At 44.0% G+C, this 72,089-nt stretch overlaps 1 protein-coding gene across 1 annotated transcript; it reads left to right on the top strand.

Annotated features, from left to right (window-relative positions):
• Nucleotides 1-36,966: 36,966 nt before the first annotated feature.
• Nucleotides 36,967-58,852, top strand: LOC119186535 (uncharacterized). The gene is made up of 5 exons (XM_075865289.1): nucleotides 36,967-37,132; nucleotides 45,362-45,513; nucleotides 52,752-52,819; nucleotides 54,193-54,279; nucleotides 58,573-58,852. The coding sequence occupies exons 1-5, from the start codon at nucleotides 37,037-37,039 to the stop codon at nucleotides 58,695-58,697; spliced, it is 528 nt and encodes a 175-aa protein (XP_075721404.1). The 5' UTR covers nucleotides 36,967-37,036; the 3' UTR covers nucleotides 58,698-58,852.
• The last annotated feature ends 13,237 nt before the right edge of the window (nucleotides 58,853-72,089 follow it).

The raw sequence follows: 72,089 nt of genomic DNA, 5'->3' as shown, positions 1-72,089 counted from the left end.
AATTCAGCAAAAGTGGACGTTCAACAGCATAATTCCAATGAACTAACGTGGAGATCAACTGTAAAGATGTAGAGTGGTGTGCAGTCACATGTGGACAACGCTATGATGCGCGCGTCTTGTTGCTCACAAACGTAAGACCTGTTGTGTCACCATGTGCGTTCATTTCGGCAAAGAAATAACGTAATTGTTCATTAGTAAATTGGCTTTCGTTTGGCAGCGTAGTGTCTACCTTTTATCAATTAGATGCTTAAAGACACGGCAAAATTATTCGATTAGCCAATTGGAAGCTTAGCGCACATTTATTATATTGGTCAATTGTAGTGTAATAATATTCCTAAACTGTATGGAATAAAAGTAAGTGTAAGTTGCCCCGGTGGTAACTGAAGGTCCCATGACCGACCACTAGAGCTAGGAGAGAAAGCGCTTTCGCGTGCATATTGTTGGCCATTCGTATTTGTGCCTCCCTGGGAGTGTGGTTCAGCGCAATTCGCAGTGCAAGCGGTGCGTGTAGAACGATCTTTTTTTTTGCCGGAGAATGCGACATGACACGTGATGTTTCCGTAAGAAAAAAGCAGACCAATAAACTATAGCGTGAAAACTAGATGCATTAAGATGGCCGGGGTGTAAGGTCTGGCATCGCAGGCGAGGGGGATAAGTCTTCTTTGTCCTAAGAGTGTGCGCTTTCCAAGGAGCCAATGCTCGGGAAACGAGAATCCCGGCATAAGGACGCTCGTTCGAATAAAATAAACGCTGTTTGGTGACAGAACCTCATCTCCCCTCACAGTTTCATGGGATCATTCGAGGGGGGGGGGGGGGGGGGGCGTGGTCTGTTTTCGCTTTTAACGACCAGCGAGATGGCCTCCGGCCAGCGGTTCGCCAGCATGCGGCGTGAAGACGTAAGGTGTGTTCACACCCATGTATACGTCTTGAATAGAGTCTGCGACGTGCCTGCCGCGCAGGACAGCGTATACCATCTGGCAGTAATGGCATGAGCCCGCTAACAAACAAGCGGCACCCGGGTAACATTAGCGGGTCACCCAAACGACGCCACCATCGTGTGCGTTCGCACAGTTCGCGGAACGTCTTGTGTAGGCCGGTCCTTTCGGCTCTCTCTCTCTCTCTGATCGGGAGCTCAAGCGCTTGAATAAGAGAGCGAGAGAAAAGGACGCGAATAAGTGCGTTTATTCTTTACAATGAATGCACTGAATTGTTTTGGTTAGCCGTAAGCAGAACGGAGAGAGGGAAACGAGATGTTAGAATCTGGCTTCTGACTTCTCACGGGCGTTCTGGTCGTAGCAAACAGTGCTCTGCGCTATCGGCTCTGCCGAGGCAACATGCGGCGGTCCCAATGATGAAGAGTCTTGTAAATTTGTACTTAAGTTTCTGTACATAAAGACGAGTTGTTGCAACGTATCGAAAGGCGCTGGTCTCCATCCTTGACAAGCAGCAGCCACGACAAGACAAGACCGACACCATGCAATCAACCTTCCACATTCTCTGTAGCAACAGCAGCTACGCAGCTGAGAGAACGCTGCTCTAGAGAACAAAGGAAGTAGGTAGAAGGATGAGTTTTACTCGGGGCAAGAACAATGACACCTAAAAAATATTTTCGGACCAACTCACTGCCACCGTGACGTCAGTCGTTTTGACCGACCAAGCACGCGTACTGGAGACTGTGAATCCAATGTCACTATCGTCTCCCCTTAAAAGATAAAGTGTTCGCGGTCAGCATTACATGCTTAACAGCTTTATTTTGCCTTTTGCGTAAAAAATTGATCTAAATTTCAGATTGGAGTTTACAAGAACAGGCATAGTTTTGTATGACAAAAGTGACCCTAAGCCCATCTTTGCACAGCTGCCTTCACAAATTTCTGAGACAATACAGGTATTAGTTCATCGACCTAAAAACAGCAACATTTTGATCATCTAGCTCAGAACATTAACTGAACCACTGTGTATACGAAAGACAAGCCTGATAGTACTTATAGCACATTCTTGCTTCTGTTGAGTACTACCTATGATGCAGCATTTTCAATTCAGCAGTGCCCGCATGACGAAAACAAAAAATGTAGAAAACCTTAAATAAACTCTTGTCTTTGCCGACGTAATCAAGTGAAGAATAGGTTGTACCAGAACTTCATCCGTTCGCGGAACACAGATACGTTAATTGAATATAAAAATACACAAATGTCTAAAATTCAGAACTAGTGAAAGCTAAATACAGCTACTATGAAAAAATATTTGAAAGAATCCACAATAATAAGTAAAAACATTGGGAGGTCATAAATGGGCTTATGAACACACATAAGGGATGATATAGTACAAAAGGCTTAACAATTAATGGTGAAATACGCAGTGGTGAAAGGTTGGCAAATGTTATGAGTGAACACTTCATGAATGCGGGCTGCTACGTTTCAATCGATGTAGAGAGTGATGATGCTCCAACCACTGATAAGTCTATTGTGCCTCAATGTATTTTTCTCTAACCCAGAGATTCGGGTTTAGTAGAAAACCTAATTGGTAGGCTTCAGATATAGTTGTATGAATCGATATTGATATCACCACTGAATTCTGAGGTGTTGGCTTATATCACCAACCTCTCCTTCACTAGCAGCGCATTTTCTAAGCAGTTAAGGCGGGAAAAGTCACTTCAGACAATAAAGGTGGTGATATAACTATTTTAGCAAACTATCGCCCTTTATCCGTGCTTTCAACAACATGAAAAGTTTATTAAGGGGTACTTTTGATAAACTTTTGTTCTTTACTGGTAAGCATAAAATAATAGCAAAAAGTGAGGATGATTTGAAAAAAAAATGATTGAACTGAGCAAGTGCTACTGTATAATAAACATAAGATAATCGAAAACATGAATAACAATAATACACATTTGGGCTTTCTCGATCTTCCGAGACTTTGGCTCCATACGATTCGGAATTTTGTGTAATAAACTATTGAGGTATGGGGTGCGTGAATGAGCACTACAGTAGTTATAAAGTTATTTGGAACATCGCTGTACCAGTTTGTAGAAATCAATACTACAATATTTACAAAAATAAAATTAAACCAAGGAGTGCCCTAAGGGTCCATACTTGGGCCAGCATTGTTCCTTGCTTAAATCAATGATATTGTCGATACAGCCAAAATTCTTGAACTTATTGTGTGCGCTGACAATACGATGTTTTTTTCTAGACCAGACAGTTTACCATCACATGAAGTTCGTATAAACAACTACCTGAGTCACCTTCCGATTTGGTTAAGGCAAAATGAACTGCGCTTAACTGCGAGAAAAACAACCTTTATGAAATCCGGTCTATGAAAAAAACCTATCAGTAAAATAACTCTGAAGGTTGAAGGAAATTGCATCGCACATGTTAGGGAACACAAAATTTTTTGCGTGTGGTTTCAGGAGGCATTAAATTGGAACATACATGTGAACAATTTAACTACCACACTGACAGGAATAGTTCGTTGTTTCTTTAGAACAATGCACTTACTTCCGCTAAGTTTAGGAAAAGTATGTACTACCTGCTTTTTCATTTGAATGTGATTTATGAGATGCTAGCGTAGGCAAAAACAACGCAAAAGTTACCAAAAAATAATAACTATACAAAAAATGATGCGTTGCTTTAAAAAATACTGAGGAAGCATTCAGGAGTTGTGAACTGCTCCATTATTCATCAAACATCCCATGCTCAGGGTAGTTCAAATAAATTACAATAAATTGCTGCATTTATTTCATTAGGAGAAGTTATACGAGGAAACTTATACCGATACATCACATTGCTAGTAGCGATAACTAAAAAAGCGGGCACCCAGAACAAGAACCAATTCTGGAAAACAAAGTGTTGCATACCAAACACCTCACGTTGTAAATGCCCTAGCAGATAAATTCAATTTTAGAGCTAGCAAAGCAGTCTTAAAAGAACAAAGAACATGGTAATAATAACTGGTGCACATTATCGAAATTAATATGTGGAGTTTTATGCCTCTACCAATCTTGAAACCATTCATTAATTTGCGTTTCACTGTGGTATTTCGTTGTTTATTCTTGGTGCGTCCGTATGTACCTTTTTAATTAGTGTTTCAACTTTTTGTCAATTTTACTTGCTTGTGTATCTCTATGTGAGCGACCTCAAGCTTCACGAATGTGCTATGTATTTTTTATCTTTGTTTTTGCGCGAACTTTTGTATATCCACTTGTAAGCGAATTGTAGTCAATTTTTCTGTAACCAATATGTTGGCTTTTGTCTTTCTTACGCCCGTATTCACAAACGCTCCTTCACTCAAGGGCTCCCCTCGAATTGACGAAGTCAAAGTGGAGCGTGCTTCTCTACTCAAAAGGCCGCTGCGTTTCATGAACGCTCCTCCACACTTCCTTCGCCAAGGGAGGCCTTGGAAATGCTCCCTTCACTTGAGTGAACTGCATGCACCGAGAAAAGCGCCTAATAACGAGAGTATTCGCAATTGTGGTCAAGAACTGCCTATCTATGTACATTAAGAGAACGCCTTTTCTAGTTATTCTTCTTTTTAAATTGACATTACAGCAAAATACGTGCATTTAGAGTGGTAGTGTTGTTTCCCTTAGCCTTGTGCTGATAGAGTTAGTGAAACCCTCCTTCAAGTCTGGCAACAGTCTAACCCAGACAGCTGAACGAACAGCTGATGGCATTTCGTCTGCTGCTGAACGTGTCTACCTGCTTAGTTTATTTTGTCTTGTATGCGTCTATTAATTGCAGTTTATATTTACGTTAGTGTTTGCGTGTGTGTCGTTTGAGAGCCTAATTTCGCCGGGGTGACTAACGAACTACGTGAGTGATGACAGGAAGCGCAATAGATGGATTGTTGCTTTGTTTATTTTCGCTTTACTGTGAGCCTTCTGATCACTAATGTAGCCACCGAATGTATAACGCGGTGGAATGAGTATTTTTTACTATATATCACAGTATGTTGGCGTGCTTTTAGCATTCACCACCGCATTATGTATAAGGATTACTCGTACGTGAATTCGTTCTCGCTACGGAAGTACGTGCACTGTTCCTAATTTCAGGGGCCTGTGCAATGTTTATTTTTCTCATTTACTGCGAATTTCACCGTGGCGCTTTCGTAGTTTTTCCTCAGCGTAAATAGGAAATTTGAAAGACATTGCTCGCAACTGATATTCAAGGTTATACCAGGGTAGCGTGAAAAACTAGGCATGTTATACTCGTGGCTGAGCGTTCGAATTAGACTGCTACGCAAGTTAAGAAAAGCGATCGTGTGCCTTTTTTTCACTATTGGCGAAAAATACATTTTAAAGTTGTTTTCTTCCTTTAGTAACATATATAGTCGGTTAACAGGGACTGGTATGAGTGTGTGTGTGAACTTTACCATTTTAAACTTCCAAGGAATAAGTTATTGTTTTTGCATTGTTTTTCTATTTGCCCTGCATTTGTGGATGCGTCTAATTTGACAGATTTGCATAGAAGTAACATTTAAATTTGTGTAGCTTCCGTCTCCAAGTTCACACAGCAGCAACGTCTTAAATTTTTTCCCCGTCTCCTTCATCTGCATGCTCAGAAGCACAATCGTTAGTGCATGAATAACCTTCGCACTAGTGTTTTGGATTTCATTTGCAATAGAAATACTGGAAATACCTGTTGAAAAGGATCGTAGTGTCTGTGCTGCATTCCAAAGTTCCGGCACAATATAAATTATAGGGGACGTTTTATTTTTTGGAAATCATAAAATTGAAGCCGCGTCTGACTTTTGTCGCTGTTCTGTTTCAAAAACTATCCAGTGGGTTCTCTCAACCTTCGAGAAAGTGTCGTCAAGAGCAGCGTATATTATTCTGCTGATTTATTGAAGACCAGTGCAACAAAGCGGTAAAAATGCTCAAGAGTATTGCAGTCATCGCGGATACATCTGGTCAGAACCCTGTAAATAAAATATCCGCTATTGCTGCATCATTAGCAAGTCTACGAGTTAGAACCACGCCATCTCAGTTCCGTGGAAGAGGAGTGGTGCTGCTTTATATAAAATAAGTTTAATTTTCCTAGAACTGCTTTCCTGTAGAATTGGAGAAGTGGTTCTTGCATTCCTGTCTCATCATGAAAAGACAAACACGACGATAATTATGTATTGATAAATGAACAAAACAGAAGTTGTGAATGGAAAATGGACCTTTATTACATGTGGCTGATGAGGGGCAACGTGCCAAACATAAGAATGCAAATTAAAAGTGTTCATCAATCAAACATATGCAACCTACACACTGTAAAGATAAAGTACGAGCTCGGAGGACATCATAAATAAGATTACGGAAGTAGATACCATAGCGCGCCTAATGCAGTGTAGCTGTACGCATTCACTGCTGTTTTTGTGCTTTTGTATACAGTCGTGCAAACTCTGCAATGCATTGATAATACGGCAGATTCTAGAAGGCCTTTTCTCTGTGTTCTTCTTTCGGCAGCCGGTCCCCTGCACAAAGGAGGCAAGAAATAATATTAGAAAAACATAATAGCTTGGATGCAAAAGCCGCATTTTCCTTTAATTCTATCTGGCTGTGCACACATTCATTTGTATGTCTCACGTTCAAGATCAGACATGGTTGAAGTATTGAGCTTTGACTATTTTGACACATGTTTGGCTCAGGCACCTGGGCAGCTGACCATGCATATGGGTATGTAATTTCATTATCTAATTGCACGAATCAGTGCCCTAGCCAGCAATTCTTCTTCGGGGGGTAGGAATGGGGTTAAATTAAAAAAACAATCTCATTATGTACTTGCTGTATTTATACTTCATATGTTTGCGTTTTCATACGACACTCGACGCACTTTTGCGTACATACAGGTTTCACAGAGCATGGTCATCTGCTTGATCCCCTAAATGTGTACTTGGTTGTTCATTGGTATTGTGAGCTGCATAGACCCTGTATAAAGAAGCTATGTTTCACGCGTAGTAGCTACAGCAGCACACTCATTGCGCCCAATGTATTGTGTTGTGCTTTTCTTAAACTGTCTTTCATAGTAATCTCACTGAAGCAGGAAAAAAATAAAAAAAGCACAGGAGAACTTACCTTCTCATTGGTACAGATGGTCGTCTAACGGAGGTGTGCTTCGTCGTAAATTTCAGCTAGGGCTGCAAAGGTTCACCGGAGAGGAAGCCACTCTAAAGTACGGTGAACCCATCGCATTAAAAGTTAACTATGCCGCTTGCTTGTCAAGCTTTCGCACCACGCTTGAACTGATGCAGTGTGCGAGCTTCATCAAAACACTTGAAAGCACTGGAATCCGCAGTAAGTCTTGGAGCACTCGCACGAAGAGTATACGCACACCCGAAGGCAGGTAATCCACTGGCTCATGCACGGAACGCAACACATAACGGCACTGGTGAGTGCTCCTTTGACACCACGCTCGCTTGTCCCGGCGCCACAGTAGCCGTTGCTGAACCGTTCGAAGACAGCTGCGTAGTAAATGCGCACCGTCATTGTCGAAAGAACGCCAATGACGGTCGAAGATTGTACACAAAATGACCCGTGTTCACGCGCCCTTATCTTTCGCTGATATACCAGCGTGTACAACACGTAGTACAGACGCTTTCAACCTTGTACCCTTCATGTCTCGTTTGGATTGTTTCAAATTCTCTTTTTTTTGCGCGTGTGGTGGCAGTTTGGAACAAGCTTGATAGTGCATTGCGTAGAATGAACGCTGTAGAGTTCGGGAAAAATTTTATGTGTTAGTCACATACATTTGTGCGCACTATTGTTTGTTTCTGTGCTTTCGTTGATTTTTCTGTACCCGCTTCTGCAAAGTCCCAGGCATGGGACAGCAGTATTTGTAAATAAATAAATAAATAAATAAATAAATAAATAAATAAATAAATAAATAAATAAGCGCTGCTCTCCGTTCCGAGTCAGCTACCTTATCGCAATACGTTCGGCTATGCGACTAAAGCTTCTGCAGGCCCTGCACGACGAACCTTGGCAATTTCGCTTTTTCCACACGCTCACGAAGATCCGAGAGAAGAGCTGCAAGCCACGCCTTTCAGCCGACGCCACACGTTACGTGAGGACATTTCGCGACTGCCAACGTGGAAAAAAACGCCGGCTAGGCCCACCTTCATTCCCCAGCCCAGCAAGCCACCTCCTCAGCCGTCCTATCAAATCAGCATAGACTTACTGGCGCTGTTTCCGACGTCGAATTCCTGGAACAAAAGGGTTTTCATAGATAGTAACTACCTCACACGCTACACCAAGACAAGGGCCCTGCCCGAAGGCAGTGCCTCCGAGGTAGCAAAGCTTTCCGTCGGGAACATCACTCTGCATCGCAGAGCTTCAGAGGTCCTCCTTGCTAACAGACTACGGGTTTTATAGTGGACAAAACTCAGGCGATCCTGAGGTACAGACAAATGATTCACCGTCCGATCACCACATACTAATCAAAGAGCAATGGCCTCACCGAGCGTCTCAACAGTACCATCAGCGGCATGGTAGCGACGTCGAATACAAGAAGGGTGTTGCAATTACTCCGTACGTCACCTTCACGTAAAACGTTACCATGCAAGAAATGACACAAATGATGTCGTGCAAGTTGGTGTCTGGAAGGAGCTCAGCGCCGACGGTTGGCGATATATTTTCCAACTTCAGTGATGAAAATATATACGTGACGGTCTACCTTCAGCGCGCCGAAGAATCTCTACTATTCGCCCACCTCCGCATCAAGAAGCAACAGTCGACCGACAGGCACCGATGCAATCTTTAAGTTTCCTGCATTACCAGTGCGGGGATCATGTTTGGTTGTTGAAGCCAATAAGCCGACGTTACGTACCACAGTGAAGAACTTCTGCGATGGTATCACGGACCGTACAGGGTCGTTCAACGTCTCGGTACGCTCAACTGTGAAGTTGTCCCCGACAGCACCACGAACTCTCCACGGCTGCATATCCGACCTGAAGTCGTTCATGGCCTGCGCATATAGCCGTTTCATGCACGTACCTAAGGACTATATTCTTTGTTGTTGTTTCTCTATTATTGTTCTTCATTACTTGTACTCATTTATTATAGTACTTTCTTGCTTTCTTGTATGCATTTTTGCACGTGTTCTTTTTTAAGCAACGCGACAATTTGTTTTTTTTTTTCAGAAGGAGAAATGCTACGTGCATTCCTTGTTTTAACTGATCTTTCATTAGCTGTTTGCCCACGAAACTTGTCAAATGCTGAGAACAAACTACGCCTTTTTGTGTGGGAAGGATTTCAATTATTGTAGATCATCCTGTCAAGATAGCGCATGAGGCGCGAATACACGAGATTATTCCAGAGCTTGCGCGACGAGTGGAAATAAGGCTGGAATATTTGACGGAACACGCATAAATGCCGACGCGCTTCGCTGCTTGCCAGTTAATCGACGGCCGACAGTGTATTCGTCACTATTAGGGCCAGTGTGTATCATTGTATTTTACTTTCCTCTCACTGGCAACAAGTTCTGCTTAATAAACAGTGTTCTCTTGGACCTTCAGTCTACTCCCTTCGTCCCCGTGACAACCCTGTGACAATAGAGAGTTTTAGTACTGCGTACGCTGCGTACGTGGCGGCGTTGCGTACGGAAGGACGCCACGTTCCGCATAGCGCGCATGCGCAGACCGCAACGCGCACGTATCGCGTTACGTACGCAGCCGCTACGTACGCGCGCATTAGATGCGTGCGTGCGTACGTATGAGCTGATCGCGCCGCTCTCGAACAAGTTCGCGACAGCGCGAGACTTCGTTTTGCAAAATGGCGGCATCGAAGGCAAGCTCCGACCGGCTCTGTGGCTTAAAATATGGCCATAATCTGGCTATAACACTTTGATTGGCTCACATTGGCTGTCAACAACACGTGCTTCTATTTTGATCTACCAGATGGCGCAACACGCTTCACGCTCGTTACGTACGCGGGTACTACGGCGTACTAAAAGCCGATTAGTGGCAAACGACGCCACGTAACGCAGGGCCCTTGCGTGATGCGTACGTAGCACCATTCCGCAGTACTAAAACTCTCTAATATTGAGTGTCTCTCGTGGAACGCTTTGTAGTTAGCGGAAGTCTAGGACATTCATGAACATGATTTTATTCACCTTGAAAATAGGCCTTAAACCGCAGATCACTGGATCGATTCGCGTCAGTGGCGGCATTTTCAATGGCAGCGAAAATTCTTGAGGCCCATGTGTTTATATTTAGGTGCACGCAAAAGAAGTCCATGTGATCAAAATTTCCGAAACCCTCCACCGCCACGTCTCTCATAATTACACGGTTGTTTGAAGACGTTAAACACCAACAGTTGTTATATTATCCAAATAGCCCATGGCCCCTCCGGTCGTTGTTGCTATGAAAAACAGCGGTTTTGTACGGTATTGTATGGACTACCAGTGGCTGAACTGGATTGCTCGAAAAGAGGTTTATGTATTTCCGCGAATAGAGGATGTGATGGAGGGCCTACAAGGAGTCGAATTCTTTTCGCCTCTCGAATCGTACACTCACAGCCCCAGGAAAGTGCACGCAACTCTCTTTGAAGGAGTATAGACTTGACCCATATTTCACTCTCTTCTCAGAAGTGCTGGGAAATCTCTTCTGCACAGAGTAAACACACACTCTCGACCGAGTGATGGCACTCTGGCTGAATGAGAGTGAACAGGCTCCCGAACTTGAACTTTATTTCGCATCTATACATTGTACAGATAACAGGAACACAGACAAAAAGCCACATTACGGCTTGACGAGGTCTGTGCCCCCCCTTTTTTTTTCGCAACAAACAGTTCGCGGGCAAGATCAAAAATGCAATGCAAGAACAGATTCATGTACACACACGCACAGTAAGAAATAGAGATAATTTAAAGCACTTGCATCCGAAAACAATGAACAAATTTATATACAAAGTTTAAAACGCGTCGCTATACACCTTCAACACAAAAATACACAAAAATACATAGTAAACATACGAGCATAAGAAGTATGCACTAATGAATATACAAAAGTTCAAAAACGCTTCGCCTTGTACTTTTAACATAAAATGCATGTTCATTTAAAACACAATAGCGAATAAGATGTATGATCGGCACATCCAGATCCTTCGGGAGGGGAAATATGGCAGTTAATGAAGAGAGTTTAGCAAAGATGGTAAGGCATGACGTAGCATTTGTTTTCCATAATTTGTTCTACAATGTGGAACATGCCAGGTTTCTTTGTGACGTGTACTGAACGTGCTTGAATTTAGTGTGAGCCTTGACAATTGCTCTAGAAAACCCATGCTATTCTTTCTATTAAAAACCGTTTTTGCAAAATTGTATTGTACACTGCCTTTAATGGTATGATATTTAACTGGTCAAAAATAGGGTCCGTATGTGCATCGAATGGAGCATTTATAATCGTTCGAACGGCTTTCTTTTGCAAAAGGAATAAAATGTTGATGTTTGAGCTGGTTGTGTTGCCCCATACGAGATGACAATAATTGATATGTGATAGAAAAAGAGAATTATAAAGTAAGAGCTTCACTTTCAATGGCAGCAAGAGGCGTAATCTTACTAGTATACCTGTGACTCGAGCAAGCTTATTGGCAATAGTGTTGACATGTTCATTCCATAACATGTTTTCCTGAAAAATGACGCCTAAACTTTTGACTGAAGGTACTACTTCTATCCCGGAAGTTCCTATTTGGAGACATCCATGGACTACTTGTTTTTTATTTTTTGGTTGAAAAAGCACGCCTTTTGTTTTGGCAGCTATAATAGTTAGCGAGTTTGATAAACTCCATTTGTTTATTTGTTCTAGAGTATCATTGGCAGTGCTGATGAGTTCGGCAACGTTTCTAGAAGTGATAAATAAACTAGTGTCGTCCGCATAGATAAGAAATCGCGCCGTAGTCTTAATATTCGTTAAATCATTTATATAAATGTTGAACAATAGTGGTCCAAGTATGCTCCCTTGCGGGACCCCAGCACGTATCGGTAAATTTTTTGAATAGTGATTGCCTATAACAACAGTTTGATACCTATACTGCAGATAACTTCTAATTAATTTCAGAAATGTTCCTCTAAAGCCGTAAATATCAAGTTTTGTTAGTAAAGTGTTGTGATTGATGGTATCGAAGGCCTTTGAAAAATCAATGAATATGCCAAGGGTAACCAAATTTTCTTCAAAGCCTTGCAGAATTATTTCTTTTTGGGTCAATAATGCTAATTCAGTTGAGCAACCTTTTCTAAATCCAAATTGAAAATCTGTAAGAAGATTGTGCTTGTTACAGAATGAGGTTATTCTTACATTTATCAGCTTCTCGAGACATTTAGAAAAAATAGGCAGAATTGATATTGGTCTATAGTTCGAGAACTTGTTTTTGTCGCCAGATTTGAAAAGTGCTGTTACCTTCGCGATTTGCATGCGTCTTGGAAATGTGCCGTTCGCCAGCGAAAGATTGTACACGTGCTCCAAGACAGGACTGATTAGATCTAGTACATGCTTTGCTGGGCGAATCTGCAGGTCATCGATATCGCAGCTTTTACTATTCCGAATACTGCGAAACATGCTTTGTATCTCTTGAGTGTCTGTCGGGTTTAGGAATGCACTGTGAACGATTTTGGGTTTTAAATATTTTATGCATTGGGGATCATAGGAGCTATTTACAAGTGACACAAAATAGTTGTTAAAAGCGTCAGCTAAGGCCGTGCCTGAAATGAGCTCACTGTGTACTGTTAATTCCTCTAGATTATCTGCCTGTTGGTTTCCATGCAGTAAACTATTTAGCTTTCTCCATGTGACATCGGTTCGCATTATCGTTTCGGCAGGGAACAATTTCTCGAAGTACTGTGTCTTTGCTGCCCTTAGGAACCCATTAACTTTATTCCAGAGTTTTTTAAACGCGGCTAAAACTACTGCGTCTCTTGTCCTTAAGAACTGTTTAAAAAGAGCATCTTTTTGCTTTATCAATTTCAACGCACTGTCATAAATCCATGGCTTTCTTGCTTTTCTGGCTTTTTTTTTGTTTTACGCTTGAATGATTTTGCGTAAGCGTTCTTAAATGCGGATTAAAACAACTCGTACGCTTTGTCGCAGTCGCTTTCGTCGTACACGTCTTGCCAGCTTATGCGCGAGATTTCGTCACGGAATTTATCAAGAGTGAATGGGTTAATATCTTGAAATGTGTAGTGCTGATCTGCGGAAGGATGCAAGGGCAACATAGATGAATTCACAATGAGAAATATGGGCAAGTGGTCGCTGACCTGAGCCGTGATGACACCCGATTCAACGTTTTGTGCATCAATATTTGTGACGAAAATGTCGAGTAAACTTTCGCAGTTACCTTGGATACGAGTAGGTGTGGAAATTGTATTAGTGCATGCATTTGATTCAAGCACCCGTACTATGCGTCTGCGAAGCGAGCTGTCATGAAACATGTTAATATTAATATCACCACCCAGAACTAGTCTGTAATCGTTATCATTAACCCAGGACAGTAGGTTGTCAATGTATTCGAGAAAGTTTACCACGTTTCCTACAGGTGGGCGATATACTACGGAAAAAATGCTACGACCATGCTGAACAGTCAAAATTTCAAAGTCAGTAGTAGTGCGAGTAAAATCTTTCAACACTTCACATTGCAGGGTACTCTTAGTTAGCAGTAGAACGCCGCCTCCTTTTTTATCGCGTCGATTCAGATAATGCGCAACATAACGAGACACCTGCAGTACTTCGTCGTTGCGATACCATGTTTCACTCAACATTACAATGTCAAATGGAAAACCAAAAGAGGACAGCAGCGCGCTCAGATGATCATCCTTATTGCGCGCCGATTGCGTGTTCAAGTGCAAGAAGGACGTACATTTGTTTTTCTTTGAAGAAAGTATTCTGCTAACGTCGCTAGGTGTGTGTAGTGTATCGGCCATGATGAAGGGCCGTAGTGGGGAAAACGTCTAATTCACGAGTGAGATCACTCCATTTTTTCAAGGTCTTGAACGACAGATATGCGAAGTACACGTGAGTTGTCACTTTTCCGCGCAAAAACTTTGCCCTCCCGTGTCCACACGTACTTCCACTGCCTTTCTTTCTTTCGTGCTACAGCCTGTCCGAGAAGCTTCTTTAGCGTTGGGCACAAGTGTTCATTTATGAAAATGGAAGTGTCATCAGAGTGACCCAGATCAGTGGCAGATATGCGCTTTTTCCGTGCTTTTTCGATGAAACAATCTCGCTTCGTACGCGAACGAAACTGAACGACAACATTCGGACACCCACCATCCTGTCGTGATACACGGTGGCAAACATCAACATCGCTGTCACAGACGGATTCACCTACAAGGCTACCAAGCTTCCCTAAAACTGCAGAAAGGTTTTCATTTTTTACAAACGGTACACCTTTAATTTCAACGTTTTTGTTTCTTGAATACTGCTCTTGGGTAGTCACCCTCTCTTCCAAGCCAGCAACCTGGTGTCCAAGTTTCCGACATTTGGTTATTAAAGCAGTGTTTTCGTTTTTGAGAGAAGCGTTTTCTTTTTCAATTGCCGAACAGCGTGTCGCCATCGCATCAAATTGAGTGCTGAAAAAGTCGATAGACTGTTTCATATCTTTGAATTCTTTTCTGAGTTCTTTTTCGATAGCGCTTCGCATGTCACGCATTTCCTGTCGAATATCTTTAAGGAACTTCGTGAGTTCAGAGGGCATCTGAGTACTGGGCATCTACACTCCTAGTTTGGCAGCAGCAGCGGAAAAAAGTTCCAGAAGGGGTATGAAAAGTCCTGCACAAACCTGCGTGTAGGATGGTCAGGGTAAGTGATGATGCCGGTGCCACCGCCGCTGCTGCCAAAAATGCCGGTCAAGCAGAAGATGTGGCTCCTTTAAAGCCAGAAGATGTGCGAATCCGAGGTCACGGGGACTGACGTCACTCAGAAAGCCAGGCCGAGGGTAAGCGCTGTTTGGACGGTATGATGTGGCAACGCAGGAAGCATCCCGCGCAGACGCAGCCGTGAAGTCCCCAGGCAGCAGTCAAGTCTCCGCACGTGGAAACAATGAAAAGCCTGCGTGTAGGATGGTCAGGGTAAGTGATGATGCCGGTGCCACCGCCGCTGCTGCCTCGACAGAGTACAGTCAAGATTCTAAAATAGAGTTCATACACCCCCTGCGGTAGTTGCGCTACTCTCTCACAATGTTCTACAATCTGGTAGGGATAGAGTGCATCAACTCTCTCCAAGAGTCAAATCACTCATGCTGTGCTAGGACCAACGTCTCGTAAAAAATTATGTCACGTATTTTATAAATGCAGTGAACTGCATAGATAGCTTCAAGCTTACGACACATATGCAGGATGGACATCGGCATACACATTATAATAGTACGAAACACAGCAAAAGTAACACTGAACATACACCTCTCACGCTACGGACGACTATTCACACAGCAACCGGTATTTATACTCACGATGTCTAGCCCCCTTCTATTGAAGGTGGCGCTACATAACTATTACGCGTCTTGAAAAGCAAATATGCATCTATCATCTGTAACTATCTGGTGATCATTGGGTGCGCTGAAGGCACGTCGACCTTTTGTGATAAAACTACATGACATACAACGCCTATTTCATTGCTGAATTCCAATTATCAGCTGGTATTCTGTCCTATAGGCTCAATGCAGTGAAGCCACTCATGCCCAAGCCTGAGAGTTGAAACTAGGCGCCTACAAACACATTTGGGACAATCTATCAGCAGTGCTGGTCAAAAAAGTACCTACGAACGTTACGATCCGGCGTCTGATCTGACTTGCGATGCCACGGTATGTACGTGTATGGCAGAAAAGCAACGCTGGTCGGCAAAATCACAACTCATATGCACTTCTGGAAATCCTTGTGGTTTTCCTTACGTCGTCTTCACCTAAATACAACAATGAAAGGTTTGCGGATTGCTCAAGCGTCAACCTTCACGAGCCACCCGCGCCAAAATCGGTTCAAGTAAATGTGACCCGTACAAGTACAACTCCCCGCGAATGTAGGCTTAACTTACTGGCTGAGTTCGTCATACATGCAATCAGCACTTCTGGGTTTAATTTAAACGCGCTATGCCGAGGAGTAAAAATGACTGTACAGTAGACCCTTGCCGTTGGGTAACTTGAAGGAACCATTGTTTCTTGCGTACGGTGTGCGCAGCACAAAGAGTGATGAGCATCGACGCGACGCGCTTTCAGCCTGCGGCGAAGCGCAAGCGGGCCACCGCCGACAGCCGCCGGGCGCACTCGTTGGCACTTCGCTGACTCATACGTTGAAACACATGCTTGTCCTACGGTGCACGTTCATAAAGTAACACACTGAGACACTTCCGAGCATGTGCAATTAGGTTTTGAGCTATCGGCTATGTAGCTCTAGCTATCAGCTTAACGATGCAAATCAGCACACACTCACAAGGCCGCTGCACCATAGCATATCGTCGTTTGTGCACGAAAATACACCTAATTCAATCAACTAGACGCGTACTTATTGAGCATTACAGTCGATATAAAGCTTCGGAGCACATGAAGCAGCAGAAAAAACGAGTAACGGTTATTGCACTTGGCATTAAATCATCTGCCCCATTTTCTCGGTAATTTTTGTATACATACTTTTCTACGATTAGAATTCCGAAAGAAATCGACGTATTGGCATTAGTGGCATGTATGGCGTGGACGCCAGTAGTTTCTATATCATTAACACGCAAGGTTTAGTTAGAAACGAAAATCGCGTATGTGTGCAAGAACCCGCGAATTGGAGCGGCGCAGGTTTCCTTTTAACCAGTTTTTTTTTTTTTTTTCACGCAGTGAGCGCGGCACAACGTGATGTAGTGGTAGAGTACCTGCCGCAACATACGTTGCTGGTGAGTTAGTACCTCGCTGTTATTTTTTTTTTTGACAGTATGTGCTGAGATTTACCTTACTCACGTAGCAATACGTTTGTCTGGTAACTTTTGGCGACGCTTTAAATGTTGCCGCTGTTTCTTGCTCAGAAGTTTTAGTAGTGGCGCTTCGGGAACTAAACGTTCATAATCACACAAGCATGCTCTAATTATCACTGAAAGTTATCCTAATACTTGACGCATTAAACTCACATCTGGGACGTCTACGCTCAGAGGCGTATGGGTACGAGACAGTTTTCTTGGTTTCCGACGTCGGTGGTAACATGCAAGCGATAGGTAAGCAAGGAAGGAGTGCCAGATCCCATTCACGCCTCGTCGGCTCGAGAGTTGCATAGATTGGGTACTCCACTGGAGTAGTAGAGAGTTTGAGGTGTTGCGACGCGCACCTCCGACGACGTTACGAAGGGCACCTCGAAATCTCACCGCTGCAACCACTGTTTCGAAAGACGGCGACGCCAACACGGTCCCGAAGGCGCCACTGCTTCGAATTCAACCGGGAAGGTCTCCAGCCGTTTGGTAGCGTAGGTTTCTCAGCTCGCGACTGCTTCTGCGCAGAGCTGATAGACGAGCGGACGAGACGACGGTGAGTTAAACAAGGTTTATGTACAGCATATATACAGAGGCGTTACAAATTCGGCACTGGGGCCGACAAAGACTCGAAAAGCCGAGCTCTTTTCTCTAACACATAGCTCTTCTCTCAAATGGGTCTCTGTCAAAAGGGGTCTCTCTCGACGCGCCGCAGGGCTTCTTTTATATGCCCCGGGTCCAACCCAAACGTCCAACCCGAAGCGCCGCTGGTCGCGAGGTCAGAATCCTCCAATGAGGTCGCCGCTGGGCCTTGTCCTTCTTTCTCCTCAAATCTGGAGAGGCTGCGCTGCAGGTGGCTGCACACAAGGACGAGTGACGTCGTAAGGCATTGCGTCAGACCTACCAGACAGCAAGGCGCCAGTATTTTACTCGACGGGCACGCTTGCGGAGATGACTCACTGCACGTGCACGCCAGAAAGGCGCCGTTGAGTTGTTGATCGCGTCAGGCGGGCGACGCGGGCTGGCCTTGACACAGATTGCCTTTTTCAGAGGCACGGACGTCCGCTGTCGACTCGCAGGCATAACAGCAGCCTCTTTTACTCTGAATTGAACAAAAGAGTATGTTCCACGGCCAACTCTGCCCTACTTTCCCATGGAGTTAAAAAACTCTGCGGAGAGTAACACAGTCCCTCTGCTCTTGCAGTACCCCCTCCAATTTTTAGTGTACTCAGGGCACCACCATAAATGATGATAAACGGAAATCGGCATATTTCATCAGCTATGGTGCGGCCATTACAGGATTGCGCGGATGCTAGTGGTGCTGGCCTCAGCCCTATCCTTGCACAGCGTGAACCAGGGTTCCCTGGTTCACGCTGCTCCCGAAATACAAGGACTGCATTTTATCACCGTCTAAAATTCACCACATCGCAATCGCGAAACATCGCATCATAGCATAGAAAAGCTCCAGACCACTAGGGCAGAGCCCCTACAAAGTACGAGGCGAGAACGCGAGGCTGTAAAGATACAAATGGACGAAATGTTACGCGACGACCTAATCCAGCCGTCGAAGAGCCACTGGGCATCTCCCGTGATGTTGGCGAACAAGAAGGACGGAACCCGATGCTTTTGCGTCGACTATCTGTCGCCTAAACAAAGTGACGGAGAAGGATCTGTATCCCCTCCCACGGATAGACGGCATCCTAGAGCGACTCCAAAACGCTAAGTACTTTTTGTCGATGGACCTGGCTTTTGGCAAATCGAAGTCGACCAGAGAGACCAAGCGAAGACTGCATTTATAACACCAGATGGCCTCTTAGAGTTGAAATTTATGTCCTTCGGTCTTTGCTAGGCACCTGCGACTTTTCAACGCGTTATGGATACAGAGCTAGCAGAATTAAAGTGGCAGACTTGTCTCAGTTAGTTGGACGATGTCGTCGTTTTTTACTCGAGCTTCGACGAGCATCTTCGGTGCCTTGAAGTTGTACACTAAAAAATAGAGACGTCCGGACTCACCTGAAGCCAGCAAAAGTCAGATTTGCGTACGAGGAGTTCTTGTTCTCGGACGCGTAGCTAGCAAATCTGGAGTATATCCCGATCCGCGGAAAACAGCTGCCACCGCCGACTTCCCATCGCCCACTGACAAGAGGCCGTGTGCCGATTTCTCGGCCTGTGCGCGTATTAGAGGCGGTGTGTCAAAACCTTTGCCCGCTTTGCCGAACCTCTCAACAACTTTACCAGGACCAACATGGAGTTAAAGTGGGAAACACCGCAGAAGGAAGCATTTGAGGAACTAAAACGACGTCCTCATACGCCTTCATTACTAGCGCATTTCTACGAGTCCACTGAGATGGCAATACAAACCGACGCAAACAGTGTAGGACTCGGCGCCGTTCTCGTGAACTTAACTGACGGACTGGAAAGAGTCATCAGATATGCTAGCCGGGCGCTCTCAAAGGCAGGGCCAACTATTCTACAACAGACAAGGAACGTCTCGCCATCATATGGGACAATTGACGTTCCGTCCCTACCTTTACGGCCGGCGCTAAAAAGTTATGAGCGACCAGCACACCTTGTGTTCACTAGCTAACTTGAAAGAATTTTCGGGTCGCCTCGCACGGTTGAGCCTGAGACTTCAGAAATTCGGCGTTACCATCGTTTACATGTTTGGAAGAAGGTCTTCTGACGCCGACTACCTGTGTCATGCCCCCGTCGAACTATCTCCGCCGAACTACCCGAATGATGAGTGCTTCTTGGGAATTATAAGTGCCGTTGAATTCGCCGAACGACAACGAGCTGATTCGGAACTGAAGAGCCTTGTGGAATTCCTCAAGGGTAACAGCACCGTTGTTCAGAAGGTATTCAAAATAGGACTGGCGTCGTTCTTCCCGCAAAATAGAGTGCTCCTAAAGAAGAACTTCTTGCCCCTTCGAGCCAAACACCTTCTCGTGGTGTCCTCAGCAGCGAGATCAGAGGTCTTTCAGGCCCTCCATGACGACCCGACGGCTGCACACCTCGGTGTTTTCCGTACGCTCGTAAGAATACAAGAAAAGTAGTACTATAGGCACGACTTGCGGCCGATGTCCCTCGTTACGTCAGGACATGCCGAGACTCTCGACGACGAAAGACACCGCCGACAAGACCGCCGGCTTCCTTCAACCGCTCGAACCACCTCACTGACCGTTCCAGCAAATTGGTATGAACTTACTGCTACCATTTTGTACGTTGACTTGTGGGAATAATTAGATCGTTGTCGCCACCGACTACCTTACCCGCTACGCCAAAACAAGGGGTTCTGCCTAGAGCCAGTGCGGCCGAGGTAGCGAAGCGCTTCGTTGAAGACATCGTCCTGCGTCATGGAGCACGAGCGGTCCTCTTCACTGACATAGGTATGACTTTCACTGCTGCGGTAACTCAGGCTACTTGGCATGCAGCCAGACAAGCCACCCCCGGACTACAGCGTACCACCCATTGACCAACAGCGTCACCGTGCGGATAAAAAAGACAATCACCTACGTGTTGGCCATGCGAGTCTATGTCAAACAGAAGACGTGGTACGCCATCCTTCTGTACGTGAGGTTCGCATACAACAAGGTGGTACAGGAGACGACGCAGATGTCGTCATACATGTTAGTTTATGGAAAGAACCCGGCATCCACGCTCGATGCCATGCTACCAAACGTTGCTGAGAGAAAAAACTATGACGTGACTGTCTATTTTCGGTGCGCCGAAGAAGCTTGACAACTCGCCCGTTTTCGCATCAAGAACCAACGGATGACCAAGAGCAGCCGTTACAATTTTCGACGACACCTCGTGGAACACCAGCCCGGCGACCACGTTTGGGTATGGATGCCGATACGTCGACGTGGATCGTACAGGGTAGCTCAACGTCTCGGCACACTCGACCATGAGGTTGTCCCCGATGGCATCACGAACTTTCAATGGCTGCGTGCGCGACCTGAAGTAGTTCACGTCGTGTGCTTCAAGCCGTTTCATGCGCGTCAACGAACTTAAGGACTGTGTTCTTTCTTGTTGTTGCTCTGTTATAGTACTTCATTGTTTGTACCTCATTATTATTGCGTTTTTTTATTTGCTGTTGTTCTTTTTATTGTTATTCCCTCAGTGTTCAGCTTTAAGCATCAGGACGATACTTTTTAGAGGGGGGGGGGGGCAATCCCACGCGCTTTTATATTTACACAAGTTTCATTCGGCTTCCGGCCACAAAGCCTGTCTGGAACGCTTACCGCCAACTACGCCTAAATTTAGAAGGTTCGCGATTACAATACGTCGTCTTGTAAAGATTACGCCCACATCGCGGGCGTTTTCGATTATTGTGGAACCTACGCGGCCGCTAGTGATAACGCTAGAACGTTCGACGCCGCGTGTATCAATGCCGACGCGCTTCGCCGCTTGTCAGTCAATCTCCGGCCGATGCTCTGTTCGCCGCTATCAGTTCCCGTGTGTTGCTGTTATCTAACCTTCAATTTTCTAGCCACAACATCGGCTGAATAAACAGTTTCATCTGAAAATTGGATGTGTTCCTTTGGTCAACGTCACAGCCCCGTGACAATATATAATTTCAACTTCCTTATGCTCTCTCCTTTCTGCGTCAGAAAAGCGTTTGAGCAAATGGGACAGATCAAACCTCAAGGTACAAAGCTGCCGTTTATATTAACCGGGAGCTTAGTTTTGTACTTCTGCGAATTTTCTTGCTGGAGTTCATAACTTTTCCCTAATTTAAAACAGCCAAAAGCTGAAAAAGAGGCCTATAAATAGAAGCATCCGGTGATAAGCATCCATGTGATTTGAACAGGATTGTGACATCTTAATGCATGAGAAAAAAGATGTTAAGGTTTGAAGTATAGCGGGCTAATAGTGATGTCGTGGGCCCTTAGGGCAGCCTGGAATTGTGTGTGAATACTTCTGATATTCGTAAATGCACCCCATTTCTCCTTCGTGATGGGTTGAGAGGCATTAAGGCCTGAGCAAGGTAAGAGAATGTGATCGAAAGCACCATTCTCATGGCCACATTCCAGGCACGACCGAGAATCTTCGGGGGGTCTCCTTTCAAGCGATTGAGGAGTGGGATACTAATGGACTTGCAGTAGTGTGTGGGTGCTTGCTGAGAAGCTTCATTATTTGGGGAGGGGTGGAGGGAGGGGAACAAAATTGAGATCACGTACCTTCGAACTCAATACCCAAAAGAGCAAGAAGCATTTTTTGTACTGGCTGCACTCTAAATCTTGTTCACATTATGAATTAGGTGATAAATATGCACAAACTACAACAAACTCTAATATGAAACTTTTATAGATTACGAGAAGGCATTTGGTTCGGTAAGGAAATCAGCAGTCATGCAGACACTGTAAAACAAGGTAATGAACAATGCACAAACATACTGCCACGCAGCTTTCACAGCGGAAGCTTTACCACATGCAGCGTAAAAAAATATCCAATTTCTAACTCAAGGAATTCAAATGCTCATGAATAGGGCATGTAGCGCGTAGGCAATATTTTTTGTCATTAAGAGGAACAGACTAGACTCTAATAAGAAACTTACACAGGAAGAAGACACAGAAAGTAACTTGGGCAGAAGAGATTAATAGAGAGAGGTAGAGAAAGGTTTAGTTAAAGGCAGGGAGAGCTGAGACTAATCGTTCGGGTACAGTAAGCACATGGTCATAGTAAGCACAAGACCGGGTCGATTGGCGAAACATGTCCCTGAGAAGTGTTTGCTTTTCAACAGCTAGGTGTAGTCAGACTGAGATTGATGATGCGTACATCAGCAACAACAAAAAATTTTGCAAAGGTAGTGTATCAGTTTTTTTTATCGATGAAGTGATATTTGGCTAAGATTTAGGATTTAAGAATATCTTTTCCACGGAGCATCAGAAGCATAGGTCGGAGTGAACCACATTAAAAATTTTCCCGCGAAAGCTGACATCACCCCCGCTTCGACGGTGGAGGCCGAATGAAAACGACAGCACCGCCTTGAACGCTTGCCTTTGCGATCGTTTTTCTGCAGTGCAGACGGAAGCCCACAATTGCTGAAATGCGGCACCGCATGCTGCGCCTGCCTCAGCACGATAGTGTAGCTGGGCACCTAATCTGTATCCAGCAATTGCGCTGCCTCACTGACTGCTACACTTGTATAGGGTCACGGCCAGCCACAAAATCTGATACTGAATGCGATGCAAGAATAACTTTTCTTTTTTACAAAATTTCTGTCTTATTTAGTTGGCTCTAAAATATATGGCAGTGAGACCCCTCATCAGCCTGCCTCGGAATTAACGGAATAGATAGACAAAGAACTTGTTGAAACCCGGATAGCTCCTCGGTAGCTACACTCCTAATCAAATCCTTGCTAGAATACACACAAACAGGCAGAAAATCTGGAGAATACACGGCCGCTTCTCACTTCATGACGCTGCTCCGTAGCCGTGTCTCAGCGAAAGCGGCCATATTCAAGGTGGCCTTAAGGATATCCGTGACGACAATTCGCCGGGATTCTGAATCAAGCTTTTATATGCGTAGCAGCTCTTTCACTAGCGTGCATAACGCTGTTCCTCCGTCCACACCACTCCACTGATCGCAGGTGTTGAAGCGGTGTGAAGTTTTAACGCCCTCCTAGCAGTGCGTGATGACGCCTCTTTCCCTCGCTTGCCGCCCACTCGCCGCGAGTCAACTCTTTCTCCCTTCACCCTGTCTACCCCTTGCAGCGCTCGAGCCCACTCCTCCCGTGGGCCATAGAGTTATCGGATATACACTAGAGGGAACTCTGGCTCTAGTGTCGATGGGAGTTGCAACGCACGACGTTTCATCGAGCATGCGAATGATTGGTAGTACACGTATTTGTCTAATCTTCGTACTTCTGGCCTGCTTCTGGCTTCGTATGTGTTCGTGTGGCTTGGAGCTGTTTTACCAAAAAAACAAAAATCAGCAATTATTCAGAGGTTGCGTTTCACCACCTTATTCTTGTATGCTTACCATTTGGAATCAGGCCACGAAGTTTAAAAAGGGTTCATTCTTTCCATCGAAAGAAAATCGAAAAACAGCAATACACGAAGCTGTAAGTACGATTCGCCGCCCGCAAGTACGAAGACAAGGCAAATCCGTGCACTACCCATCATTCCTATGGTCGCGAAATTATCCCAGCACCAGACTCCCCTCTAGTTAATTTTAGGAAACTCTATGACGTGGGCATCATTTCACCCTCGCCACCTCTCCTCATGTGTCGGCAACAAGAAGCCGCGGTTGTGCACCCTGCACGCGCGAGAAGAATGTCACGGCGCCGACAATATGGACAGCGCCCCACTCGTTGCCGCGTGACCGTGCTGACGAGCCGAACCTTTTCCGGCTGTCGACGGTATTGCAACTGTTACCCGAACCGATCATGTTTGCGAATGGCGACGTCAACACTGACGAGGCGCAATCCAGGAAAACCGAACGCAAGCGTCGGCTGTGGAAGATTAGCGACACCAACGACGTGTGAGTCAAGAACAACGATCGCGTTCGAGAATACAGATGGCGCGTAGTTAAAAACCGACGAGACGCAAGCCAAGGAAGCCGAGCGCAAGCGTCTTCAACGAAGCCCGCCTCTAGTGTCTTTGTGTTTCATACAAACGTTTACTCGAGTAAACGCTACACCGAGGTTCACTTCAAACCGTTTTTCCCGCACACGCGTCGACCTCCGTTTGAACCGGGTCAACGCCGTGCGCACCGCTGCTGCTTCGCATCCCATCAGGGTTCCCTTCGGGGAGGTGATCCATACTTTTTGTTTTCTGGACTAGATGCCGCCTGTGGTTACGCGTGACGGCTTTGTAAGTGGCTTCTCTGTATGCAGCATTCAGGCGGTTGAGAAAAAAATATTTTAATATAACCACAGCATTTTTGGCAAGTTCTCGCCATACCAATTTGCACTAGCGTTAATAGAAGGGGAACGACACCACATTCATAATCGTCTGGGACATTAATATGTAAATTACACACAAGACAGAAATGGAACCCATGACCTCATGGACTGCAAGTAGATTCTGTAGCCATTACACCGCAGCGCTACCACATAATAGCGCGCTTTTTGCGGGGTTTCTACTATGTGGTTCGCAAATCGTCGGCGAAATGTTTCACTTCTCTTTCTTGTGTTATATGCATGTCTTTCAGCGGCTATTAGGTGAGCAAATAGTTTCTGTTGCTTCATGAAATCGAAACAAACACCGTTGGCGCCTTCGGCTCCAACTTCGGTACGTGGTCTGCCGTGCCGCAAGAAGACTTAACGTGTGCCTTTGCGTCGTTTTAGTGCTTCTCTGTAACCACGGGTGTAACACTCACCTATAACTCACGTACAGCAGCATGACGAGGATACTTTAAGGCGTCGAAATGCACGTGTGTTTCTCCAATGTTTGTGGGCTGTGAGCATTTTTTTTCTTGATGATTTGATTTGTTGGGTTTAACGTCCCAAAACCACCATATGACTATGAGAGACGCCGTAGTGGAGGGCTCCGGAAATTTCGACCACCTGGGGTTCTTTAACGTGCACCCAAATGTGAGCACATGGGCCAACAACCTGCATTCTTTTTCTTATTTGAGCCGCGAGGTACACGTGTGTCGTTGACAGCAGTCCGTTCTCAGCCGTTCAAAGAATATGTGCTATTGGTCGTTCACGTTAAATGAATATTTTATTGTGTCTACGCAAATAGTTTCAATTCGAGCACGCCAACAATTGAAGGTGCACTAAAACCTGTCTGTAAGCAACGTGCCACCGTGCTCCCGCCAGTTATAAAGTGAGTATGTTCTAATAAAATGTTCTGCTGATTTTTGAATACCCCTTTGCCACCACTCACTGCATGCGCAACGACTATGAATATTTAGGTCAACATAAAATATAGATTTACCTAATGATAGTAATGCACATCACAAGATGCATGCAGCCGATTCTATAAAGTGTTTGCCGAATTAAGTATATTTACTTGCACGGCTCTAGCTTGTTCAACGAACCAGTAAGTTCAACCATCGGATTTCAAGATACAAATGAGAGCATGAACGCAGTGTAACAAGGTTCTTTAGAGCCAAATATAGCATAAAACAACCTCAGTCGTCGCATATCAAATTGTGCTGTTATGTTTGTCTTTCAGGTATCAGGCCTGGTACGCTGAAAACGTTTCCAGGTTGAACATTTCTGTGTGAGGTTTGCAAAAATTTTGCAACTATGATGCATAAAAGTAAAGTAAGACTACAGTGTACTATAAGTAGACAGTTAGCTCACTCTCCGGCGGAGTGTATGTGGTTTGAGGGATCCGCAAAGGTCGCCGATTTCTGCTTCTTTTTTCGCCCGAGCGGTGGCGCTGGCATCATCCTAAATAGAGCTTGGGAGAAGCGTTGCGGCTGAAAGAACCCGCCATCTTTTTCGGAACATCAGTTGTCAAGCCACGTTTCATTTCGGTAGACGTTATAGCGCCAAGTTTTTGTTTTTTGTTTTTGCAGCGTTTAGCCGTTTGCAGTGTGCGTCAAATTAGTATGACTTTTGGTGCATAATTCACTCTGCAACATAACTAGTGTCATGCGCCTAACTAGTGTCATGCGCCTAAATGCTAAACAGGTTTTGTTTATACGTGAAGGACGAGTAAAAGCTATAGTTTCTTGTCGTCCTCAAAAATCAAAACAGGCGTGATGATTGCGAAAAGAAGCTGTGAAGCCCTTGGAAGACATCAGCGCAGTTCATGCACGAGCTTCACTTCAAGCTATGCCGTGCTCAGAGGCTATGTGTACATTATCGATGAAGAAGTGTGAATACCTCGTAGGGACCCATTCGCGATGCTGTGCCACGATTCTTTCCGATCTGCCAGCCTATCTTAGCTAAAGCTGACGCAAGAGAAGACCACTTTTAAGAAGGAGAAATCGGAAACTTCAGGGGGAATATCATTAGCCTACGGAGGGTTCCCCATCAGAGGAAAGGGAGAGCAAAGTTTAATCACAGTCTTCACCCCGTCTCTTTTAGCGAATGATGGTTAATATTGATAGTTAATAATAGCCTCCAAAACTACTTCTTCTTCTGCAAGAACCAGAGTGGCGCAAAACTAGTGAAGCTACTATATTTCATTCTAGCATAGCGAAGGCACAAATCGAGCAAGCATACCTGCGTGTTTAAGCTTTGCAAGAAAGCAGGCTTGCTCTGTTTTGTAATAGCAAGCTGGGAAGCAAAATTTAGACATAGTCTTGATACAAAATGTTATGTCTGTCTACACCACATGAAACCGCGTGTACTGGAGGGCATTGGATTGTCCATATTCGCAAGGTTCTATATCGGGGCAAATTCGAAGTGGTCTAAAAAAGATGAAGTGACTCCTCAATGAACTCAAGCGCACCTAAGTAATGATAAAAACACATTAACTCTCTCACACTAAGTAGAAATAAAGGCATTGGTTGCGTGAACTGCCATCGAGCTGATTTCCAAGAAATTCTGTCGCAAAGGAAAAACAAAAGCGAGAGCATACGCTCTCAATATAGTCAGAGGGAGGAAATACAAGCAACATTATTTTAGATATGAAAGAATGGCATGTCGTGACTCGCGTGTGATCAGCGGCGAGCCACTTCTGCAACTAAAGCTTCTGTTGAAGTAGACTGTTGTGCCACTTACCCTATGCAACGCCAGCTGCATCAGAGGAATGGCTTATTAATCTTACTGCCCTCTTCTAGTTCACTGTAGTACAACGCTGTAAAAAAATGCACCAGAAAGCTTCAAAATACTTTTATGCGCCAGCACCTTCTGCATTTTATTGTTGCCATACGAATGCCCCCACTCTAGCCGTTCACTACCCCGTCCTCTATCCCTTTCCTACTCTCACCCTTAACCTATCCCTCGCGTGCGCCTGGAAAACGTTCACTCTAAAGTCTTCTATAGGTGCGTCGTTGACTGCTTCCGCATTTTGATGGTGAAAAAAATCCAATGTTTCTTGACTGACTGAATACACAGAATGCAAACTTGTAGTTGACTGTTCCGTACAAGGGCAACAGGCCGCCATTCTTGAATGTTCTGGTTCGTTGTGGTGCGAACAATTTTATTATTATACTGAAATCCCATACACACAGGTCTTTATGATGTTTTTTTTCGCATTCGCTCATAGCCACAAGACATCTTCTGTGTCAACCTTGCTAATGCGTACCATATGGGTCTGCTCAGATGGCGATGCATCGACTAAGAGCTACGAAGGAGCCATCGGACACTAAGTTGCAGTAGCTATCCTGATTCTTTATCTCTAAAGCTGGTAATCGGATGCTGCACTCAAACTCATAAAGCATTGCGATATTTTTTGCACATCGGAGAAATCAGCGAAGCATTTTCACACGTATTTTTATTTATCTTTATTTTCTTATACGGTAAGCCGCATTTGGGTTATAACAGGGGTGAAAAAAACAAACGCACACTCAAATATTAGGCACAATCTATGCAAACAACAAAGTATAATAGTCGTGGCACTTTACAATAAAACGATACGCGCATTGCTTGCATCACGACCGGTAAAATCCGGCACCAGCTAGTGAACATAGAAGACAGGCTGCCTAGGGAGTCATACGCAGGTAAAGTGTATAATAGCGCTTTCGATCGGGTGAGCAGAAGCAAGGGCAACGAGCAGCCAGATCAGCAGACGGGGGCAGCGGGGATGTGTGCTCTCGTCGCACAAATCAAACCATCACCCTGCTCCCCGAGCATTGCTAATAGCGGGCACGCGAGATGTCAGGCGTCATGCGACTGGTTTTTTTATCACTTATACTATAGTTATATTTCCAGCCACAAAGTGTGCAGCCATTGGCACTCTTAGCATCATTGCTTTGACGCATGACCTTGACTCGCTATGACTGATGCCAGCGCTGCCAAGAGTTTGACACTGCGTGTTTTCTGCACGTCATAGTAGATGCAGCGGAGGCTGATTTAAACAGTAATTTTTTTCGCGTCTGCCTAATCAGAGACTTTAATTAACTCACTTGGCAGATCCATTTTCACCATGGTTTGCTCGTGGCTATGTTACACACAGCCCATCAAATTTGTTTTCATATGCTTGTCTCTGCAAGCAACCATTGTGTGTGTTGCGGCGGCTGCATTTCCGATGGAGGCGGAAATGTTGTAGGCCCGTGTGCTCAGATTTGGGTGCACGTTAAAGACCCCCAGGTGGTCTAAATTTCCGGAGCCCTCCACTACGGCGTCTCTCATAATCATATAGTGGTTTTGGGACGTTAAACCCCACATATCAATCAACCATTGTGTGTGACAGTTAACACACCATTCAAGTTCGAAATAGCAGATGCTGCTTGAGAGAAGTAATACTGTCGTTTAGCAGATTAACTACTTGCTCACCTTATTTCAGATTCATTTATTGTGCGACAATCACAAGCACTATGATTGTGCATTTGTTGTGGTTTTTTAATGGCTCATTGTTTTCGAGCAGCAGCTGTGATTTCAAACTAGAAAGATGCCAGATTTTTAACACACAATTATTCAATGCTTAGATAAGCCTTGGCAACGTATTTCATGGGCTTGCGTGAAAATAGCCACGAGAAAAATGTGGCAAAAACGGGCCTGCTATGGGTGTTTTTGACCAGCCAATTGGGCAGAAGTGAACAGGAAATTTACTGAAGAAATTGACTCACACTCCACCTATTATTAGCTGCAGTAAATAAACCATGTCCAATGCTTGGCGGTGTTAGCGTCAGTCAAATCAGGTCGAGGCCACGTGGTCGAGTAAAGCTTGTTTATGGCTGTGCATGCCTAATGGAGAAATTATGAAATGCATTCCTACCTGCGTTTGTCGTTAACTGCATACATAAATAATTTAGTATTGTTCAAACTTAGGTGGCATCTAGCTGTTGCATGTTCTCCCCTGTCTATAGCGGTCTGTCGAAGGAAAACGTTTACTGTGATTCATGGTTGTACTGACATTCCAGCCGTTGCTGTTTCAGGACGTGTGAGCTTTCTCTAAGTCATGGTTTCTTTGAACAATAGTCCTACTTTTGAAAATGAGTTCCTCAGTTGGTTGGGCTGTATGAAGAGCACATGGGAGCCAGGCCGCGGTAGTTTACTGGCTAAGGTACTCGACTGCTGACCCGTAGGTCACGGGATTGATACCCGGCTGCGTGGGCTGCATTTCTGAGGGAGCCGAAAAATGTTGTAGGCCCGTGTGCGCAGAGTTGGGTGCACGATAAAGAAGCCCAGATGGTCGAAATTTCCGGAGCCCTCCACTACGGCATCTCTCATAATCATGTGGTGGTTTTGCGACGTTAAACCCCACATATCAAGAGCACATAGATTCTGAGGAAATATATATTTTCCGCCACTGCTTTCTTAGTGGGCCCAATTAACTGCCGTAGTACAGCGATAAGTATTCCCTAATGAACAGATATGGGTCTGCGTTCTTAATTTTTCAGAGCTGTGCCAATAGCAACAGTTTCGGTGCGACAAGAATTCGAATACTGAAGTGTGAATACGAATAAAATATTTTTGAACATTTGTTGAAGCTTTTTGAATACTTCGATGAAGTTACAGAAGAAAGGCACCTGAATATCCCTAAGCACACTGTTATCGGACAGAAACGTCGCATTGTTCTTTGTAGCTAGGCTGGTGAAGCTCTACAAGAAGGTGTTTTATTATTTCATCACGAATGAGGCAATGCTTAGGCAATTTATTTATCATATGTGGTTCTACAAATCTGCAGTTGATAGCACATTGCATGTTCCTCCACCTCTATCCTGATTAACCTCTGTTAAGGCCATTTTCATTTGACGGCAAGGGCATGCTTCCTCCGAATTCAGAGTTGCTAGTTTGCCCTGCAGATGTATGTGTATAAAAGCACCTGAAGTTTTAGATAGTGAAAACGTTTTGGTACTTTTTTGAATATTTTGGTCTGAAACAACATCAGTTATAGCCTCCACTTCTGCTGTAAGTTTGAACTAGCCGCCACCCACCACGCAGAGCAACAGAGAATGTAAAAACTCCTATCAGCATTATTTGGCAGCCCTCCGAAACACGTAGTGGTCCCATATGTTCAGGAAACCTGCGAGATGTTGGCGTGGGTCTTCAAAACAGAAGGGGTTCGCATCGCGCACGTGCCTTCGTGAACACTGGGTCACCTTCTGCCCCACCCCCGGAAGCCCGGCCAACAATGGACAGGACCTCCGGTGTCGTTTATAAGATCCCGTGCGCCGAGTGTCATTCTTAGTATACCGGCGAGACAAAAAAAAAACAAAAAACCTGCCGGAGCGACTCAAATAACACGCCAACGACGTGTGGAAGGTCTACAAAGAGCACAGCGCAGCTGTCGAGCATGCTGAGATGCAGTAACACTGGATAAATTTCTACGCAATTACCAACCTTGAAAGTGAGACTAATTGGAAAAGAAAGTTACTGCTCGAGTCGTGGCATAGACAGTGAACGGCCCAAAGCTTCGACCGCTCTCTCGGAAGCCTTCCCCTAGTGTATACACACGGACTGCACCCCACTGCCTGGAAGTACAAATAAAAACTTTTGTTTTAAAAGGATTTATTGAAAGCTTATTTTTAGTACACCATGCACTAGCGCTAAAGTTCAACATTAAGGGCTGCTATTGTGTGGCTTAATGAGTTACTTGAAAGACGGAGAGTTGTTTCGTAAGCATATAAGATGCATTCAGTTGACGAAGTTAGACATTGAGGAACGTCATTATTGCAGAGTTGAAATGATAGTGGGCCCAGAAATAAGTCTTAAATAACACTGATAATAACTACTTTTTCAGTGAAATAGATGCCGGAGATGGATACTGATTGCTCTCGATCAGGTAACTGCGGAAAAGTTTGAGAGAGTTGCCTGCAATGTCATAAGATTATAGTTTAATGAAGTCAATGTCATGTATAAGCGCATGAAACGCTTTAGCAAACTCTAGGGAAACAGACCCAAAGAAGTTACCTTTGTCTATTTCTAGTTTGCATTTTCTGTGAAGTAAATGAGAGTAAGTTAGTCGAATATCCTTGTGTAAATTCAAACTGTTTCGGATGCAATACCTGAAATTTCTTGAGGTAGTTGGACAGTCGAACATGGTTTTACTTTTGAATTACTATGCTAAAAAGGCAAAAATGGATAGAGATCTGTAATTAGAAATTGAGCATCTGTCATTATTTTTTAAGTACTGCAGCAATCTTACTACTTTTTGGCTCATGAGGAAATGCACCAGAGTCACAAATTATGCTATTAATGCAGTGGAGCGAATCTGCAATAACATGAGCAATCATCTTCATATGGTTAGCGCAAATACTCTCAATACCTGCACTAGAAAATTTTATGCTAACAATTGGGCTTGTAACTTCATCAGGCTTAGTAGTAAAAAAAATGAGTGACTACAATGAAGTTTGTCATGTGAAGCAGGAAGGGGAAAGGAGAAGTAGTCAATAAGTGCATTGGGAATGTCTAGTGGATTTTACAACAACGAACCATCATGACTGATGGTGGCTATCGGTGGACTAATGGTTTTATTAGTAAAAAAATGATGAGTCCCCAATGCTTTTTTACATCTGACACAGTACAATTGATTTCAATTTGATAATAGTGCTTTGTCGCTTCTTTTATAATGAAATGCAATGTGATACAACATTGATTGTAGCGATTAAGCAGGCGCAGGTTAAATGGTTCTCATTCTGTTTTCTTATAGGTTGTACTTTTTACTTGGGCTTTTAGGTAATCCTTTCGTTAACTGCACAGTTTTAGGGGAGGCTTAATCTTGATGGCATTGCATACTTGTTGACGATGAAGATTTGCAGTTGTACTTGCAATGTCAACGTCCTATAGGTGGCGCACCGTGCAATCCGAGATGGCTGCGGAAAGATGATCAACCCATGAACTCGCATAAGATAGGAAGCACGAACTTATTCCTCGTGCCACTTTCACCTCACGAACTCTTTTTCTCAAATGAAAGTATATAAGACCAAAGCACTTTCCCGACCAATAGAAACGGCTCAATGTTCGCTACCTCATTTCTCGGCACAGTGCAAAGGGTGGTGGTACCAGCTGATCGACCGTGCGTTAACGGTGCTGTGCGTAATTCTGTGCGTGCTAGGAAAAACTGCGCGAACTATAATTCACATATGAACTGAACGGCACTCCGAGATCATTACTCGCAGTGGCCTACTACTGCAGCATATTCGCCGCAGTAGTAGGCCATTAGCAAGTAACGCGCCGTCGCAGCTGCACAAGAGCGAATCTTTAACATGGGAATCGTTTGCAAACATATTACGCCATCGTCATTACTTAAGCTGTAAGCATCATGCAGCTGCTTCTTCAACAAAACACAAGCATTTAACTTCCGATTTATTAGCGCTTCTGTCAGGGCAATGATCGTACTCTAAAAATGCGCGATTCCCTCCACTCAAATGTTGCAGGTTCCATCAGCGCCATCAAAACAAGGATATTGACATGCGTACGCTTTTAAAAACGTCAAAATCGCGAAAATTTGTCGAAGAACAACATCATTCGAACAGCACTGGTAAAGTTCAGGAGAAGTTAGCGTGGGTGGTATACTCGTAAGTACATATTTAATTGATCTAACCGTTTCGCTTTGATGATCGAGTTTTAGCGTGTTAGCGGCATGCGGCGCTTTTAATATCCACTGTAATTAGATATTCAATACACAGTATGCTTTTATTTAGAGCTTGCTGAAGGATATTACAGAATAAATACGATCAAACTGACTTACGATTGGGAAAAAAACGTTAACAAACGACAGTACATGAAGTGCGGCTCTCTGCTTGTGAGTTAGCAGCTGATCGTTCATCGTGGCTTTCACTCTCAGCGCGTTGACTACCACCTACGTTCAGTAAAAACTCCTCGACGTCAAGACGGTTTCTTTGAACATCACTGCTGAAAGTGATCTGTGGAATTCTCTGCGCCAAATGACTTCAATGGCACCAACAACGCGTCACTCGCCACGCAACACACCCACACGGCATCACTCCCCACGTTTATCTGAGGGTGCAGAGAACATTTCGCTCAGATACTCGGCAAGAAAGGAACCGCTTGCTGTGTTCTGCCATCTATCAACGAACGTAAAAACGGGCGGCGCCGCACAGGCCAAGGTTTCGAAGCGCAAATCTCGAGCCTGCGCTACTTTCCGTGCACAATGAACGTTATACGATTCATGCACTACAGAAGCACTAACGAATGCTATACGCACGTAAAACAAGGCGAACTTCAACTTGAATGGTCAGACGAGAACATTCAGCTATCCAAAGTGGCTGCAGAAAATATTTCGAAGCTGATGTGTACGCTGCGGGCTATATACGAAAGCGCTCGTTGCCACATATTTTTCCAAAAACTTCACATCTCGCAAGAACGAACCATATTTATCGTGTCACGGACGTTTCAATATATTCACTGATGCACGAAACATACAAAGTGATTTGTATTAATTTCTTGCTAAGCGTTAACACCGCGGCTAGCACCGCCGAACAAGAGAGCATTGGGAGCGTCTGCCTACAGATCATCCTTGAGAGGACGCTCCTGAATTCCGCTAGGTGGCTTGGCAGTCCATGAACACTGCGAATAACATGGAGATGAATGTGGTGTATTCTGATTCAATAGTGTTCATTGAAGTGACACGAGACCAACCAGAATTCAGTATCATTTCTATAAATTGTTTAGGATCAAGCTTTCTGGTGACAAAGCCTACGTTATTAATACGAGTACTAGTGTAAATAAAAAGAGCGACTGGGAAGTAATTTATATTTTGTTTCAAACAATGAATATGGAGGGAGGGGTGTGAAGAAAGTTAAATAGAGCATGATCAATAAGAGTTCCGAATCTATTATTACTGCAACGTGCCGGAAGGAAAAGTAAAAATTAGAGACCATAGCCCTGGATGCAACTTGCAAGCTGGGCTGCAAAGGAAGAAGTATCAAGTAAATTTAGGTTACTATCACCCATGATGACGACGATTTTTTTCCTTTAAAAGAGTGTCAAAAATGAGATCAAGTCCTTCACAAAATGCACGAATTGATGTATGTGGTGATCGATAATTGTTACCAAAGACAACATTATTATTATCAGCATATATTACAGAGTGATCTACTTCTATCCACACTGAATCACAATCACTGATATTTGAGAGCAGATCAAGCCTACGCTTGTACAGAATGCCAGAACGAATTAACATGGCGGAGCAACGTTGTTAGTATGACGTGCGATTACAGTATTCTGAACTGTAAAACAGAAAACCATAGAGAGTTTTGCTCAAATGGCTCAGCCATGTTTCAGAAACACATATGATTGAAAATAAATGGAGACCAGACAGTAACATTTCTGAATTCTTAGAGTGCGAAAACAACGCGAGTTGAAGTGAATCACTGGATGACGATTGTTCGAAGAGCAGGACCTGATTTCACTAGTGCAAATGTATGACGTAAGATTAGAGGAACAACAAAGTATATGTGAAAACGTATGATTACTTTAAGCGCAAATCGCAGGGTTGAAATCCCACCCGTTTCGAAAAACTCTCCTGTCTTTTCTCTTCTCCTTTAATCCTCTCACCACTTCCCCCAGTGCAGGGTAGCAAACCGGACGTGCGTCTGGTTGACCTCCTTGCCTTTTATTTCTTCCCTTCCTCCTCCTCCTGTATTTTGACTGTCTCACCTTGATGACGCAGTCAACAGTCCACGAAAAATACCACTTTTTTTCTTTGTTTGGTGTCAGAACTTTGCTGAATAATTGCTTCTTTTGAGGAGTGAGGTGATCATTGACAAAAACAGGTCTGACTTTTTCTTTGTGGAAACCAATGTCACTAGTGCTAAGGCATGCCTTGCGGGCTTTGCCTATGAAATCAGTTTTCAAGGCTCGAGAGTGAAATCGGGCTGGCAAGTCCTTTGTATTGGACGCTGACGGAACACGATGTACAATTTCTATATCACTAGCAGGAAGCTAGCAGTTTATTTTAGGCGTGAGGGATTTGTTCAGGGACTCAACAGTTTTGCTCAGAAAATCAAGGTTGCTCATACGTTCCTCAATCTCGTCCTTTAACCCTGTAATCATCAGGAAACGCTGGCAATCTAGCTTGGGCGCAACAATTCTCGTTGCCTTCTCAAGAAGGTTATCAAGCTTATCGCTAAAAGTATTTTCGAGTTGTTTCGTGCGTTTAGACAGTACAGCAACAGTTGGCATGATTAATAGATAACACCGAAAGTAGCAGCAGGGGCAGTGTAAATAGTTTTGCCATAAATGACTGAAAATGGGCATAACCATTGATTTTGCTGCGATTACCCTACATTTCTCTACTATTGCAGAGTTTGCTTTTGATGCGTTCACATTGTATGGAGTATCCGTGTCTTTTTTTTTCTCTGTGTACATGATCACGACAACAATGCCTTCGCATGAAAGTATAACCATAATAACAAAATTGCATCTTTGCATGAACACTTGCTGCATTTAGGGTCCTGTGGTTTAGAGGAAACTCAATATTTACTGTTGCCTACTAATTTTGAAAGACTGTTTGCCATTTCTTTCGAAGGACATCGAACCTTGTGTAAAGTTCAAGGTGAGCGCTTTTTTTTCTAATAGAAATCTCGTTTTTGCTAACGCTTATCTTCCAACTTCCCCGACAACTGTCTGCTAGAAGGAATTCTTGAGGTCCTGTTTTCGACGAGCCCTGACTGGTTTTTATCAGCTCCTTGTTTGAGCGAACGCAGGAAACTAAAAGATAAACTTTCGGTAACAAGCGTACCTAAAAATAGAAAGACATGAACTCCAAAACCTGCTCTTGATCACCGTGTGCTGTTGCAGAAACTATCGTGGTGGTTTCTTACGGAAGGAAGAAGTGCGTGCCGCTTGTCAGGCCCTAGCCGATGCTTAACACTGATAAGCCTGTTCTGAGTATAAAGGTGCGGGATAGTATAAAAGATGGCGGGCATAAAACAGCCTGCAAGAAAAAGCAATGATTATCGCCGCCGGTTCTTTTTACTTGTGAGAATTTATTTCTACGGTTTACTTTTCGCTGTATATATTTTCTCTGGGTGTTCTGACAGTGATCTTGAGCTGTCGTATAAAATAGAGGTTGCTGGTACGCAACCGCCACTCGCCCGGTATTGCGTCCTTCCTGACAGAGCGAGGACCCCGAGAAGACCTTCATCGAACAAGATGGGCTTGTGGCACGTGTGCACATGCGTGGTGCTGGCCGTGCTGGTCGGTTCCATCATTGCTGCCAATTGGGGAGAACGAACGGACGCGTTTCGGGTAAGTTAAGCTGATTTCTTCTCCGGTAACTATTTCGCAACGAGCATACTTATTTCGCTCATCTGCGTGAGTCGTACTTGTTAATGTCAGAATTTATATTCGCACATTGAATTTTTGTGCATATGTGGTGCCAGAAATTATACTACCGGAAGTTAACAAATTGTCTTCTAAGATGAAAACTGTGAATTATTCTTTGATTCACCTAAACAAGCAAATATTAGAACACAATATATTTCGGGCTGGCATGAAAAAAAAACGGCAGCGGTACATTTTATAGATTTGACCTTTACAAAACCTAACATGCTCACAAGCGGCGTATGGAACTGAGCCAGTTGGTTGAACTTCATTATGAAAATCCGTGCAAAAAGACGACGCATAAGAAGAAGTTTTGTGAGCTCTTAGTTTCTATGTATAGATTTTTGTGCGCTGCTTTTTAACGATAATGCTTACAATGCGGGTCTTTGCGAGCACCTACTGTAATTTAGAACAAGAGGCAAAATGACTTTTCCTTATGCATTTCTGTATACAATACGTAGCATATTAGGTGAGTGATAGCCCATTAAAAGCATTTCAAAGCAGTGAATGATACCGGAAAAGTCCTTACGTTTTTGGAGTGCTTCGTCCGTAGGCTTTGATATCACAGATTGTTCATCACCAAAGCATGGGCTCTGATACATCTTCAGGACCATATAAAAGTTTGGATGACTGAAGCGATTCTCAGCCGCATTACGCAGACGGTGCAACGAAAATGATCAATATATTTTAGTGCATGATTATTTCAGTCTACGTGCTCCATTTACTTAAGAAGTAAAGGTATATACGAAGCGTTTCGCATCAACAAAACGTGTGGGAAAAAAAATTGCCCGCAGCTTCCCTCGGGAAAACACTGAGGAGGATGCGGAGCATATAATTGGTTAACGGGGTGTTAAAGTGCAACTTACTTGGGTCGATGGCTAAATTGGTTAACGTGGTTGTGAAATGGGGTGTTAAATTTCGACTTACTTGGGTCGATGGCTAAATTGGTTAACGTGGTTGTAGGAGAGGGTGTTAAATGAGTGAACACGTACACACGTATGCGAAAGGGCGGCGCTGGTCGAAGGGACGTCGATCATTGTGTTTGTGGATTCGTTGGAATTCATTTCACCGCGACCTTGGACGTCGACGCGCCGTACAAACCAACCGACGAGCGGCAAGTGAGCGAGCGAGCGCCGACCTTGAGTATATATACAGCGCGACGGCGCATGCACTGTCAGCTGTCGAATGTTCGAGAAGGGGGAGAAGCGCAACGGCGCATGCGCGCGCGTCAGCTGCCGATGTTCTCGAAGCGTGACGGCGCATGCGCGCGCGTCAGCTGCCGATGTTCTCGAAGCGTGACGGCGCATGCGCGTTACATTATACAGCTAGCGAATGTTCGTGAAGAGGAGAAGCGCACGCGGTGTGTAGAGGAGGAAGGGTGCACAGATGGTGGAGGAGTGAAGCGCGCGCGGTGTGTAGAGGAGGAAGGGATGCACAGATGGTGGAAGAAGGAGGAGGAAGCTTGCGGACGGCGCCGCACTACAAGCCTCGAGTATTAGATGCTCCGCATCTAAAAAAACAGATAGCTGTGCGGACATATCGAAGGTAAACGGTGTCTTTCTTTTGCTTTTTAAAATGTACTCGCATGGACATGTGTATAACAAGTAGTTTTGGAAAGTAGAGCGTTGTCTTTAAAAGAAAGTAGTGCTTTTAGTTGTTTGTCTAGTAGAAGAACGGCTATTTGGACTGAATAGCAAAGTGCACTTTGAAAAGGTTTCCAGAATAAGTTAGTTCTTTAGTTAGTGACCGAGATTTATTCTATCATTTTTTTAGTTCGATCACAGTGAGTCATTTTGAAACGTTGGGAAAACTCCTGGATACGCCTTCTCGTACGTTTAAAGTTAAATCGGGTAGATTGAAAAGGCATTATCTTGTGGTATGAAACATCGCTTAAGCAGTGAGTGGCAGGTAAAACAAAGACCCACACGAGGATATTCATAGGAAGTCCGGTAGTGTGGTCAAGCAAGATGTTTGCGGCGGAACCATACAATTCTACATTCCAGGAAACCTGTCAGGTGCAAGGTTTCGCCCAGCTGAAGCAACTTGGTCAGCTTGATTATTTTGATAGAGATTAAGCTTATACAAATTGTAAGCCTTGCTGCTCTGGAAAATTCAAAACATCGTATTTCTACACGCAGAAGATGATATGCGTCTTCCAACAAGCAGAAAAAGAAAACTTCTTTTACTTTTTTCATAGAATGCCCCAAGAAGTGGTATATATGAACAAACTAAATAATATATATATATATATATATATATATAGAAAGAGAGAGAGAGAGAGAGAGAGAAAGAGGAACATGAACGCAAAATAAAAAAAGAGCGAAAGTAAAAAGGATGAAAATAAAGGAAGCATACCAGACAAATGGCAGTACGAGAAGAAAAAAAAACCACAAATTGATTAGGAAGGGTGGCATCTCAAGATTGTAAGACGAACGTGAACATTGCAAAGAAGCCATGCCACCATTGACCACAAAATACACCTCACGCATCCCCACTTTCCCCAAGTGCAAATTGTGACGACCCACGTTTAGTATTTCGCCTTCCGGTGCAATCCGCTGGTGGCTTATCGACCTTTGAAGTTTACGGCAAATCGGTGGGGGGAATATAAAGTGCCTCGTGTGCATGTCAGTGGTGCCGGAAGGTATAAGAAAGCCGGCAATGTGACACCGCCATCGATAATATTTGTATGCAATGGCTGCTGTCAGTGAAAGGAAAGGAAAGATGCATAAAAAATGAAAAAAAAAGAAAAAAACAAAATAAAAGACTGTACGACATCCGGGACCACATATCTGTGTGTTTTGGCTGTGCCCGAAGCGGCAAAACAATTCTATACTGTTAGATTCATGCGCATACAGCTCTGTCAGGTGATAATATTACTGTCGCAACGGGATGCTATGGGCAGAGCACTGATTAGCAAGCGGCGTTTGCGTTGTTTAATTATCGTAACGCTGACAGGGCGCCTGAGCGTCCATTTATTCAGTTTTTCATCGTGTTTAAATTGTAGGTAAAGTAAGATTCCCGTTATTCCCATTCTGTGATCGTTCAAAAATTGTTTTCAAATAGAGTAACCCTCATGTCATCAAAGGTGTGATTTTTCAATTTGCTGTGGGTTGAAAGTAAAAGGCTTGGCAGGGAACATATATGCGTTCGATGATTGTTGAATCTAATTCTAAATGAAGTGTGTGTTTGGCCTACGTATTGCCTGTTACATACTCCACATTGCAGAAGTTATATGAAGTTGTCTGAGTCCCAGTCCAGTGCACCACTTATCCTGTGCCTACAATCCAAGTGGGTGCTTTCCGCCCCTGCCGTTGTTCGCATGTGTTTGCGTACTTTACATCTGCTTTTTCCGCAAGGGCGACTCACGGTTTGAGGTTTTATGCCTATTTGAAATGCGGAGCATTTCTCAACAAACTTCGGCAACTTTGAGCGTATCTATCTATCTATCTATCTATCTATCTATCTATCTATCTATCTATCTATCTATCTATCTATCTATCTATCTATCTATCTATCTATCTATCTATCTATCTATCTATCTATCTATCTATCTATCTATCTATCTATCTATCTATCTATCTATCTATCTATCTATCTATCTATCTATCTATCTATCTATCTATCTATCTATCTATCTAGCCGCCTACTACATTTAGCTCTCCTGGCCGATTCGATAGTGGTATCTATACCAAACTTGGTATGGCATAACATGAGTGTATGAAGAACATATTTGACTAGTCATGACTTGAAAATCTTGTTACGTATATCAAGAATGTCATGATTTGCATTTTGCCCCACCGTGGGGGTTTAGTGGCTAATGTACTCGGCTGCTGACCCGCAGATCACGGGATCGAATCCCGGCTGCGGCAGCTGCATTTCCGATGGAGGCGGAAATATTGTAGGCCCGTGTGCTCAAATTTGGGTGCACGTTAAAGAACCCCAGGTGGTCGTAATTTCCGGAGCCCTCCACTACGGCGTCTCTCATAATCATATGGTGGTTTTGGGACGTTTAACCCGACAAATCAATCAATCAATTCATGATTTACAATTCATGGTCCTGCAGCTCTCGCGATAGCTCCGCTCACATGGCATGTTGCCAAACTGGTATGATATGACATGATTGCATGGCGAACACAAGTGACAGGCTCTAACATCAAAATCACGACATGCGTGTCATGTAACATGGCTACATGCCATGCTCATGATGCACTCGCGGTGGTTTTGCTAGCATACCTTATACCAAGTTTGATATTACAGTACCTGAATGGGTGACGAAGGTATGTGACTGGTGCAAACATGATAATTATTAGATGCATGTCATGTAACAACGTGACTACCAGACAGGCTAATGATGCCCTGGCAGCCATATCACTACATTCATTTATACCAAATTTGGTATTACCGGACGTGAATGGGTGACGAATGTATGATACTGGTACAAACATGATAAACATGAGATGCGTGTCATGTAACAACATGACGACATGCTACGCTCATGATGCGCTCGCGGCTGTTTCGCTAGCTTCACATGCACAAACTTGTTATTACGTGACGCGAATGGACGACATAGGTAAATGACACATCCAAACCTAATAACGACATGCGTGCCATATAACATGCCACACTTAAGATGCGCTCGCGGCCGTCTCGGTAGCTTCGCATATGCCGAATTCGGTATTACGTGACGTCAATGAATGACGAAGGTACGTGACTGGTGCAAACATGATAATCATGAGATGCGTATCATGTCAGAAAATGACTACTCGCCACAGTCAAAGCGCCAATACATTTCGACGTGACGCGGTGCGCGTGCTCGCTGGCGTTGATTTGATCGCGTCACGCCGGCGTTACGATGCCAGGCGCCGGTTTTTTCATATACACGCAGGCGTGTACCACGCTGCGGCGGTATGACGCATGCACGTTTCAGTTCATCCGGCATCCCTCCGTCATAAAAAGAGGGAGACGCAGTGTTGTCTGGGTAACGCATCGGCACGAATTTCACGCTGGTTGCCATCGCGCCACGCCGACAGATGTTGGTCGCGCCTGGCGTCAGACTATAGAGTGCTCGCGTTTCACTAACGTAGCGTCGCTGTGACCAGCGTGCGCGCGCGTCAACGCAACATTGGAGTATATTGGGCCCTTCATGATGCGCTCGCGACCGTTGGGATAGCTCCACATATAGCGAAATCGGTGTTACGTTACGTCAATGTATGACGAAATATATGACTGATGCAAACATGATAATCCTGAGACGCGTGTTATGTAAGAACATGACAACATAACACGCTATTAGCGTGCTCGAGGCCGTTTCGCTAGCTCCACATATACCAAATTTGGCATCACGTGACGTGAATAGATGACTAAGGCTGGCGACACGTCTAAATATGATAATCTTGAGAAGGAAGTCATGTACGGTATCATTTACTTCCACCTCATAACGTTTTACTGATACGAAAGGGACATATAAACCTTTCTCATTCATGCTTTGCATATCATCGATTCCCACTGTGCGTTGGATCTGTCTTTTCTTTTACATTATTATATGATCTTTTATACTTTCCGGCCGCCTGCATACCACACAAGGAGGAGAAGCGAAAATTTTGGTTATCGCACGTTCTGTTCTATCATGTTAGTGTTTTCTTATGACCATTTTAATTTTCAGTGGGTTGCTCGTGAAAGTTAATAGCAAAGTTTGATAGTGGCGCTGGTCTGCATTTTCCTTGTGGTTTAGAAAAGTCTGGGGTTCAAATTTTCTGCTTTTTAAGGGTCTCATTGATGACAGTTGGGGGTATTCTTGATGAAAGAGTGCCTCGCGCATACGTGTGCTGTTTTTATGGAAGTCCTAAGTGCGGAAGCGTATTCATCTGAATCTCTCTGCTTGGCAACAGAGAACGGTGGTTTTGCAGTGTCGTGAATGGCAGCTTTTGAAGTGCAGGTATTGTTGCCCTTAGGTTTTCTGTATATGCTAGATACCAGCACACCGTCCTCTATTTGAACAAGTAAATTAGGAAGATTATTTCAGTGTTTGATGAGGAGTGTGTAAAATAAATGCTGCTATTTGCTTGGTTAAATGACTGTGTGAATTTGAATATAGTTCTCCGAATGCTTTCATATAGGAAAAATATTGTCGAGGTACTGCTTATAGATAAAATGTGATATCACGCAATGAAACAAAATTATACTATATATATGTTTCATGAATATGTTAGCGTATGTTTGGGGCCGCTTTTGTACCCTTTACTCTGCGGCTGACTTGAAGTTAGTGCTGATTGTTATATTCAAAGCTGTTCAAATCGCGTACATGTCTTGTTAAAAATTCAATCATTTTTCAACTGGATATGTGTCAGGTTTCTGGGTGTCACACGATTTAACAAGTGCCTTCATACCATCGCCATGACATTTGTATAGAGTATATATATATATATATATATATATATATATATAGTGAGAGTAATAATTCAATGGGCCAGTTAGTCTTCGTGAAGGTATGGGATATGGCACAACGGGAGCGTTGTCAACAAGGATAAATATATTTATTTCCCAACAGTTTCGGGAGGGGTCCTCCCTTCATCAGAGGATGAGTTATACTGACATGAATTTCCAAACTTCGTTGTGCCGCGTCCCTCTCGCCTTGAAACATGTTTGCGAGAGTGAGAGGAAACTAAAAAAAGGAAAGAAAACAAAAAAATGGGGGGAGAAAAAAAGAAAAAAAAAGAAAAGAAAGAAAGTAAACAAGAGAAAGAACCACTGTCAACACTGAGAACGAAACCAACTGTCCGTGTACGTCCACATACGTTTCTTATCACGTGCTGTTCAGTTCTCGACGTGTGTCGGGCCACCCAAGATTGTCGCCGCGGTGCCGGAAGGGTCCCGCGGCGACACAATCTCTTGGCGGATAAGTGCCAACTACTCACCTCCAAACAACTACAAGGAAAGAAACTGTCTATAGTAAATCTAGCTGACATGTTTCAGGCAGTTCCAGTGAGGTGATGTGCAAGAAATATTGCCAAAGCGTTGCTACTCACCTCTGGTTCACAAAACACTATATAACAAATTGAAATTTGCAGCATCTCAACTGACTGAAGATCACGAAGAGTGATTAAACACTACTAATGATGGCTAAACTGTTTTAGTGCAAAGAAAAGGTGCACGAAATATCATTGTTGTTACGTATTGCAAAGGGGTCACGCAAACACTACTTTTATTATGGGCGAAGTTGTGCATAAACGAGTATAGTGAAATAAATAAAAAAAGTCTGCTAAAGCATTCAACTTATGCTGCAGTTCTCTTATGCTGCAGTTTTTCATGTGATAAGCGTCTTGTGGCCGGGGCATGTCCGTTTTGTTGGAACCTTAGTGAAAGCAGTCTGTGCGGAAATATGTTGACACAAACTCGCTGTTTCACCAATATTTGCAAAGCTCAGTCAGTGAGGCAGGTTACCATTTTTTTAACAACGCATACGTCACAGAGAAATGACGAAACGTTATCAGACCAAATGAAGTAGTGTTGTCACGTAAAAGGGTTGCACTGTGCTATACGGGGTGATGCCTGCACGCATAGTAAACACGAACTTTTGCTTATACCACCGCAACGTGTTGCTGGTGAAGTGAGAAGAAAGAAAGGTAGGAGGAGGGTTGCCGGTATTGCAAGAAACTGCTCCCCTCTAAAAATTTCCGCAGTGCTAGAACGTCCACTCTCTAGCGTCGGCACATCTTCGTTTCTTCGCCTATTCAAGAGCTATAAAGCTGTGCTGTATTATGAAAGCCCCATGGACCAAAAGGACTGGTCTTGAGGTAAAAACAGAGAAGTAGCTCTTGGTTCTAATGAAATAAAACCCCGCTCGAAATTTTCGCATTCACACTCATAAATGTATTCCTCGGTCACTCTCATTAGGGGATGCATAGAGTGCATACACTAGCAGCAGAAAAGAGCCCCAGGTAGCACAAAGGTAGGATATGAAAAGTGGTATCTGTTCAGCAGGGACCTGTCTTGTCCCTTGTTCTCTGGCTGTTTTGTTCACTTCGCCTTTCACAACTCGCCGTGATGCCGAACCACATGCCAGGTTTCAGGCTACCTGCTGTGCTCTTGTGTGTGCCCTTTCATAAAATATATGTTTTTGCATATCGATAATCAAATGCTTACTTTTTCGCTCAGGTGATCGAGGCGTTTTCGCGACCTGTCAGCATCTTCAAGGCCAGCAACGACTCACCCTTCAAGTGCCTGAGCGCTACACGAACTCGCTTCGATCCTCAAGCAAAGGAAGCAACCTACATTTGGCACCTGAAAGATGACCATGGCATAGTGAAGTAAGCTGCTCTCTTTTTTATGGCAATTTTTCAAACTTGTTCTTCTTTCTGGTGATAACTATTGAAGATCCTCCAAGGATACCATGGTTGCCAAGGCACTGCTGCGCACAGTGTAACTGAAAATGAAGAATAAACATTTTCAGCTTCAATAATGGCCACCAAGAGTGTGTTATTTGCTAATTGAATGCATGAAAACATAATGACAAGCTTGGTTTTGCGAGCAGTGTAAAAAAACAAAAAAAACAACGGATTGTCATTAGTACTCCCGAAAACCCACAAAGGCTTCCTATAGATAGTGGCCTCGTGAAAGCAAACCCCTAAATTATTTTTTTACAGAGAAGTCTGCTACGCATCGGGATGCATCAGAGGAAAATAAAATCCGGGCAAATATTGAGAGGCTGTCGAAAAAGCTTGGGAAACTAAACCACTGCTGGGGTAAACTTAAGGGCTGGTATTTCTTTGTTAGACGGAATAACAATAAGAACTGACAAGCAATTAGGTCAAGGAAAAGGGGATAGTAATAAAAGTAATTGTAGTGTAGCTGTAAAAACTGAAATGTGGACGAAGAGATAACTTGTCCGTGGGGGGACCTTCGAAAAACGCCTCCGATGCTATAGCAACTGAACTACCACTGCGGTTTTCACCCCGCTCACTTCATGGGGTAGGCATGTGCATTTAAACGTGGGAGTGTCAGTAAGCACCACCTGTTGCCAATAGGGCGAGTGGGGAACACTAATTTTTTGCCAGTTGGCTTCACGTAGCACGGGATCTTATTACGAGCTCGCAGCTAAACAATGATACTTTGCACACCACCTGAAGGCATTAAGTCAGCCAGAATGAGACTCTTGCCATGAATGGAAAAAAAAGAAAGGTAAATTTAGGGGTTGTTTATTTTTTTCTTTATACATAATACTATTGAGAACTCCAACGTTTCAGTGCACATACATGCATCATGAAGTGAACGGGGTGATAGCCGCCGGGGTAGCTCAGTTCTTAGAGCATCGTTCACGTTATTGGAAGGTCGAAGTTCGGTGCCTACCCACGGTAGGTTATCTTTTTGTTCCATGTTCTCGTCACAATTACATAATAATGACTTCTCATACAATACCCCATACTTTTTTGGCATGATTGTCTGCCAGTTCTCATTAAAACAGAGCTGGCACCGCTACAACTACAGGAGAAAATTCATGGTGCTTACTTGTGCCTGTGCAACACGAGTGAGCACGGCGAATCTGTAGTAGTGTTGGGACTCACTGTGTACACCTTTAATGCACCATAATTGACATATATTAGGTTATGTTGCCTGGGCCTGTGGTCCTTGTGGTTTTTGCGATTGCTTGCGTGTCATTGATGTGATCGTATTGTCATCGATAGGCAGGAGAAAGTCGCTTCTGTTTCAGGATACCTTAAAATAAAACAGAATTGCGTCGTTTCTGGCCCTTGAGGAAGCTCATTTTTTGTAAAATTAAGGTTACGCAGCAGTATAGTATGCACACGTTACAACAATAACGACCACTGGCATGCATATTCGTTTTATGCTGAGCAAAGAAGGCCACGTTTGTATTGCCATCCGCTATCTATGACATAACATTTTTGATGTTACAGAGTCACCTATTAATGTGCTTTCACCAGTTTAGTGTAGCACGTTTTAATTTTCACCTATTTACACTTTCGCTCCCACTTAGAAATTTGGGCCTTCATGTGTGCCTGACTTTCATTACAATACGAATGTCATATTTTGTATTATTGATTGGTGCAAGCAACTGAAACAGAAGCACGTGAAAATTGTCCCATGGAGGTACCTTATGAGCCAGAAAAAAAAAGAAGAGGTGGGCAAGATGGCGTTATGTCTGATATAGAGCATTCAGAAGAAGCAAATATGCGCACACGAGCACAACACGTGGATAGCGCCAAGATGAGGAATCAAACCACTGCAATTAAAAACTAAAGCATGCTAGTGGTGATTATAAATACTAACTTCAGGTTTTATATTTCAAAGCGTATTTTTGATAATCCCTCTGCGATTTGCTAACTGTTGCCCTGGTGACCTGGTCCCTGTAGCGAGCGACGTAATTGCGGCTTCATAGCTTACTAAACACGTGTTGTTTTGTTTTCGAAGGTAGTTTATCTTGTATGAAGTTAGGTGCATAAGATTGCACATGGCTCTTCTGCCCTGTGGCAGAAGTATACAATCCGAGATTACCTGCTCACTCTTAGCACATTCATTCCTTCTGTTCACATATTTGTGAGCATGCTTCCTGAGCAGCACGGTTTTAAACTCAGAGCATTTCAAAATAGGATGCGCCCACTTCAACTAAGGAATGTAGTGCGATGGTCTTTGTAATATACAGAGTCTAAATAGTCGTGTAGACAGAGAACCATATAAAACGCACACGTGATTTCCTTGCACAATGATTTTATTACACTTCGTTTCAGTTTATTCAAAGCAAAATTGTTAAAATTTGCCTTGGGGGTCCCGACTAAAGGTTGAATAAACGCCTCACTAGGTCGTGCCACCATGCCCGCAAGAACATCAACACAACAACAAGCATTGGTGTTACAGAATGCACTTGTACATCATCATTATATGGAGTGGTTACAGGATTAAAAAATTATGATATAAGTGAAAGACAGTATAAACAGAATTATCTTGAAGTTGTATCAATACACCGAATTCAACATGAACTTAAAACAAAAAGAAAGGTAATAAATATAGCTTCTGGCTGCATTTGCGAGTGAACTACACAGAAACTTTATCAACATTTACTAGAATGCGGGGAAAAGTAACAGTGAGTAATCAAAAATCAGTTGATTAAAAAAGTACAATCGATTACTGTAAAGTAATAGACAATCACTGGCTTAAAAAACAAGTTGGAAATAAATACAAGACATATATAGTCACCACATTTTAAGGATCAAAAGAATCAAAATTTTCTCCTGTTAGGAGTTCTCTTAATATTTTTAATGAAGTAACTGATGTTTCATCTTGCAATAAATGATGCTTGATTGAAGTTCTTGATTTAGGATGTTTGGTATGTGTCAGCTTGGTAGTTGGTCTCCGAAGTTGCGCGTGATATAGGTCTTCATATTAGGCTCCTACATAATTCATATGATGTTTGTTTAACATAATATGTATCCAAGAATGGAGATATATTTACCTTAAATTGATGATGTACCTCTAAACATAGCATGTGTCTGTATTACTGATCGATGGGCAATATTATGTAGCTTTCGAAACATGATCGAGTACTTTATGGAGTGCAGTGCCAGATATTGCACGTATTGCGCGCTTTTGCAGCACTAATAAGAATTAAGGTTTATGACAGTCGTTGTTAACCACGCTAAAGAACAGTACAGTAATCAGAGTATACAAGACCATAGTAATTTTGTCGCTTGATATTTGTTCGAGTGAAGTATGTTAGCCTATTTAAAATGCCGATTCTTCTGAAACATCATTTTTATTGTTTCTATGTGTTGGTCAAATAAAGTTGTTCTTCAAATTGAATTTCTAGGAATTTCATTTTTGTTGTTCGCGGAATCTCCACGCCCTGAAAGTAAATTTGTGCGAATGGAATGCATGTTACCCCTTTCGGTTTGAAGTACATGTATTCTGTTTTAGAGATGTTCAGTTGAAGTTTGATTACGTTTATTCATAACTTTCTCTAGTTCATTCATATGTTGGCTTCCTTATATATTTTGCATACGTCTGATCCTGCAAAGAATACGTTTGTATGATTGGTATACAAAATTATTTTTAATATCCCTCAATATTTACAATATCTTAATGAACAACAGCAATTCAACTGGTCCCTGAGGATGGATGGATCTTTGAGGGTCACCATACGCAATGAGTTCGACTTGTAAGCGTATAATGTTTAGAGTTGTATATTGCTTTTGTCGATGACAGCTAACTTTGTATCAGTTGGACTGTGGTACCACAATTACCGGAGTACGGAAGTTTACGTAAAAGTAGATCTTGTTGTATGCTCTCAAGTGGCTTACTGAAATCAAGAAACATTCCTTATGTGCAGATTTTGTTTCCAATATTCTCTAGAATGTATTGTATATTACGGAGTAGAGCAGATTCAGTAGGTTTATTTTCGCGGAAACCATTGCGTTCTTTTGCAATAACATTCTTTGCTCTTACAAAACCCGTGTATGTCTTATTTATATTGCCCTCAGCCATTTTCACGAATACAGAAAGTTCTGAGATAGGTCTGTATTTGTTTAGACCACTAAACGAAGCTTCTTTATGTATTGTAGTAACTTTAGCAAGTTTCTTTTGATCGGGAAAAAGTACAGACGGTAGCATCAAGTTATGAATGTGCGCACTCAGAGGAATAGTGATAATGTGACTAACAGCCTTTAACGGCTTAAGCTAATTGTCATGAGAAGCGCAAGCACATTGATCTTTTATTGACATGAATAATTGTTCCATGCTCTGTTGGTCAGTAGAATAGAGAAAACACTGGATTATCAGTTTGTGGCTTTATGATTCTCGAATTATATTTCTGTGCTGTTCGCTGTAAACTGCTTAACTGTAAGAAAGTGTTTGTTAAAAGTGTCAGCAATTTCTGATTTACTGATACCGAGTTTTCTGAACTTGATCTTTCTCGATACCTCTCTTTTGTCAACCATCTCATTTATTGTATCACACAGGAGGCGTGCATCTCTTCAATGAGTGGTAAATGTATTGATATTGTAATTTGTCTTAGCTATCTTAATGTCATTGTACATATTATTACGGATTTTTTTATAACTGCGTAGGTCGTTTGCATCTCTGAAGGATAAAAATGTTTGGAATAGGTTGTTTCTTAATTTAATTTTGTTGTACAATTTCCTGCCACCCATGGCTTTCAAATTCTTTAATTTTCTGTGGCGCCTAAGAAAAGAAGCATTTCTCATAAATGGAGGCCAAGTACTCCACAAAAATGTTGTAAGATTTATTAGGATCAGTTTCTTCAATAATTGGGCTTCCGTGAACTTCAGTGATTGGGTTCCTAAATAGTCCCATAATATGGATGGAGTAACTCCTGAGTCTCACTTCAACCTTGTTGCCCCACCGCGGTGGTCTAGTGGCTAATGTACTCGGTTGCTGACCCACAGGTCGCGGGATCATATGCAGCCGCCCCGGGCTGCGGCGGCTGCGTTTCCGATGCAGGTGAAAATGCTGTAGGCTCGTGTGCTCAGATTTGGGTGCATGTTAAATAAACCCAGGTTGTCGAACCTTCCGGAGCCACTTACTACGGCGTCTCTCATAATCATACGGTGGTTCTGGGACGTTAAACCCCACATATCTATCTATCTATCGTCATCCTTATTTCCGGCCACACGATTGCCAGGTAAGAAGCACTATATTGGAAAATGATCGCTAATGTCGACAGTAATCGCACCTGTTTCATTATCTACAAAACCGAAGCTTGAGATACATACGTGTAATGTTAATCCAAAATCTAGATGGGAGCCGACAGATAGAAGCAGGAAGTGGGATAGTCGTGGTAAACAGTGGAAGCGCCTCAGACAGGCTGGCCGACGTCTCGATAGGAGGACCTATCTTTGTCAAAAGCACCTTGTCATCCTTGGCGTATTACTTAATGGTGACCCCCTTGTTGTTTCCCCCTTTTTCCCCATCCCCCGAGAACACTTGGAATCACTACCCCCTAACTTGAAGTGAAGCGAGGAGTGCACTCTTCTGCTTTATAGTTTTGTTTTTATTTTCCAGCAGCGATTGCCAACAGGGACATGTGCTACCACCAGGAGATTCCGTCACTAAAGACTCCCTTAATACTAACATGCCAAGAATGACAAAGTGCCTTTGACAAAGAGAGGTCCTCCTACCAAAACGCTGGTCAGCTTGTTTGAGGCACTTCCACTGTTCACCCTGACTATCCCAATAAGTCTAATGTTGTTTCAGATGTAGCTGTTATTCTGGGTTGTGTGTTGATTACATTCACACAGTCATCAGCTTCGATAATTTAATTCTAGCATACAAAGCCTGGATTATCTAGGAACCTATAGTTTTAAATTCACCCACTAAAACAGTTTGCAGGCGGAAATCTAAAGATCTGTACAGAAGTTACTCGGTGAAAATTTGAAAAAAAGCTTTCTGTTGAACCAGAAGCAGAGTGATAAACAACAAAAATGACACATCAGCACACTCTATCATTATACGCTCATAGCAACCATTTACGACCTTAAACTCAGGTGTTATTCTATACGACAGGTTTGTACGAAAATATTCAGAAACATCACTGCCACCGCCACGCTTTCCTAATCTGCTTGCAGAGATTCAGATGGCAAATTTTACCGTGGCGTTTCATGCGAACATAACGTTTTTTATTTAGTTACTATATTTATTGGTTGATTGATTGATTGATTGATTGATATGTAGGGTTTAAGGTCCCAGAACCACCATATGAATATAAAAGACCCCGTAGCTGAGGGCTTCAGAAGATTAGACAACTGGGGGTTCTTGACGTGCACCGAAATCTGAGAACACGGGCCTACAGTTTCAGTCACCCGCGGTGGTGACTTCAGTTTCGCCTCCATCGAAACTGAAGTCACCACCGCGGGGATTCGACCCCTCGACCTGCGGGTAAATAGCCGAGTACCTTAGCCAATGCGGCGGGGCCAACAAAAATGCCATCAGCACTGGGTGTTCCCAGGTAGTTACCCTGCCAGTACTGACCGAGCTCAATGCTGCTTGACCTCGATGTACGACAAAAACTGCCGCATTCAGCATGGTATGGCCGATGGACACATATCGTATCTCTTTGTGTAAAAAAATGTGTCAAAATCAGCAGGTAATGGGGCAGTGCAACTTCCTTGTAAGTTACTAGAAGGTAAAAGTTGTAATTCTGAGCTGCGCTTCAATAGCCCGAATTGTGTTCTCACACTTCCGTTCCCCTGAGTTATGTTAGCAATATTTCCGGCGACGTGGGCATGCAGATTATGTCAGCTCGAAGGCCACACAAATCAATTCTCCGAGCTGTGACAGTGTTGTGACAGTGTGCTAAAAGCGACGAGCATGTTATTAGTAGCAAATGAAAAACGATCATCTTCTTCTTCTTAGGTGTTTTTGTCTGAGCGTTGTGATTATATCCCATAAAAGCTACGACACTTACTTAGGTACTTCCATTTGACTGTGTTAGTTGTGTTTCTATTGCTTTCTTTTATAGTTCGCTAATTATTTCAGTTGATTGTACAAAGTGAATTAGTAATTAAATTTGATTTTCCAGGCAAAATGTAAGCTTCGACGTTGAGAAAGGAAAGGAAATTGACCAGGTCACCTTCTACGTCGACGATGGTGGGTTATTTTCTGAATCCAATTTTCGATAGTGCTCTCTGAAGATGCTCTCTGAAGATGCTCTCTGAACACTGCCCACACAACAGGCATAGTAATACCCATAATCACTTTCTACCTCGTAGCTTGTGGCGGAGAAGACAATTTTTGTAAGACCGTAGAAAAAAATGAAATTGCCAGGATCCTTTCTTCTCCGAATGCCCACAAACGAATAATCAAGTGAGCCCTTACTTGGCCCTAATGCGTTTTATCTTAGAGTAGGCTTAATAAATATTACCATTTAAAGATTATTCAATTAGGGCAATGGGGAAGTCTGAGTCAACTGAAGGATCCGGTCACGTTCACGCATATTTGTAGCTCAGAAGTGGTGTCACAGAAACTTCATTTAAAAGGGAAGCAGTCTCTTTTCCTATTACTATTGTGCATGGATCGTGAGTTTATGTATTACGATTGAAGTTGGTGGCGTCGTGAGAATATCAACAAAAAAATTTTAAATCCTGCCACTCCTAATAGAACTCGAACACATTTGATGATTATGAAATGAATGCTGAGAACTAAAAATGAGAGAGAGCATGACAATTGGTTTCTGTTTTGGCAAGATGCTCACAAGGTGAGACTTCCTCAATACATTTGCATAAGTTTGAGCTGATGTGGCTTAATATAACCTTTATGCTTCTCTATATGATGCGAATCATCTCCTAGTGTAATCAAAGTACTTACCAATACTGACACTTATGCCCGTAAGATTTCATAGCACCATCATATTTCAACGATGAGACCAAAAAAAAAAAAAACAACTATGTTCTCAAGCCTTCTCATACAAGCGTCGGAAAATTCTTCAAACTCTGGTTCGTTCATTGACAATGGTTGAACAAAGCAATACAGCAAGAACTAGGCTTACAAAAAGGTGCCCTTTGTATAGGACACATTTCGCGAGAAGAAATTAGGAGATCTTTTCACCACCAGCGCGATTCTGACGTGGTTGATTGGTCAAATCAGCCTTAAGCAACTGGTCTACGCGCTTAGATGGCTTGTGATATTTTGTAAATTTTAATATATATCACTAACAATGCTGTTCATAAAATTCGGTTGCACGGGTATTTTTTGTAGCGATTCATTTGTGAAAAAAGCATAAAAAATAACCGTACTACTCTGATACACATGCAAGCGTAGAAAATTTAAAATAAAATAACCAAAGCTAGGAGTTATGTTAGGTAATAAAAAACTTATGAAAACAAAAATATTCAACTTGATTCCATTATATGTTTTATGTAAAGTACCAGAAATGCATATGCAAATGCAAGACTACCGCTAAGTTTCTACTTTCTTATCGTGTTCGAAAAAAAAACTGCTGATTTTTTAACTTTATTTTTCAGATCGAACTCACCCTTTTACTGCATACTGCAACTACACCGACTACCAGAACTGCATAGTCGTCATTATTCCTTACAGTGGGCACAATCGTAAGACATGAAATGACTTTTTTCCTCATTATTTTCGTGCGTTAAGTGCAGTACCAGTAGTAACAATGCAAGTACCACAGCTCTAGTTTCATATTACGTTTACTTCAGGCTTAATTATGAAGACTTTGCTTGGAAAGCCAGAAAAATGACGAACTTTTTTCCGACACCCGTATTTTCTGAGCACTGACCATTGGAAGCAGACTGTTAGTCTAGCTACAACACTCTTAATACTGCGAACTTGCCTCTCAAGGCATACTTTATTGAACTATTGATGAGGTGGAAATCTTTCGCAGAATTATTTCTTTTAAAACTCCCGAGGTTCCTGGTGCATTCACGGAGATTAGTCAAAAATGAAGACTCCCCTTCTGAGTCGATGCGTTCCCCACTACCGTATGAAAGCTTCTTTCAGCCGACGTAGCCTTGCACTGACTCCAACATCGGCCCACCTTTGATGAAGCAAGGGTGTGATGACTCCACCATCTGAAGCCACAAACTTTAACACTCTGACGTGACCAACGACGTAACAGCTATCGGCACATTCTGTAGTCACGATGTCCTTGTATGGTGGCGTCATCGATGATGATTTTAGCATCATTCATGTGGAGGATGACGCGTAAAGCCCGTCAACACCAGATTTGATGAGGCATGTAAGGATTTCGCCATCATAAAAAAAAAAACTAACAACTCTTCGACTGTTGTGGAGACGTAATAAATGCATCGGCATCACCTGCGGCTGCACGTTCTGCGCTAGTGGCTTCATGTTGGGCTAGCGCCTAATCGAACTTTCATGCACGTTGGCGCTCCTTCAGTAGCACTTCACCATCTTGGCAAGGGCACCGAAAACAACAGAAAAGAAAGAGAGACGTAAACAAGCCGGCCGCTAGTTTACGTATTTCTTTTGAGATTGTTCCGCTGCGCTTGCTAAGTTGCTCAAGTTCTAAACCCCCCAACTAGCCTAAACCTCTGCGTGGCATTACCTTCAGCTGCGGTTTTTTTTTTTCAGAGTGATCGACACTCATTCGTCGTCCTATAGCGAGCCCAATGAGCGATGAGCAACTGCTGATAAAAGCGATAGCGTGATATGTACATCACAATACATAGAGTCACGATACATAGACGTGGGAAGTGTAGCCGGCGAGTATCGCGGCATTTGGAAAAAAAAGCATCGACCTCGCGATAGGTGACGGCAGCATGGGCTGAAACACTTGTTCATTCAATTCATTGATATGTGTGGTTTAACATCCCAAAAACCACCATATGATTATGAGCGAGGCTATAGTGAGAGGCTTCAAAAATTTCGACCATCTGGGGTTCTTTATCGTGCAGCTGAATCTAGAGCAGACGTGTTTTGAGCATTTTCGCCTCCATCGAAAATGCAGCTGTCGGTGGATGGATGGATGGATAGATAAGGCTGTACCCTTTAGATCGGGCGGTGGCTAGCGCCACCAAGCCTGGATATAATCCCGCCACCTGTAGGTCAGCAGCCGAGTACCTTAGCCACTAGACCATGGTGGGAGGGCAGTGTTGTATAAACAAAAGAAAATCGTTAGGAGGCGCTGTGCTGGAGCTGACGTGTCGACAAGGGCAATTTGTTTTCGGGATGCAACCAAACAGAACATGTACACTTTTCGGAACAGCCGCTACAGCACTCACCCATAAATATGAATTTCTCATCGACACTTTCCGAATGTGCCTGACTACTGCCTCTTTCTATCCATAAAGGGGTGCATACAATACACTGCAAATTGTTCTTTTACACGCCATTTTGTTCCCGGCCAATATCCGAGCAAGGAAGTCACATAGAGCTTTGCTATACATGTAAAAAAAACGACACCCGAATCTTCCCACGGAAAAAAAAAAAAAATCGAGTAAATGCGTCGCAAAGTGGTAAGGAGATCAGGTGAAGGTTGCGTGATTAGGTATGGTTCGTGAATGCCTAATTATTACTCTGTCTGTATTATCCTGATTTATTGAATGAAAGAGAAGCAAACGAGTGATGGACCGCTGATGTGCCATCCAGTGGGTGGCCAGTAAACGGGTTTGCAGCTCGAACCGGCGTTTTTTACTAGCGGACGCTGCCTGCGTGAGCCTTGCAAGACGAAAGAGGGGGGGGGGGGGAGCAAACTGTTGGCACGAGACCATCAAGGGACGCAAGCAAGCGGCACGATACGCGAGGCACGAGCATACGCAGTGGGTGTGTGGACATCGCCGCCGATGAACGACGCATCACATCGTGCAACGAAGAACTGGCAGCCCGGGACACTGCAACATAAATCAATTTTAGCAAATGTCCCGTAACTACAAAGGACGTTAGCCCAACGCTTGAGTACGTATGTAATGCTTATGAAATTTGATAGCCCCGCAGCATTACAAGCGATATTGGGGTGTCAAAACAATACGGTCAATTCAAAAAGTAGTTCCGAGATCTGGCGTGGCTCTGTGGTAAATATTCGATTGTACGCAGATAGATTGTGCTAGATTTCTGCTGAGACCATGTTATTTATTGTATGCGTTCGTCAGGTGGAAGAGGGGGGGGGGGGGGGTGAACTCTGCCAACGTAAGCTATTTTCTTAACGCTTATGCATTAAAAATACCCATGTGTGTTGTCGCCGTTCCTGTCCAGATACTAAGTTTGACTCACCTGTTGCCGATACCCACTAGGCAGTGGCGCATGCCTGCCCGCGAGTATGTGCCACTGTTTAACGGGAAGTGGTCGACGACATACTTGAGATGATTCTGACATTATTCAAGTCTTGACTAGCGCATCATATTCGTCAAATTATCTTCGTTCTATTTGTCAAACCATCTTCGCCATCACGTCACATTCGTTCGTCACTAACACAGTGTAGCCCATCACCTCGAAATCCAGATATACAGACTCAATGCTAATCACTCGCACATTGCACATTTACTGTATGAAGACATCAATTTCGAAGATATACAGTCTGTAAGAATTGTAGTGAAAGGAGTGTAATGAAGAACAAAACCAAAGCAAGAAGTTCCGAGTTAATTTATTCTTCGAACGGCCGAATTCTTTGCAAAGTAATTCCATGCCAAACATTTCCAACATTTTGGCGACCGTCTCACATCTGTTTTTTTTTATAAATCGTGACAATTCACTGCATGGAAAACAGTGAAATCGTAGAATATTTCCAAGAGGAAAAAATATGGTTACGAGGCTGCCTTGTGAACTTCCCGGAATGTCATTTTTGTGTTTGTTAACAAAATTTATTTCGAAAGTACTGCTCGTTTCTATACCACAGTTGGTGTACACGTTAATTAAAGGTTTTTATGTAAGTTGCTTGAAACTCAGTAACATTAGTGTGATTTTCTTGGCATATAAGTGAAGAATTTAGCCAAAAATGTGTTACGTTTGTATTTTTTCTGTTGCAATACTGCACTTTGTATGAAAATGTTAGTGAATACTTACACCAAAAAAGCAATAATTTCAGGAAAAAGCAATTATTACCTCTCAAGCTGCTAAACGTTACGAGGTAAATTCGAAAATTTTATAAAATCGTTAATTATGTCAGTTTTGAGAAAATTTATTTTCTTCATTACAAAAATTGTAATAATAGGATTCACCCTATGAAAGGAATTGTTTATTTGATTTTAATCGAAGTATAAAGGGGACTTCTAGTTGGACCACCACGTGGTGCCAATTGCGTGTCAATAGAGACAAAAATGACAATTTCTTGAAATTTGTGATTTTTTTTGTAAGATTTAGCAGCTGCAAAGCTATAAAAACATTTTTTATCAGAATATACTTTTTGTGGAGTAGGTATTCACTAGTCAGATATTCATAGAAAAAGCAGTATTTAATTGAAGAAAAAATGCGACAATAACACATTAAGGCTAAATTCTTGGAGGCGTGTGTGCCAGAAAAAATGCACTAATATTACAGAACGTCAAGTTTCTTAAACAAAAACATTTACTTCACACGTAGACGAAGTTTGGTATAGAAAGAAGTAATAATTTTTTTAATAAATGTTTTCACGAACAACATCCAAATGAAATTCCAGGAAGTTTAAAGGCAGCCACGTGACCAAGAATTTTTCGCTTTCAGAAATGTTCCACCAGTTCACTTTTTTCAATGCAGTAAATCAGCACAAGTTTTTTTATATACACTTGAGATGGTCACCAAAACGGCTGGGACAATTGGCATGGAATGACCATTTTGCAATCTATCCAAGCGGCTTTTCCCTTTTGCCTTTATTCAGTCATTACGATCCATGTTTATTCACTTCTTCGAATCGTTTTTCCAAACCAATCATTGCTTGTCACTTTTTACAGATTGCATGATGTGGCTGCAACGTAGGGTCGCCCACAACGTGCCACAAAACTGCTTGGACAAGTATGAAGAAAAGTGTGGCGTCAAGATACCAACGTTCGACGGCGACCTCTGCAAAGATGACTAATAAAATAGCAATTGACAGTCACCGAACTGAGCTCGCACTAACCACTTGGATGAAAAAGCTCAAGGTGATAAAACACCGAGATATCAGACACTGTCAATCTACCGGTGAAATGTAACCAATTAGAGTCATTGCGATTAAAGTTTACACAATTTTTGTTTTCAGCTTCATGCACGTTCTGCAGCCAGCTGTTTTTCTTCGCTGCTTTTAGGATGCGACGAATGCTCTTGCTGCGGAGTGGCTTATGATTTAACTAAAAATTTCTGCGCAGTCTTTTGGCAACCAACTCCACCTACATTTCTGAGTCTTCCTGGACATAAACTTTTGGGTTAGTTCATGAGGTCGTTATGCTCTACTCAGCGTAATAAAAATCTAAATTTAGAAAATACTCCACTGTAAGCGATAACAAAATATGTCTTTTTTTGCGGACATATGGAGGGGCGCAATGAGTATTCATTGACAATAAAATATAGTATAAGCTAAATGAAGTAAAAAGGTCCCAATAAATCATTATAGCTACATGTATAAACAATGTATGTCAATATTATAACACTCTATAATTAGCCTTTAATTTAACACGTAAATAAAGCTACGAGGTATAAATACAAATTGTGCTATGAACAATAGCGTATTTAAACATTGTGATCGTTTTCGCAGTATTTTAAAAACTGCAGAAAATTCGTTGATTCCTTTCAATATCACTCTTCCAATGCATTTGCCGCAGGAATTTCAGTCCAGTTACCGCATGAAATCAAGCCGCATGAATTTCCGTCTTGTTTAGCTATATACTGCCTGTTTAGAAAACTTAAAAGGAAGAAGCGCTTTCAATAATCGTGCTGGCGCTAGCTATTCGAAGCACCCGGGTGACTGTCTGCAGGATGTTCAGTACACTGAAGTTTTGAGGGTACATCTGAGGTGACAGTTGCAGAATACATGTGCCCCTTATTTGGGCCTATTTAGCCTATACATGACATGAAAAAGGCTGTGTGATAATTCCTCAACAAGTTATACTGTTTCTTGCTTCCTACGTAGTTACCTAACACACATAGCGGGTAAGTGCAAAGTACACCCCGAGTTCCCAAAACCTCCGTTATTTTCGCAGCACATCAAAAACGAACAAGTGAAGCAAACGCAGTCCGCTCTGCTCATTACTTATTCCAACAAAGGCTGCTATCTTGGTGACAGCTCAATAGACAGCCTTCAAAACATATGCAAATATCAATTTCACTCTGGAATTGTAGCACGTGTACTTATTTCGTTGTCCCAGTGGTAATTGACTCTAGGTGATGGTTTCGTCGCTGACATTGTCGGCATATGTCCTGACGTAACGAGTGACGTAGGCAGCAAATCGTGGCCAGTAGTACTTGTGCTGTATTCTTTCAATCGTACAAAAAACACCGAGCCGTCGTGTTGGGGTGTAGTTCCTGGAGGACTTCTAGTCTCACCACGCTCGAAGAGGTGAGAAGTTCTTGTTCAGGAAATTGCATTTAGCAGGGACAACGACATCAGTCCTCCCTTGAGTACATTCAGACATGTGGCGCTGTTACCCTTGAGGTATTTCACACGGCTCCTGAGTTTCGGGTCAGGTAGTTGTCGCTCGGCGAAGTCGTCGGCACTTAAGTTCCCAAGAAGCAGTCCTCATAGTCGTCCTTCAGTGGTGGTTTGAAGAAGCACGAAACAGGCAGTCAGCGTCAGAGTGTTTTTTTTTTCAGGCTTCTAAATGACTGTATTCTCAAATTCCTGACGTCTTTGGCTCTACCGTGTGAAGTGAACAGTGGTGTCTTTCAAGTTAGCTAGCGAACACAAGGCGTGGTCGCTCACAACTTTGATGGGCTCGCCCGAAACGTAGGGGAGGAAACTTGATGTAGCCTGGATGATGGCAAGATATTCGTTTTCTCTTGTGGAGTAGGTGGCTTCTGTCATTGATAATGACCGGTTAACATAACTGATCTAGTCCGTTAGTCCTCTGCAAAGGAACAGCCCCGAGTCCTGCAGTGCTTGCGTTGCTGTAGATTTTTGTCGTCGCGAATTTATCAAAATGCGCTAGTAACAGAAGCGTGTACAGGCACCGTTTTAGTACCTGAAATGTTTCCTCCTGTGATGTTGACCACTTGAAGTACACGTTGGTCCTGGTAAGGTTAGTGAGATGCTCGGCAATGCGGGCAAAGTATTTGACAAATCGCCGGTTTTACGCACACAGGCCAAGAAATTGACACACAACCTTCTTGTCGGTGGGCGGCGAGAAGGCGGCGATGGAAGCTATTTTCTGCTGGTCAGGGTAAACTCTGAACTTGCTGATGATGCGCCGCATGAACAAGAGCTCCTTGTATGCGAAGGGCATTTTGCCGGCTTCAGGACGAGTCGGGAGTTCTTATTTGCTTGCATTACAGCTTCAAGACACCGGGGGTGCTCATCAAAGTTTGGGAAAAAACACCATGCCGCCCACGAACAGAAGCTAGTCAGCCACTTAAAACTGGCCAGTAGTGTATTCATACTGTGTTGGAAGGGAGCGGGGGCCTAGCAAAGACAGCAAGGCTTGACTTTGAACTCGAATGGGCCATCTAGTGTTATTAATGCAGTCTTTTTTATTGTCTCTTTGTTTAACCACAATTTGCCAGCAGCCTGTTTTGAGGTCCATAAACGAAAAAAGACGGTTGGGAAGTCAATCAAGGGCGTCCTGTATTCATGAAACTGGATACACGTCATTCTTTGAGACTTTTTAGGCGACTATAGTTGACGCCAAAGCGTAGGGTTTCGTCCTTCGTCTTCCCCAACACCACGGGGGGCGCCCAGGGACTCGGACGGCTGGATTATGCCGTGGCGTAGCGTTTCGGCATTTGCTCTTCACGGCTTCGCATTGTCATATCGAAACTCCATAAGGGTTCTGGGGAAATGGTCAGGCGCTTTATTCTCTTATGATACAATGTTTCGTGACTAGGTTCTGCCGAATTCTTAAAGATGACGAGAAGCAGTCCTTGAATCGCAGGAGCAAATTTTTAAGTTGGTGTTACTTGTGCTTCGGGAGGCTCGGGTTGACGTCGAAATCAAATTAGGAATGTCAGTTCATAGAAACAGGTTCAGAAGCATCAGAAAGTGTGAAAGAATCACTGGCGTCAATCAAGTCTTCCATGTGGGCGATCGGGGTACCTATGTAGAGGTGCCTGTTTTCTTTTCTCAAGGTTGCATTCATTACCGTCATTTGCCCATGACTCAGCTGGGCGATGCTTCTTGCAACGCAAATCTGACGGCTAATGAACAGGTGATTGATGCTCTCGATGATTCCATCGATGTATGTGGTCATTTCGGTCGAGACGGAAACGATGATCCATGAGCAAGGCGCAATAGGGACTTAGTCTTCCAGGACATTTACTGCGTGATTCTTTGGCGTTATGGAGGTTGGCAGCGCATTCTCTGATGATAGTGTCATTGACTCGTACCTTAGGTCAATGACAGTGCCGTGTTGGCTAAGGAAGTTCATCCCAAGTGTCACATTGCTGGAGCAATGTTGTAGGATCACAAAGCTCCCAGCATAAGTCTGCCTAATAGTGGTAAGTCTTGCTGTTCAGACCTACGTTGGAGTTATTATTTAACATCCAGCGGTTTGAACTGCGAAAGCTTCTCATGTAGTCTTTATTTACTTCAACTTTGTCGCGAAAGGCCCACCGAAGATAGATTAGTCGGCTCCCGCGTCGACGAGAGCGGTGACGTGGTTCCATATGGTCAAGTTTGCTGGTTCGCCATGGTGCGTTGTTGTTGGGTCGGGGTGTCGGATCACTGATACATTGGTGTACTTCGCTGCTTCCGTGTTGCTTCGTGAGGTCTGCTTCGAGCAGTGAAGTTGGGACGTCAAAGCCCCTTCTGTCTCGCGGCGGATGCTTTTGATTTGGTTGCGGTGTATTAGCCGGTGGAGGATTTTAGGTAGTTCGTCGTATAGCAACATCACCTCCATCAGTTGCTGCGTATAGTTTTAACGCAATAGCATTATTTAAAGAGCCCATGTCACAGAAATTCCGATGCCAGCGTCGGACTCGTTAGTTGTGAGCGAAAAATCCTCCGTGTGTCTGGGACAGAAAAATAAAGTTACCGACATCGCCACGGGAGGCCGCTACTTGTCCACGCGTGCGTGCGCGATCGCACTGAAAAAGCCACGCATTTGAAGAAAAAAATGCTCAAGGTCACAAGGCGTAATAGTTCCTCTGCCCCTGCAACCCCTTCCTGCCTAGCTTTCAGCGTTTTTGTCAGAAGGATAGAAAAGATATTGCAATCGCAGCATGCGACAAACCTTTGTAACTCCACTCGCACTGGACAGGCTCTTAAAATTTTTGGCGGTGTTGAATTCACGACGTAATAAGCTGTTCTAGTGAATTCATTCCATGGTTACTTGAATAAGTGTGCCAGGGCCCCTTTAACGCATTTTTTTTGACAGGTGTCACGACGGAAACGAGCCCATTCGGCGATAATAGCGCATGCTGGTACAATCTACTCTGTGCGTGTGAGTGTGCAAGCGTGTATGCGGACATAACAAAACATAATAATAAGTACGCACTAAGCGGTTGAAGAGCGCACATATAGGGGCCGGATTTCACTACCGCGTTCAACTCTTAAAGGCGGAGCTTACGGATACCCCAATTTTTTCATGATGAAGGCTTGGAAATTGTCCATGGTGAGGGCCAGTATACTGCCGGCGGTGCGAAGACATGTAGTCCGAACGGGAAGTTCCCCGGGTCATTTTTTTGTGCTCCAGCGAGTTAGTCGGCGATGACGTAGAACGCGGCGCGTCAATGGCTAAACCGCGTAGTCCCTTCCGGCGCTACTAGTAGCGCCTGCACGTGTGCTTGGCCTCTCCACAGCGGTCGCAGAGAAGGCTGCGGTCAGGGGCCCGCGAGACGTTAGTCTTCGTCGGCGTGTAACGCTAGCTATTTGGCATGTGGTATGAGAATGGGGGTGGGGGCAGTGGTGTTTGGGGGCGAAAGAGCGGCGATGTAGCGTTTTGGCGTGGAGGAGAGGCGTGACGGCAGGCTGCAGCACCATAGCTCCGAGATGATTGATTGTTATGTGGGGTTTAACGTCCAAAATAGCTCAGAGTTTGCAGCTGCGGCTATGGAAGTTGAGCAACGACCAGCGATTGCTCGATTTTCCGGCGTACGACGTCCACGATGGAGTACACTTCAGGCTGCGCTGCAGGTAGGAATTTTTGCAGCTACTATTGCATGATGGCTCAGATTGTCTTACACAATTTGGCGCAGCACAGCTACTAGATATCGTGAAACGGTGGCGTCTAACGGTGATTATACTGGTGATCGCGCATCTCCAGGGTCTTCTCGATGGTGGTAGCTTCCGATACAAATTCTTGTACACTGTTCGGTGTATTCCGCATCAGTTCCACCAAAAAGTCCTGTTAAACTCCTCACATGAAGAAGCGGACTTTCTTGTCTTCCTTCAGTTTTGAGTCTGCGTGGTGGAGACTTTTAGTCTTTTACCAAGTTAGCTGCATGTAATTTTCATTGGGTAGCTGAATGGTAGTTTCAAGCAGAGTTTCAACCCTCTCTTCGCGGACGATGCTCATGAAAGTAGCTAGGAGTCTGGAAATTGTCCCAGGTTCTGAAAGCTACTCTTGTTCTCGTACCACGTTTTCGCGGCGTCTTGCAATGCAAAATAGACATGCTGCCACTGCTGAATGCTGCTCCAGTCATTGAAAAGTGTGACTTGGTGAAACCTTTCAAGCCAGCCTGCTGGACTTTGAAGGGGAGATCCGTACAAAGTGGCGGCTTCTTGGGTTGCTGCAACAGGATTGGTGCAGGCGAAGGAAGCGCTCTCATTGTCACGGTGGTGGATGTCAAGATATTAGTCTTCCGAGTCTTGTCGGGTAAAAGCCCACACTCCTGAGATAGACCTTGTTGCCTAGGGCTAACTCACTCCTCGTAGCTAGTGTCGATGTCTTCTGCGCGAAGTGGGCTCGCTTCGCGGCTTGAAGGGGCGTCCAGTACATCGAGGAAGGAACACCTCCACCAGATATCACGCTGTCGTAACGTGGCCGAAGGGAGGAGACTAGATGTGTGAATTGAACTGTTTATTTAGGCGAACTTCTGGTCAGTAGCCCCGCCGCGGCAGTTTAGTTGCTAAGGTGCTCGGCTGCTGACCCGCAGGTCGCGGGATCGAATACGGGCTGCTGCGGCGACATTCTGATGGAGGCCGAAATGTTGTAGGCCCATGTGCTCAGATTTGGGTGCACGTTAAAGAACCCCATGTGGTCGAAATTTCCAGAGCGCTTCCCTACGGCGCCTCTCATGATCATATTGTACCGGGCTAGTAAAAGGCAGAGAAGGGAAGGAGAGGAAGACGAAGAGTCTTGCAAGATCGCAGTGCGCTGTGGCGAACGACCATCGCTCACCTCATGTAATTAGAGCCATTTCATCACAGCTCACTGTAACAGTTGTGGTGGAGGTGCTGGGTAATCGACACCCGAAGACGGAGGCTGAACCGCAAATTCTTCGACGGAGCCGTCGCCTTGCTGGACTTCCACCGAATGCATCTGGGCTGGATATGTCCCAGAACGCAGATGAACACCAACCCCTCTCGACTTCTGTGCCGACCAGTTCGGTCCCACAGCTGAGAGATGCTTGTCCCTTCGCCGGCAGACCAGATGAAGACGTCGAGGCTTGGCTCATCCATTACAAACGGGTGAGCGCCGCCAACGAATGGGATGCCGCGTCTGAGCTTTTGTATGTCGCATCTTTCTGACGGATACTGCATTAATGTGGTACGAGAATCGGGAGGAAGCGCTAACGACGTGGGACAGATTTGTTTCCGAGATTAAAGAGCGTTTTGGCGACCCAAAAACAAAAAAGAAAAGAGCAGAACAGACGCTATTGCAACGCACTCAAGTGCCAGGTGAAATTTGCACGACCTACATTGAGGAAGTAATAAAGCTATGTAGGATCATTGACTCCAGAATGTCTGAGGAAGACAAAGTCGGGCACATTTTAGAAGAAATCGCCGAGGATGTTTGCAGTTTCCTCATCGCGAAAGACACCATTACATCTGTCGCTGATGTCATTCGCCATTGCCGCACTTTTGAGCAACTAAAGACGAGGCGCATCACGCCGAAGTTCGGCAGGCTAGCCAACGTGACGACTATCACGAGTATAGACAGCAACCAAGCGCTTGATGTTGCATCAACAATCCTACAAATAGTACGCAAAGAACTCGGCGTGTTCGCGCAAGTGGCACGCCACCCAAGCAATCCTCCCCCTACCTGCCAACAGATTTCGAGCGATCCAAGATTTCGAGCGATCATCCCCCCTACCTGCAACAGATTTCGACTTCATTCTGCTCGCACCGAGTGACGGAGGGCATTGAGGATTCTAACACCACACCTCAGTATCAGCCACATCTCTACGGTAGAGGCCCTGCCTATGACGCTGGATCACGACGAGGACAGCCGCGTTCTTATACTCAGGACTCTCAGCCGGACTACGTCCCGCTGCGGCAAGGACAGTACCGACCCTACTACTAAGATGCGACTTACGGCGAATACAGTGGATTCCAGAGAATGGCAGAAACCCGTTCTTTGTCTGATAACGAACTTCCTCGCCGATAGCAGCAGCCCAGGATTCGTTCCGATGAATACAGTATAAACTGTGACCCTACCGTGTGCTACAGCCGTGGTATCACTGGGCATATCGCTCGGTATTGCCGCCACCAACGCCGCCAATCACGAAGGACACCAGCCATGTCTTCACCACCAAGACCCGGTGCTTCATATGACATGCGGACAACCGACTTGTTTCCGAGGGGCCATTTCTCGCGCAAGACTAGATACAGCGATTCGCCAGCATCCGAGCGGAGTTTGACACCACCGTCCGACCGTTCTCGTCGCTCGCAGTCGCCTCTGCGCCGTCCTTCACCGCACCCGCCGCGGGGAAACTAGCATCCGCGGCCAATGGAGGTTAGGTCGCCGGACGGTCTTTTCTAGATATACCTCTGCCTATTATGATGCTGAAAAACAAAGTGAATGTGTTGATTGATGAAATATCGACTATGGTGTTAGTTGACACTGGGGCTACTGTGTCTGTGATGAGCCTCTCCTTCAGAAACCGCTTAGGTCACAAACTTATGTTTTCATGGAACGATACAATCACCTTTTGTGGTGTGGGTGGCGAGTGTCTTAATCCTCTTGGTGAATGTGTTGTCAGTGTTTCATTGGCTGGAAAAGTATTTGTATCCGAATTTATGGTTCTATCTCGTTGTTCGCACGATGTAATTCTTGGCATCGATTTTCTGGAGCAATGTGGTGTTTCCGTCGACTGTGGTAGTGGGGAAATATCATTAAACAATTTGTTCCTACCGTCGATTTCCGAAGAAGACTACCATGGCGAAGACAGGAACACACTTAGTGTCATTGATCAAGTTATAGCACCACCTTGGTGCCTGCCACCCGTTCGAGTCTCTTCCACAACGGTTGATGCTGCTTGAGTTGACCTCGTAGTGGGGCCTCTACGCAAGAATTGTTCTAAGAAGGACATACTTGTACCCTGTTCTGTTTTGTGCATGACAAAAAGAGTACCAACATTGTCGGCGCTGAACTGTTCTGCCATGCCGGTTGTGCTTCCTCGCGGGATGAAGATAGCTCTTTTCGATGAAGCCTCATGCAGCTCAATAGCAGCACTAGTTACGGACCTCACCACCTCTTCCTCTCCTTGTGATATTCGCAATAATGAAGATCTAATGCTTGGTATGATCAGCAAGACTCTCAGTATAACGGAACGGCAAGCGCTGGTGCAGGTCCTTTCCCGGCATGTTGCTGCTTTCGACTTCAAACATAGAGATGCACCCTTTCAGTTACCCTTGTCCCGCGCTCGTCACAGAATAGACACCGGCTCTGCACACCCAATTCGCCAAAAGCCCTACCGAGTGTCATCCCCTGAGCGCAAAGTTATCGCCGAACAAGTAAAGGACATGCTAAACAAAGGTGTCGTGCAAGAGTCGTCAAGCCCGTGGGCAGCCCCGGTAATTCTTGTCAGTAAAAAGGATGGTTCCTGATGATTCTGTGTAGAGAACACGCGTCTAAACACTGTGACGAAGAAAGATGTATATTCGTTACCGCGGATTGATGACATAATAGATTGCTTGCACACCGCTTCTTATTTTTCAACGCTTGATTTGCGGTCCGGTTATTGGCGAATACCTATGGAACCCGCCGACAAAGAAAGACTGCTTTCGTAACTTCGGATGGCCTATTTGAGTTTAACGTCATGCCTTTTGGCCTTTGTAATGCTCCAACCACCTTTGAAAGATTTATGGACACCATATTACGTGGTCTAAAATGGGAGATGTGCATGTGCTACATTGACGATGTTGTGATCTTTGGCCGTACGTTTGAGGAACATAACAACCGTCTCAGTCTTGTTCTCGACTGCATCGAAAAAGCTGGTCTGATACTGAAATAAAAAAAGGTCGCTTTGGCGAACGTCAAACTCTGGTGCTGGGGCACTTGGTCGACAAGGATGGTGTCAGACCCGATCCTCGCAAGATAGCTCTTTTAAACCACTACAATCCGCACGAGAACTTCGCTCATTTGTCGGCCTATGCACATATTTTTGTCGTTTTGTTCCACGATTTGCAGAGATCGTGTACCCGCTGAAGAGCATCCTCCGACAGGATGCAACCTTCAACTGGACACCAGAATGTGACGCCGCATTCTCACAACTTAAGTTTGTACTAACGTCAGCTCCACTGTTGCGTCACTTCGATCCATCTTGCCCGACTGAGGTCCACACGGACGCTAGTGGTATCGGCGTAGGAGCGGTGCTTGTACAACGTCACAATGGCGCAGAGCATGTCGTGGCATATGCCAGCCGATGCCTGAGCGAAACTGAACGCAATTACACAGTTAAGGAACCGGAATGTCTGGCAGCTGTTTTCGCCGTACAAAAGTTTCGTTGTTATCTTTACGGGAGGCCATTTAAGATAATTGCCGATCACCATTCTTTATCCTGGCTGGTTGGTTTGCGTGACCCCTCTGGCCGCCTCGCACGTTGGGTGCTGTGACTTCAGGAATACGAATTTACGGTGTCGAACAAGAGTGGCCGTCGTCACGCTGACGCAGACTGCCTCTCCCTGATTCCTCTTGCGACTACCGACTGCGGTGCTGAGAATTTTGACGACTGCCTTGCCACTGTTACAAGCACGTTCCCCAACGCGGCTGACTTCCAGAGAGAACAACGTGACGATCTCAACCTGGATCCCCTTTTTGCCGCCGCATGTGCCTCCCAACGCAGCGGTCGCTTTACGGGCCGAAACAAGTTGCTCTATAAAACTGACTACTCCAGACATTGAGCACGTTTTCTTCTAGTTGTTCCCGAGAGCCTTCGCTCCGTTGTTCAACGTGCTATGCATGACGAAGCGACATCCGGTCATTTCGGCTTCATACGAACGCTGATACGCACGCAGGAACGCTTTTACTAGCCCAAGATGTACGAAACAACAAAACGTTACGTCGCTAGCTGCGAGACCTGCAAACGTCACAAGCGCCCGGCCACCGCTACACCAGGTCCCCTTCAGCCAATAACACAACCCAGCACGCCTTTTGAACAAGTTGGAATTGACATTATGGGTCCATTTCCGTTATCTAACAATAAGAACCGTTGGATAATCGTCTGCGTAGATCATCTTACGCGGTATGCCGAAACCACAGCCATTCCCTGTTCTACCGCTGCATCCGTGGCAGTTTTCCTGCTCCACTCCGTGGTCCTGCGCCATGGCCCACCGCGTGTTATTATCAGTGACCGTGGCCGTCAGTTCACTGCTGATGTCATTGAAGAATTACTACGCATGTGCACGACACAGTTCCGTCATTCCACACCGTATTATCCGCAGACGAACGGCCTCGGCGAACGGACAAACAGAGCGATGACCAACATGCTTGCAATCTACGTTTCTTCCAATCACAAGAACTGGGATGAAGTGCTGCCTTTTATGACGTACGCCTACAACACAGCAAAACATGAAACAACAAAACTTCAGCCCATTTTATCTGTTGTACGCCAGGTTGCCACTAAGCCCTCTAGACACTTTCTTACCCTTCAATGTACACAATGATGAATCCGTATCGAACACCCTGTGCCTCGCGGAAGAAGCCCGTCGAATCGCTCGTCTTCGAACTCTGGTCTCTCAACGTCGCTCGAAGGAACGTTACGCGACCGTCACGAACCGATATTATTCGAAACAGGTGACTTGGTGTTGCTTTGGACACCGCAACGCAAGCGTGGATTGTGTCAAGAGCTTCTGTTACGATATTCAGGCCCATTTGTAGTTTTTGAGCGTCTCAGCAAGCTCACTTACGCAATAGCCCGTCTTTTGTCCAATGGTCGACGATCGAGCAGAACGCAGCTCACTCACATTGCTCGCTTGAAACCGCTCTACCCTCCGTGTGCATCATAACTCGCCCTACTGGCTTCGTCTGCTTGCGGGGGAATGTAACTGGCTAGTAAAAGGCAGAGAAGAGAAGGAGAGGAAGACGAAGAGTCTTGCAATATCGCAGTGCGCTGCCGCGAACGACCATCGCTCACCTCTTGTAAATAAGGCCAATTTATCACAGCTCGCTGTAACAATATGATGGTTTTGGGACGTGAAACCCCACATATCAATCAATGAACTTGTGGCCGGTAAACAGAAAGTCAGAATACAGTAGCACACTAGCACTGATTGGTCGCGGGATCAAAACCCTGCGGCGGCGGCGGCTGCATTTTCGATAGAGGCGGAAATGTTGTAGGCTCGTGTGCTCAGATATGAGTGCACGTCAAAAAAACCTCAGGCAGTGAAAATTTCCGGAGCACTCCAATACAGCGTCTCCCATAAGAACATTTGGGACGTTAAGCCCCACATATCATTCAACAGTATTCGCGTCTTGCGCACTATCTGAACAGAACGATCTACAACAGTCGCAAACGTTCTCGAACAATGAGGCCCAGTTTGCGCAGAGCATTTATGGCAGGCTGTGTGTGCGAATACCAAAAAGTAAAGTGAAAAAAAGTGCTTGGCACTATCAATCTATCTTGCCACTTACGTCTCGAAGCTCTGATGATTCCCCCCTAAACTGGGCGTGAACAAAAATCAGCATTAGATGGTAAAATAAATTGACGAATACGACTCGGTAGTGAAAAGATGAATAATGTCACTATCATGTCACGTACGTACGTTGCGAAACACTTTCTGCTACACAGCGGTATGCGGCTATGTACCCCACTTTCTGCTACACGGTGTGTGGGTATGTGCCACAGGTGATTGACAGTTTGTGTCTACCTAGGGGTGGCGAGAACACACCAGGGTAATTTTAACGCATTAATGTTTAGAAAAAGCTGACACCAACATCGTTGACTTGAACAATGCGAAGAATAAGCGTCAAACTTATAGCATCAATTGAACGCTAGTTATGTGCGGTAATCAATTATTCTACCACAGAGCCACGTTACGTCTCGGGACTCTCTTTAAAATATACCCTAATGTTCGTGAAACGCCAGTTGTAATTGGAGTTCTAGATATCTTATTTTGTAAACCGTACTCATGAACTGCTATCTTACAGCCGAAACGTCGGGTTATCGTCAATTGTAGCTAGGTGTCATCCGCTGAGCGATATACGTAGCAGTATCCAGGGCTGCAATCTTCGTGAACACTGGCGCTTATATCAAAATATTGCTTCTGTTTTCTTTTTTCAAGACTCAAGTTCAAGTTGGCATTGTTTTGCAAGTGCAAACAACTTGTTAAATGATTATCCGCCACTGTTAAACATATGTCTGTGTGCGCAGCATTTGTACATATACTCAACGTCATTTTATGACATGTCGCTCAACAAAAAAAATTCTGTCTACATGTTTCGCATAACCTTATTTCCCCAGATACGCGCGCCTCGCGAATTTCTCAATGTCGTGACCAGTGTGTCGTATTCATCAAACCATCTTACCCTACTATACTAACTATACTTTCGCCCGAGTGAAAGGGATGATCAGGAGATCACCAAGACGTAGGCCGCTAGACGGACCGACAGGCAGATAGCTAGATAGATAGCTAGATAGATAGAAAGATAGATAGATAGATAGATAGATAGATAGATAGATAGATAGATAGATAGATAGATAGATAGATAGATAGATAGATGCTAGAAAGGAATCGCTATCATAAACACTAAAGAAATGAACAAACGCTACCGCGTGTCTCGGCTGACCATAAACCCTGGTAAACCCTTAGCAGAATAAATAGAAATGCCTCCGACCGAGTAACTTCATGTATTGCGTATGCAGCGTTTTCAATATTTATTCGCCTTTGTCTGTTATTATATCGCTTTCCAATAAAGAAATGGGTTGATAGTGCTGCGTTCTGCATCCCGTCGTCTGCACT

The sequence above is a fragment of the Rhipicephalus microplus genome, chromosome 6, assembly GCF_043290135.1.
Source record: "Rhipicephalus microplus isolate Deutch F79 chromosome 6, USDA_Rmic, whole genome shotgun sequence".
NCBI lineage: Eukaryota > Metazoa > Arthropoda > Arachnida > Ixodida > Ixodidae > Rhipicephalus > Rhipicephalus microplus.
This window is presented reverse-complemented; position numbering and strand designations above follow the sequence as displayed.

Bases quoted from the DNA above. Each gene is read 5' to 3' on its own strand.
- LOC119186535 (XM_075865289.1), top strand. From the start codon at position 37,037: ATGGGCTTGTGGCACGTGTGCACATGCGTGGTGCTGGCCGTGCTGGTC. The intron at 37,133-45,361 runs GTAAGTTAAGCT...TTTTTCGCTCAG, and splicing joins AACGAACGGACGCGTTTCGG to GTGATCGAGGCGTTTTCGCG. The intron at 54,280-58,572 runs GTAAGACATGAA...CACTTTTTACAG, and splicing joins TCCTTACAGTGGGCACAATC to ATTGCATGATGTGGCTGCAA.